Here is a 72089-nt window from a genome sequence, read left to right as displayed (position 1 = left end):
TTCACTCTACACTGCTGACTCACTGCCTGAGAAACTCATATAACCTGTTTGTGCTTTAGCCTACTCATTTGCAAAGAATTTTATTTCAGCCTGAGTAAAACATGCATTCACCTGACCACATAACCCTGATTTTCCAAAATGGCTAGGGATTGGCGTAGGAGGTGAAATAACTAACTCAAAGAAACAGATAGATGAAAACCCAGAAGGTGCAATGGATCATAAAAATTTTGGCTGTAAACCTTGAGGTGGCACATTCCAAGACAGACACTATACATGCTAAAATGTATTTATTTTTTTAATGAAATATTATATAAAATAATTTTTATGCCAGGAATGTTAAAACATATTCCTGTAAACTTACAGCAGCTGTGTTGTTTTTTTTTTGTTGCTATTTCTTAGTCAGAGAACCAGTATTTCTTTTCACCTTCATGGAGCTAAACTGGATTAATAAAGTTTGAACTTCAAAAAGTAGGATAAATAAAGAGTAGCTGGATGTTTTTTGTTTCTGCAAAATTGAACATGAAAATTTTGAATGTTATCATTTTTATAGTACAGCAGTTCAATCATGGCATCATTTTTAGCTCCATATCATCTCAGTTGCTTTTTAAAATTATTTACTTTTAAATGTCTTAACCAGCTGGGAATCAACAATGAAGTTTCAATAGTAACTTAGCCTACAGTGATCCTGATAATTTAATTTACAGTATTGAAGACTTTATTATATATTAACCACTGTATATGGAAAAATTATTTCAGTAGGCGGAACATTGGAATTAAATTTAAGAGATGGAGACATAAAAATCCATTCCATTCCACAAGCATGATGTTGATTTTCATAAAAAAGTTAAACTGTGAAACACGCTACTAATGTAGCATGATATAACCAGAAACAAGCCATTATATTTTTCCTAACAGAAACTCCATGCTTCCACTTGATAAAACTATTGGAAGAACTACAGCCTTCAAAGAAGTCAATCTGAGTACCCTGAATTAACCCATCCATTCATGCTTTTAATTTTTGAACCCTGCTTATTAGAAGCCATTGACTATCTTGGCATGAAGGAGCACCAGATGGTAACCAACCCTTTATGATAACAATTGTACATCATAGGACACATTCTTACTCTCTTAGGCAAGCTTTATTTAAAATTTCCAAGAAATGTAACATTTGAATTTTTGGGATGAAACTGGATAACATGCAAATTCTGCTAATGACCGGCTGGGGCTCAACTTCAGGTTCTAGAAGCTATGAAATACCAGCATTAATCACTGCTTAATTTTATTGGGATATAACCTACATATTTTTTTTCAGAAACTCTTAAACATTTTAACATTAAAATTATTTTGAACTGTGTAGTACACAGAGAACTGTCAAAGCAAAATGAAAGAAATACACTTTTAACATTACCCGATTTTTTTTTGTATTTGTATGTCAGACAACATGAGAATGATGGTGAACTTTAATTAATATGTAGTTAATATTACAAAATAAGAATAGTTTCCAACCTAAGCAAATATAGACTCAAAGTAAATATACTCTGTTATTAATTGTGTCATTATGCCTGCTGGCAATGGATTTTCTCTTTGTTTCAGGAATCTTTTGGTTTTATTTTTGGAAAGGACTCTAAGAAGACTTTACATTATATTCAGCTAAGTTACTTTTTCAAAATTATCCATACCATGTCATAAAAATAATAATAACCATAAATTAGCCCAAACCAAGCAATGAATATTTTACCGACAGTCTGTAATTGCACAGCACTTTTTTACAGCTATTATAAAAATGTAGGAACAGCCAGACGTTTAAAGAATGTTTCCAACACAGTAGAAAAATATGTAAACTTTCAGCATTGACAGTAACATGGCACATTATTTGACTTTGATTGAAATGTTTTGTATTTAATGTAAAAAGTGAAGGGATGAAGAATATATGTGGTCAAGTGTATTTTTTTATCCAAGAATACTCTAGTACTCTAATATAGATTTTGCATATCAAAAAATCATCCATCATCAGACTTGCATACTTTAAAGTCATGAGGGCCACAGAAAAACCAAATGCAATTGGGCACCAGGCAACAACCAACGCTGGGTGGCACACCAGGTCCACTCAAGTATACACTCGTAGGGGTCAATTGTTGGTTAGCCATGTCTTTGGGATTTAGGAGATAAAACCAGAATACCCACAAAAGACCTCACAGAGAGAATGTGCAAACTTCAGGGTAGAGTTTGAACCAAGAACTCTAGGAGTGTGAGGTGTCAACCAATGCTGATTTCCTTGAGCTGCTAGATTCTCTCAACCTACAACAACATGTTGATGTTCCCACACATTCTAGGGGTCACACTCTTGACTTGGTCATTTCAAACTGTGCCCCAATCAGGAATCTACAGGTATTTGATCTTGGTATTTCAGACCACAAAGTTGTGTCATTGGAGCTGCCCTTTTTTCTCCTCCCGTATCAAACCAAAACGACAGATCTACTTCAGAAATCTGAAGAATATCAATGTGGATGCCTTGGCCTTGGACCTTACATTTCTCTCCTCTGACTTTATCAGCTCCCTCTCTGTTGCTGACCTTGTGGATTTTTACAACCAGTCCCTGAGCAGTCTCCTGGACTTCCACGCTCCTTTAACATCTAGGTCCGTCTCATTCTCGTGCTCAGCACATTGGTATACCTGCGAGCTGCGAAAAATGAAGGCGGCTGGGCGTGTGCCGCTCAAGGCCTCTGGGCTGACTGTCCATAAACAGGCTTACAGAGAACACATGAGAGCGTATGCAGAAGCTCTGAAGGTTGCACAGTCCAAGTTTTATTCCACCATCATCAGAAATGGCTCCAGCAACCCTAAAAAACTTTTTTCAACCATAAATCATCTTGTCAAACCTCCTTTACCTGCCCATTCTGAGACCACTGATGACAGATGCAACATGTATATCAACTTTTTTAAACAAAAAGTTGATAATATCCGTTTACACCTCTCTACCAAGGATATCTTGCCCTTCCCAACTGTTGACTCATTGTCTGAGACCGTCCATCCTCTTTGCTCTTTCTCTGTTGCCACACGGGAAGAGGTGGAGGATGTCATCAGGAAAATGAAACCGTCTACTAGTTCCCTGGACCCTTTCCCCTCACCCTTGCTGAGGGCCAACATTTCTGCCCTCTCTCCACTTATCACCAGGATAATAAATCAGTCCCTCCTGGCTGGCCATATTCCTTCTGCACTAAAAACTGCTGTCATCAGACCTCTACTGAAAAAATCCACCTTGGATCCTGAAGTTCTCTCCAATTATAGGCCCATCTCCAATCTTCCATTTCTCTCCAAAGTCCTGGAAAAAATAGTTGCAGCACAACTTCACGATCATCTCAAACTGAACAATCTGTTTGAAAAGTTTCAGTCTGGTTTTCGCCCTGGCCATAGCACTGAAACAGCCCTGGTCAGGGTCACCAATGATCTTCTGATGACGGCAGATACTGGTTCACCTTCACTACTTATCCTCCTTGACCTGACAGCTGCTTTTGACACAATAGACCATAACATCCTTCTTCACCGCCTGCAATACACTATTGGACTCTCAGGAATTGTTCTAAATTGGTTTACATCATACCTGACTGGCAGAACTGAGCATGTCGCCCTTGGCAGCGCAAAGTCCCACACCCACAACGTCGCCTGTGGTGTTCCACAGGGCTCTGTGCTGGGCCCCTATCCTTTTTACTATCTACATGCTCCCCCCTTGGAACTGTCATTGGCAGACATGGTTTATCGTTCCATTGCTATGCTGATGACACTCAGCTTTACCTCAGGACTACTCCCACCTCCTCTACTGCTCCTCTGCCAACATCTACATTGTCTACCTGCCTGGAGGAAATAGAGGCTTGGATGAGGCTCAATTTTCTTCAGTTGAACAGATCCAAAACAGAAGCCATCTTAGTTGGTACATCACATCATCTTCGCTCTTCTACCATCACCAGTATTACTTTCTCTGGCCAAAATATTCCTCTTTCCACATCTGTTACTAATTTGGGTGTTAGAATGGACTCCCAACTTACTTTTGACACCCACATCAAATATCTCTGTAAGTCATCTTTTTACCATCTCAAGAACATCGCCAAACTCCGCCCATTACTCACCCTGGCAGATGCAGAGAAGCTCGTCCATGCCTTTGTCTCTTCCAGGCTGGATTACTGTAATGCACTCCTCATTGGGATTCCTGGCAAGAGTATCCAGAGACTCCAGTATATTCAGAACAGAGCTGCCAGGATCCTGATGAGGGTGCGAAAGTATGATCACATCACCCCAATCCTGAAAACCCTTCACTGGCTCCCTGTTTCATTCAGAATAGAGTACAAGGTCTCCCTTCTTACCCATCAGTGCATTTATGGACATGCCCCTCTTTATCTACAGGAACTCCTTACCCCCCATAACTCCTTATGTTCCCTCCGCTCTGTACTCACTAACACTCTTCAAGTCCCCAGAACTAAGCTCAGCAGCATGGGTGACAGGGCGTTTTCATCGGTGGCGCCGAGGCTGTGGAATGCCCTCCCTGATTACCTTAGAGCCCCACAGTCGACTGAGGCCTTTAAGCGAAACCTAAAAACTCATCTTTTTAGAAAGTCATTTTGTTAAAGTATTTTATAGACTCTTCTGTTCTTTTTTTTATTTTATTATTCTATTTTTACTCTGTAGCACTTTGGGATTGCTAAAATATAAAGTGCAATATAAATAAAATTTATTATTATTATTATAATGAAATCAATGAATTGTTTTGCTCTTCCACTAATGTAAACCTGAGTAGATGGCGCTAAAGATGTAATCAGAATATTTTCAAAGGGCACAGATGAAAGGGGCTGTTATTATTAGTCAGCAGGAAAATACTAACAAGGACTAATGGCCATAATAATCGCTGCAATTATTTAAATTAGTTATGTGATTAAAATATTGATATTACAAATTCAAGTTTACAAGAAGAAGTGGTTCTGTTTATTCTACAGCCATATGCATAAGACTATGAATTGTGTGCAATATGAATTTATTTAATTCACTTTATTCTTTTTTAGCATGCTTACATTTACAAGGCCAGTGTTCTTTACAATAACTATAAACATTTACAACATAATTACCAAACATTTACCAGAGATACAATATCACTGTATCCTTTGAATGCATACCAAAGATACAATATCACTATTAAACTTCAAGGTTTGGTTTTAACTCAAAATGTACTTTTGTCTCTTTTTCTAATTCCTCAATGAGTACGCCCAACATTTGAGCAGTGCTTTGGTTGTCGTTGGTATCAGCCTTAAAAACAAATAATTTTAAAAGCTTTAAACTGAATAATTCAATTCACCCAAAGCCTAATAAGCTCTTAGACTAATGAGAACAAATTGCCCACAAAATTTCACAACAATCTATCTATTCACTCTAAAGTTGCAGTGTCCAAAAAATTTGCTTCCACATACATATACATAGATATATGGACACACATTTTTTTCAAAAATGCTCAAAACATGTTCTAGGGATATTAAAACATTTTCTCTTGGAAAACCGAAGTCAGTTTTTGTTTCATGAAACCAGTAATATATGAAAAGAGAACTTTTATAATAAACTGAGAACATAATGATAAAACATAAACAGAGAAACATCAAGAAATGTATACCATTGATCAGAAGTTTAAGAACAACCCTATTTTTTCAGTTTTTATTGAAATATAAGTAGTTCAAATTCAGTGAATAACCTGAAATAGTATAAAGGTAAGCAATATATGTCAGAGGTTTAAAAAAATAAAAAGTTTATATTGTCATAAAACTGAAATAGATGTAATTTTCAGAGTTGTACAAAAAGACCCTTCTCAGGGAACAAGTAATGGGTTAACAATTAAAGTTTTTCTGCAGCAGTGAAATTTAATTAAGCTTTGTAAGTTGATGCAAACAATTCTGAAACACTTTCAATTTACACCACCCTCTAACTGTGGAAAAACAACGTTGGACAAACTGTGTTGCTCCACCCTCGGAAGCATTATTTGGTATATTGTTCTGTATATTGCTATTGTAATAGGGAGAAAAAGACAATTAATAAAGGAACACTTACAGTACAGAGCATTATAATCCTGAAAAGTGAAGGTCTTTCCTTTAGAGAAACTGTAAAAGAAGCCAAGGTGCTAGTGAGTAAAATCTCCTAGATCATCAAAAGGAACTTTGAAGCTGCAGGAAACTCTGACAGCAAAACTCTTGCAGACCCAAAGCCACAACAGGATCAAAAGACAAGTTTCTGAGAGTCAAGAACTTGTGTGACTGACACCTCAAAGGAAAACAGTTTCAAACACAGTTTAACAACTGTTCAGTTTTCATATCTCCAATTGTTTGTTTGCTGTATGCTTTAGGTTCAGAGTACACTGAGACTAACGTTATTTTGCCATTTTAGCCATTGCTTTCTTACTGCCACTCAACCTGTCAACCTTGTAGTTTGAAGTTTTCTCTTCACAGTTGAACGTGACACTTACTTACTTTGACCACAGTCCTGTGACTCTGTAATAAGTATTTTCATAGACTAAATGCACTTGAGACCTTTCCAACAATGTTCAGAAACTTGGACACTGAGACTCACAACGGGCATAGTGGCCATAAACCTTATAACAAAAGTACCCTTGAGTCATATTTGTCATTATGGCTTTGTTTTAGTCATTATCAGTCATGCCAGCAGCTATATACACATGCAGACTGTGTGTGATATCACGTAATTGGCTGAGGTGGCAAAATATACATTGCTAATATGAAAATGCTTTTTGAAATGCTGATTTTTAATACAATGGAGGTTTACATGTGAACGAGAATAAGCTTAGGAATAGAATAACAATTTAATAGTGCTAGAGAACTGTTTTAAAAATATGTTCTTATTATACCTGTTGATTAAAAAGCAGAGCAGCAAGGTAGAAAAATACTGCTCAAACTTCTTGTGATAAGATATACAGTATTTAAGAAGCAGAAGCCTGTCAGTTTTATTGCTGATATAGTTAACCATTCAAATCATGAAAAAAGCTGGTCTTGGAAGTGATACAAACGTGCAAAATACAGCAGCATGCAAGAAGTAGCTTGACGCAGAAACAGGTGGAGGGAAAAATATCAAATATCAGATTTTGTCTTTCCAGTTCAATAATAATTCTTAATCAAATCATACTGAACCTTTAATTTGACTTAATGTACACAACATATAGCTGAAATCTTTCACAATAATCTTATTTTTAGTTATCACAATACCATGCTGTCTTAAATGTGCAGTTCTAGCTGCTTAGAAAATTACACAATAAAGGAGGCTATCATAAGTTATGATGCAGAAAAGCTTGTTTATTCAGTTGAATCCTACAAAAACTGGCTATTATAATGCATTATTGTCAGGATGTACAAGTGGTACTTTATACTTAATGCAAAGTAATGAACCAAAGGTCTGCAAAGTTAGAACTTCAGTTCCAATACCTTTAAACTTACAAATATATACAGATCACTGGACTTGCAAAAGTAAAGAGCTATATTATATATATACAGTGGAACTTTGGTTTTGCGAGCATAATTCGTTCCAGAAACGTGCTCGCAGTCCAAAGCACTCGTATATCAAAGTGAATTTACCCATAAGAAATAATGGAAACTCAGATCATTCGTTCCACAACCCCAAAACTATTCATATAAAAATGATTAATACAAAATAAAGTAGAAATACATAAAACAAATTAACCTGCACTTTACCTTTGAAAAGAATCATGGCTGGTGTGAGTGAGTTTCTCAAACTCTTGTGGGATTCCAACCAATGGGACAACACACGGAAGAGTGTCCCAAAGCTATCGCAGTCTCCCAGCACTGAAGCAGTTCGCCGTAAAAGCGAATCCGAAAAGATTGCGGACATTCTATAAGCGCCTGCCAGCGATGGGTGATACAAGGAACATTATAATGCACAGGGCACAGTACTACTTGGCCACGACCCTGCCTGACTGCAGTGTCTGTGTTTAGGAGAGTGGCAGATCCCGCTTCAATAAATAACCACGCTGTTGCAGTTTCCAGCTGAATAAAGCTGGTGTTACTAAAGTACTGAGACTCAGCTTCGTGTTTTCGGGTGCAAGACGGGGACTCGCACGTCACAGCACACACACCAACACACACAGTCACAATGCTGTAGTAAAACCGTATACGCTCGTACGGATGTTGACTATATGAGTGAGGCACACCGACTCAGACGGAGAATGGGAGACAGATTGCCCCCAATCCCGCAGCGAAAGAGAGAGAGAGAAGAACCATCAGCTCAGTTGTGATCACATGACGCTCAGCAGACAAAGCGTATACATACTGCATGTATTGACGTCCTGAAACACTCAATATACTCTATCTATGCTTCGAGAGACAAAAAACTCAACCTTTTTTCTTGCTGGTAAGTACAAAACAATTTTGACCGGTAGTAGACTTAGTGGCATTAGAACCTTTGGAGAGTCATAAGCAGGTCTCTTAAAAATGTTTACAAGCTCCAAAAATGTGCTGAAACAGTGAAAAAGTTTACTTTAACAATGCTAAATGGATTAATTGCAGCAAGAGCTAATAAAGGAAGTAATGTCAGCTCTCCCTAATGATAAACTTATTGAATGATCACTTTCTGCTAGACTGGGCTCTGGGGTACAAAAAGACTTCTCACTGATCACCTTTCTTTATGCTTGCAATTTCACCCTTTGTTTCAAATCCAAAACAGGAAGCTGGAAAAGTACAGTTTATGCAACACAGCAAACTTGGCAATGGCTTCTCACCACAGAGCCTACCCTCTAGGCATTCAGACTAACTAGCCTATAGAAGCCTGGCCAGAAGAACTCTCCTTGCAAGTGTAACCAAAAGGGGGCAAACCAAAATATGACTAAGCGTCATTTAAAATTTTTACTTATCGTGAGAGCCTAGAGGTTTAAAGATTTTTGGCATTTTGCCCTTTGTGTCTAAGAACAACAGAAAATTTCACTAAATGATTCATACCCACATGAATACAGGAGCTGTGAGACAAAGTTAGCCAAAATGGAAGGCTTTTGCAGAAGCAATGTCAGAAGCCCTTTACTGTTTGATGAGGAACCACATGTTGTACATCTTAACCTCACTGATCAAACTAGACCAAGTGTTTACCCTTTTTGTTCTTAATATAATGTAGATAGGCACTCATTTGGGAAAATGGTCTGGATGTTATGAACTATTTTTAGTGTAAGGCCCTAAGTTGTGAATTTGACAGTTTCAACATAAACAAAACTAATAGAAGGACTGGGAAATAAAGCTACTAAGTGGGCAAAACAAAAAGCAATGTGATAATTGAACCAAGGTCAAAACCAGAATGTCAAAAATACAAACTGTCAAAACATGTTTGAAGCAAAAGCAAAAGGTCTTGACAATCTAAAATCCTTTCCCTACCTCATTAGTAGGCTCGTTGGTTTGTTTTTATCCAGTGTCACACACGTGCGAATGGGAGGCAGCTAAAGGGCTTGAATAGTGACAATTCCATGTCTGACCAGGAGGTGGTGAGGTGCACTGAATTTTTCTCTCAATCCTCTGCAGACCATTCACAGAAAATTCCACAGGGTTCCGGCACCTGTGATGACGCCACTGCCTGCCCAGATGACGTCACTTCTGTTTCTGGTGCCTGTGATGATGTCACTTCCAGTTCTGCCACCCCTCTTCACGTCACTTCCTGTCCAGACCTTTAAAGCCGCTAACTTTGCCACATGTCAACAGTTCTGTTTTGGACTTTAAATCAGACAGCTCCACAAAATCCAACCCTTTTTCAGCCATGGCATAATATACAGGTGGCTGCCCCAAACCTTTTTATGTCTCCTGTCCATTCTTGTAACACCAGAAACTTGAACAAAGAATTACACCCAACTGGTGTCACTGGTGGATGACATTATGAACTGTCGCAAGGAGCAAACACATGACAGCACAAATGTACCCTTACAACAACAAAAAACAGTTCCAACCACTAGGAAAGGATACAGCAAGTGTAACCCAAAACTAAACACAAAACAGTGGTGCAAAACTTCTAAAATTAAATTAATTAAGTTTAAATTAGAAATAGGACATGAAAAATAACTCCTAATAATCTCAAACATTGAATTCATGATGCAAGTTTATATATCTTCCTGCAGCTATTGTAAAGGACAGCCAAAATTAGGATTGATTAAGCTCAAGAGGGAGCTCAAAGTTTTTCAACGTGAAAGGACAGTTAAAAACTGGATTTGTGGGAATGACAATATGCCTTAATGCAGTCACAAGTCACAAGGGCAGGACAAGCAGCTGGATATGCTATAATTGTCCCATAGATGGGAAAGATTTTTGCTGGAGTACTTGTCATCTCCAGTTTTTTTAAGTGATGAATCCAACTTCTGGAGATCAAGAGAATCTTATGTGTAATTTTAACTTTAAAGTTATGAAGCAATCCATATTACTAACCGAGAATGGTAAACCGGATGGCATGGACGCAAGTACACGGCAATGGGACCATGAGACATACTGTGCAGGCGTGTACAGCTCAACTAACGGAAATAGCAGCAGGTGTCACCGCCATATTGTGAGTGGCACTACTGCGGAGTGAAGTTAGGAATAATGTGCTGCTTGGGATTGTACAAAAAACTGAACGCTTTACACCAAATTCAAACACAATACAGCTCAACGATACACACACGAGCCCACCTGGATAAGATCAATGAACGCAGGTGCCTACAACGCACGTCTGAAACTGCGGAAGTAAAGCAAGCACGGGTTCAAAACGAACGAGCTTGACTGACGGATATACAAACACGAGCCCGCCTGGATAAACAACGTGCCCATAGCTAACGACTAACGACATAGCCACACAGAAAAGAGGATTCTGCACTGCACCCCAGGGTCAAACGTAACACACTACGGGGTCCGCAAAGGTCCACAAAGATAGTACGGAATATATAAGAGCACACCCATTGAAAAAAAATCAATCGAGTAAAAGCACATAGTACACACAAATCATGTGCTCTCAGCGCATATAAAGAGTATAAGGACAATACGGAGAATAGAGACCCAAAGGCATTGGAGAGAAAAAAAGGCAGATAAGAGATTATGAAAGCAGTGGAATTCGAAAAGCTCAAACAAACGATGGCGTGATACACATGCAGACAAAGGTACAGAATATGAAAGCAGTGAAATTCGAAAGTATTGTAGCGTCCCGGCCAGGTTGAGGGCTTTTTGGTTTTAAGTGACTGTTAGGTCCGATTGAGGGAAGGCGGAGTACAGCACGGAGGACTGATAGCGGGGTATTGATTTGATGCGTTGGGGGGGGGGGGTACGTTGGAGAGGGTGCTAGAAAGTTGTGTTTGGGGTTAGGAAGTCAGCGATTGTTCAAGTTAAACTTTTGTGACACTTTATCATGTCAGTCACTACAGTATCAAAGAAAAGATAGAAACGATTGCATTACCGCAAACAAAAGGTGATTAATCATCAGAACCAGGTGTAATTGAAAAAATACCAGGACAAATTGAGGTCTGAAAAAAAGAGTTGACAACAAAGTCTTTTCGCATTTGCATCATTCAATGGACAAAACGTGGATTTACACAATAATGGACCATATGCTATGAGAATCTGTGGTCCCACAACAGTTAAAGAAACGACAAGTTAAATTTCAAAGAGTACACAATTCGGTCGGGTGTATATTGATGATCTCGGAGAAGCGATGCAAATTTTAACAGGCAAAAAGAAAGAGTGATGTATATATTCCGCGAATAACATTACACACCAAAGGAGATCGTGATATGCCATTCGTAGTAAAATGTTTACAGTTTACCGTGAGAATAGCTTTTGCTATGACAATCAATAAATCACAAGGACAAACAGAAAAACACGGATTATTTATTACAGAAACAGAAACAATATTCACTCACGGGCAATTATACGTTGCGTTGTCACAATGTGTCTCCAAAAAATATTGTTTTTAATGAAGCTTTAAAGTAAAAGTGAAAATAATGCAATTGAAACAATTCCAAAAAAAAAAAATGTAAAATTGTATATCTAATTAACCAAACACAGGGAAGCGAGCAGGGGGCGATCTTATCAGTAATCTAACTAGCCTTAAGCTTAGAAACAAATTGTCTTATTTGCACTTGTAAAAAATTGTGCAATATACAATTATTGGCCTGCACATCTACTTGATGCTTTTCATTCCAATATGAAATTTCCTTTCTCATAACCAAACCAAGTATGACCTCATTTCTTTCTTGAAAATAATAGCCTGGCAGACAGGGTCATACACAGGCCGAAAATCTCATCTAAAAAACTGACCCTAAAACATTTAATGTGTGTATTATTTAAAATTGATTAAAAACGAATGGTTAACCTAAAGGTAGCTGCCCAGTTGGTTTCTGATTTGTGTCCTGTTATTGTATAAGAAGTTCCAGGGCATTTTCACACTCATAGCCCATTCGCTTTGTTCTAAATTGAGATTCTTTACTTTGTTTCAATTTCCAGTTAGTTTGGTTGTGTTTCACATTGCAAACATTCAAGTGAACTAAACATATCAATAAACATTCTATGGGCATGTCTTTTATTGGGAAGACATATTTTTTTCCTGGGAAAATCAACATGAAGGCTTGACAGCAGTTGTGTTTCCACATCAATTAATTTTCCATAATTATTTGGTTTATTTACCAAGTAGCTCTATGAACAAAATGCTTATTAATAAACAACCAAAAGACTGCTTAAAAATTATGCACTAATATGCATGATACGAGAAGGACACGTTTCAAATAAGTAAGTGCATAACAAAAGGCAATCTGTTTTGAATGCATACATTGGTGTGATTCAGTTTTATGACATTAGATGCATCAGGTGCTTTTCATTTAACTTTATGATGTTGTGTATTTATTCTCCAGTAGCTACCTGTGGTCGTGTCAGGGAGGACAAATAACCCTGGTGAAAGTGGGGGCTCCAATCTGGCCATCCCTGTTTACTTCCAAGTCCAATAAACAAAAAACTAAGGTAGCCTCTCTTAAATTCATATTTGTTTCTTGGCTCTTAGGCTCTGAGGAGTTCAATCTCGCAGGCTGCTTAGTCAGCAAAAGACAGCCCATAAATTCTGAGCAGACCTGAAGGAGTGGAGTTATTTGGCCTCACTGGGCATCTTGTCATCACTGTGAAGGGAAAGGGAGAGAACATGATTAGTGGCAGTGCCCCCTCTCGTATTACATATCTCTTGGACTAGCCCTGATGGTGATCCTTTAACATGTATGAGTGACACACCATATCAATATAACTTCAATTTAGTTTTCTTCAAATCAGATGTTTACTGTCATAACTCTTATAAAGACTTAATAACTTATTTTGTAATGACTGATTAGCATTTACTACATACTGTATGTCAAAAGTTAGTGTACCTCCCTATCTGCATCTCACTCGAGAAGCGATTGCATTGACAGGACACCCTTCCTGCGTGCATCACTTTGGTGGTGTAAGATTAGGGGGTTTGAGTGTTGGGCTCACAGAGCACTACTATGGATTTCTTGCCACTCTGTGTGTTTTCTGATAAACCCAAGGCAATCAGAAATTAATTTACACGTCTACACTAGGGAATCCATTCCTGGGCAAATGGGAATGGCCAAGCTCGCATATATAGCATGTAAAAGTGTAAAAATCGATCAGGAAATAACAGAGTTATAGTTGAAACTAATTAAGGTGGCGCCATTGCTGCAGCTTGCACTTCATCAGACAACAGCTTTGAACAGCAACTTGAAATTGCAATGCGTCAGTCTGTTGGATCCGCATTATCTGTGCCAAGAAACTTGCCATCACAGAATGATGACAAAAAACTTGGATGCATCAGTAAAGGCTGAAATGGCGGTGTTTCAGAGCAACGGCAAACGCGGACATTGTTTAGAACAAGCGTATCAGTATCTGATGATTGTGCCGCCTACTTCAGTGGAGGCAGAGCGTGCTTTCTCAGCGGCTGGCATACTCTGCACGAAGGTGCGCTCTTGCCTGGACGACCGCACACTGGACACGTTGTGCTTTCTACGCTCTTATTACCGCAACTAAAGATACATGTACTTATATGACAGCATGAACTGCTTGTAGATAATGTTAGTCTTTTATTTGTGTCAACATATTGCAGTAGTTTTATTAAAAATAAGTGTCGGTCGTTCTAAAACCGTTCACATGTGAGATGCCTGTGTACTGTGTCATCCCCGGGAGCCCGGGATTCCCAGGAATGAAATGCGGGATTCCTGAATTCCCAGGAATGGATAAACCCATCCGGGAATGGATTCCCTAGTCTACACTGTTGTCTGATTCATGCGAGAGAGTCTCTGAGCCTGAAATTAAAGGCTAGGCTTACTCTGATTGACTGGTAATTGTGCAAGCTGTTTTATGTGAATTGAATTACATTTTAACCTACTGTATGTGTGTATTTACCCATGCTTAGCATGATTACTACAACATGTATAAGTTCTCCCATATTGCACAATATTTCATGTAGTTAGACTGGTTCTCTATCAGATTATACATCATGCAAACTGCTCCAGGATTTTCTTGGTACCGTACAGAGACCACACTTTCCAAATGGTCTTGATAAGGTTCTTTTGGTCCACAAAAGATTGCAATTAGCATTTTCACATCCATATAAATGAATCAGACTTTCAGGAAAATTGCTCCAGAGTTTGAATAAATCACATCAGATGAAGTAGATGTGAAAATGCTTTATGTGGGTGAGGAAAATAATTGGATGGATGGTAATAATTTGAGTAATGTGCAAAGTCTGAAGCCCAGTCTCCATTCTCTAGAAACTAAGTTGGTGGAAAGCGATCCTTTTAAAATCTATACATTCTGACCTACAGTAGTAGTTAAGATGGCTAGGAAGTGAACCATATTGTGCAATCTCCATTACTGATATACTGTATTGTGAGTCCCCAAGCAAGTAAAGTAACTTCATTGCATTCTAGTTACAGAATTACATAAATAATTACTGTGCACATAAAATACCTTAGGATGGTGGTGTCACATGAAATACTTTTTTTAAATTATTACAGTTATTGTGTTGAATTATAAAACAGTTCACTTATATAAGCTGCTACATAAAACATAAACACAATTATTATGATCAGTTCTATTAAATAATACTCGATCTTTCCATAATTTATCCTAAGAACAGAGTATTTTAGTAGGACATTGTCAGTTATAGGCTGCGCATTGGTAACATGGTTATTACCGCTGCTTCAAGGATTTGGTTTGTTTTGACTTCAGCACTCAGTCACTGCCTTTGTGGAATATGCATGTTTGACAGTGTCTGTGTGGGGATTTCTTAGCTACCCAAGTCCTCCTCTCACTTCCCAGATGTGTGTGTTTTAATTTACACTGCCAATTTGGCCATTTATGAGTTTGTGATTAAGTGGGTTCTTCATTGTATCAGTGTCCCATCCAGGGGTGGAAGCTGCCAGAAAAGGCTCTGGCCACCCACGACCCTGAACTGAATTAAGCGGGTTGAAAATATTATATAGTGATGAGTTTTTCTTGGACAACATCATCCCCAAATGTTCTTATAAACAAAGGCAATTTGAGTTTTGTCAAATTAATCATTCAATTCTGCACAGATTTTTGCACACAAACTACATAGAGTATTTGATATCATGCCTGCCAATAGTCTCCACTCTCAAATCCTTCAGCAATTAATTAATATCTCAATTAATTTTCTAACAAAACTTGAAATTGTTCCAAGCACTGTTCAACAGTCAAACATCTGTAGAAATATAATACTGTTATGTTATCTTTGCAAGGACCTATTCTGGATCACACGAATTTGCCTCAGCAGAATGATTAAAGCCGTGCCATCATCTGTATCTCAGCGCTGACAGGTTTTATCTTGTCCTATTCATTTCATGATGATTGTATTATTTATAGTTTTTTAACATGCTAAATTAGTAAGTCTTCACAGCAATACAGTCAAATATATTTGTATATAGCATAAAACTGGCAGCTTCTGAACAGTGCACACATATACACATATAATAGTTAAAATTAAAATTAAAAAATCAATAAAACACATACACAGTATGCTATATGTTTAAAAAAGTATATTATAACATAACATTCTCAAACCTGTTCAGTCCAACTCAGATTGACCTCATACCTGATTTTAGGGATCAATGGGAGTTAGGTAGAAATCAGTTTTAACAGTTCACCACTAAAATATATAAATATACTATAGAATGGCTTCTCACACACACACATACATACACACATATATATATATATATATATATATATATAGATTAAATCCCGTTATAGTGAATACCGAAGTAACAACATTTTCAGTAAAACGAATCTCTCTTTAATGAAATGTACCTGTAAATGTCAGTATAACAAATGATTTTGAAGAAAATAATGCAATTCAAAAAACACATAATGCTCCTCCTACACTTTCCACGCCAAGTCTCAGGAGCCCTGAAAAAGGTTATCTCAAAGACAGAGACAGTCTATTGTGAAATTTCCAGTCTTGGACAGGCTTGGCGAGTGTGTAGGCACAACATTATACACATAGCTGAATTCTGAGTTAGTGTTCCACTGAGCATCTGCGTGGGAAGTTGTACTATGTGTGGATACTGCACTTTGAGTTTCACAGTGCTTCTAAAAGTTTTCATTCAGATGAAACAAAAAAAGTGAAAAACAGTATCAGTTTACAATGAAAGAAAAATTAACAATCCCGGAAAAAGTTGATGCCGGAATGAAAAAAATTACATGGTGAAAGCATTTTGAAACCGTGCCTTCATCTTCATCTGATGACTCGTTTTCATTCTGTGTTCATACCTGTATTTATATTAAAAAAAATCTAACATCTTGTTTTCATTCTGTATTCATATCTGTATTTTTATTTTAAAAATTTACATCTAATGTCTCGTTTTCATTCTGTATTTTCATGCCTTTATTTTTATAAAAAAAAGTTAACATCTAATGCTCATTTTCATTGTATATTTGCTGCTTGCACATCTCTCACATTCTTTTTCCTCCCCATTGGCACAGATGGCGCTTCCGTGGACCCTCGGCAGTCTTCTGGGTGGGTCGCTCCTGTGGGGTTGTGCGCGTACCTCTACCGCGGTGCATGTGTGGGTTGTCCTGCTGTGACAGGCTGTCCACAAAATAATTTTTTGTGACAGGCTCACGCCGATTAACGGGCAGGAACTCCCATCTGGGATGCCATTGTGGAAAGACCAGCCTCGACACAGACAGGCAGACACCAAGGGTTCAAGCACCACACACGTTTATTACACTACTATTTACAAAAGTCCAAGTCCCGCACACAACCCAGTGCCACTGCACCACACACCATCAAGTCCAGGTTCTCCTAAGTCCTCTCTTCGCCGCCTCCACTCCTCTCCTCCATGCTTCGTCCTCTTCCACCCGACTCCAGCTGACGACTGGAGGGAGTCGGCCACTTTTATGCCCACACGAACGTGCTCCAGGTGCCTCCTGATGAGCTTCCTGCGGCACTTCCGCCACACCAGGAAGCATTCCGGGTGTCCCTGGTAATACTTCCATCAGCACCTCAGGGTGTGGCAGAAGTGCTGACATCCAGGGCTTCACAGTCTTCTGGGCACCCCATGGTGGTGACCACGGGCCACTACTGGGTTGAGCTTCCATGCTCAATTCCCGTGGCCCCCATATAAACCAGGGTGGCTGTCCTCTCGTGGTCCGGTGGAGACGTGGTCCCTCTCCTGATCCTTCTAGGCGTTCCGGCTTTGCACAGCTCCCAGTCGCCTGCCACAATATTATTATATATATATATATATATATATATATATATATATATATATATATATATATATACCAACTAAGTTGTGATAGTGTTACTATAATTGTTTACAATAAAATATAAATTTAGCATTACCGCTCCAAAACTTATTTTCTTGTGACAAAGTTTTCCATTTTTTTCCCTAAGGTTGGCCTTTACCAGAGCTATCTGAATGTAATTCTGTTGTTAAATATTAACAATGCTTTTGCTATGTCATGTGACTCTGACAAAACTAATAGTGAAAATAATTTTTATTTTAATTCCTATGAAATGGAATAATTTGTTTTACTCTATTAAAAATATCCTGACCCAGGTAATCTGAAGAGAAATTTTTAAATTTGTTTAAAACTATGCTTTTGCCTCATACACAAAAAGAGGTTACCATTTTTTTCTTTTTTGTTTTTTATTCCATAAATTACCCAAAAGTATTAAAACTGCAGCAGATGACTTTATGTATACTAAGCAATAGTAAAAGTGCTTACAGGAGAAGTGTTTACTTAACAAAAGCAAAGGCCTTGGAGCCAATGCCCACAGCAGTTTCACAAGAACAGTTAAGTTCTATAAATCATTGATTGCAACCATTTGTTAATGTTTTAAAATGGGAGGGGGTATTAATAACTGTTTAGTTTGGCCTTTTACATTATTTTCTCAATGATTACATTACGTTTCACAATAACATAGAAAAACAGGGTAATGAAAATGAGCAAATGGTCTCAGTTACATGTTACTCTTATTTTGATGTTTAAATTAAGGGTAAATGAGGAAATATTTATATTTTAGGACATCATAGTTAGTCATTTTTATGTGACTAGATTGTCTCATTCTGACATGCATTCCCAAGAATGGAAAACACACATTTGTTTGCTATGGCAAAAAAGTTTATGAAAAACTATTGAAAAGTCATTTCACAAGATCATTTATTGAGTGCATTACTTTAAGAATAAATGAATACTCCAAACGAATATGAAAACTGCAAGTTGCAATTCTATAGACCTGCATTTATACATACAGTACAAATTATCTCAATTTTTTTTTGTTCAGACTGCTGCTTTATTCTCCACAACAGATAAATAACCATGTTAAGAATCCAGTTGCTAACCAAACCATCCATCCATTTTGTAAAGCCACTTAATGGTGGAAACCACAGCCTTTGTAAACTCTACACAGTGACCAGGGACCTCATGTATAAACGGTGCGTACATACAAAAATGTGTAAGCCCATTTCCATGTTCAAATCGAATGTATAAAACCTAAACTTTGTGTAAAGCCACGCACATTTTCACGCTAGCTAAAACCCTGGCATATGCAAGTTCCCCGCTCAGTTTTGCAAACTGGCGGCACCCAGTGTGAAAGCAGTGCTTTTGTTCCAGTGTGGTATCCCTTTCTTTTTTAGATGCACATCCCTGACACGGCTTTATAAATTCACTGAAATTAACTGCATATTGTTTATTTGTTTAAGGCGTCTGATTGTAATTAACCTGTAACAATATAACGGTCCACGGAATGGCCAGACTGTTCCAAATACTATTGCTGCTTTAGTGTTGTTACTCTCACTGCACTTTCTTCTTCTTTCAGCTGCTCCCATTAGGGGTTACCACAGCAGATCATCTTTTTCCATATTACTCTCACTGCACCACTCAGAGTATTTATATCACTGTATCTGAGTGTGGAATCACAGCTCTACAGCAGCTGATTGGAAAAAGAATTATCGGTATACAGCATCAAGCATACACTGCCTCAGCCATGCTGTCTATTGAACTGCTCTCATAGGGCAAACGCTTCAGAGCCATTCCTGTAGGTACATCGCAGTTCAGAAACAGTTTCATCCCAAGAACTGTAAACGCACTCAATCAGTCCATCAAGTGCTCCTTGTAGAACGCTTTGTACTTATAAGTACAATTACCTCACTGTAAACATGCGATACAGTTATAATATTGCAGAACCTGAGCCACTTTATAAAGCGCGTATTTACATATGATGACGATATCATTTTTAAGATGAAATGCAGCAAAATATGTTTATTACATTGAACAGATAAAATGTTAACATTTAAATAATCTATATTGTTAATAATTAAACATGTGAGGACACGGTGTGACAGCACTAGCTAGTTCAGGGATTGTTGCTGCCTTGCACTGTATTCTTGCTGGTGTGACACTGGAAGGATAGATGGATAGAATAATTAAACATGTGCTATGAAGATATTTCAATGTTCCTTAAAAGTTTTGAAGAATCTGCGTTCTAACCTTACAGATGGCTTAATATCTATTACAGAGCTGATTGTATGGCAATTGTTTACTTGGAGAAAGAAAAGGAAGGACAGGAATTGGAGGTTAGTATGTTTGAAAGAGACAGTACCACTGCAATAAATTATTTCATTGAAGGTCGCGCACAGCGCAGCAAGCATCTTGTGGGAGGGAGGAAAAATCTCTGGACAGGGTGCCAGCTCACCACTAGTACTGTGCCACCATGTTCCCATGTTTAATAACATCATTTTCATGATGATAGGACTTAAAGTATATCAAGTATACATCTCAGTATTTTAATTATTCAGAGAGCTGTAATATCTTGAATCTCGATTCTGTGTCCAGTGACAGGAAGAGAAAGCCCATTTAAGAAGCACTTCGTGATTCACACAGGTAGAGCACATAGAAGAACGCATACAAAACAAAGCATTTAATGTGCTAGTTTAGTTACGATGGTATTTGAGAAACTAGTAAATTAAATGATTTTAAGATAAAGTTTATGATGTTCTACTTTAATGACAAAATAAACTACGTGATTAAAATGAAATTTTGAGATTAAAGTTGACATTGAGCTTTTTTCTCACTGTGTCTGTCTTTTTTTTCTTTTCTCTGTACCCTAATAAGCTTTTATATGACACTCAGATGGTTGGTTTGATATCTCACGACTTCTTTATTTCGAGCAATGTGCGACTTTGTGAGCTTGAGCTTTCGAGTTTCTCCGACACTATGTCACTCGATCAACTTCCTTTTGTTGTTTATACCACTGTTTAAACCAACAAATAGTAAGTTTTTCCTTGCCTCCACTTGGTATTCACTGAATTTTTTCTGTCCCCCAGTGCTTTTGCCGTTGACTTTTCACAGAACACTGAACTTAAGGGCTATTTATATTGATTTGCATATTCAAAGAGGTGTAATTCTGGGAGGAGTTTGGGTGGGGCAGCAGGTGCATGCACATGTGTTACTTTTTACACTGACCGTGATTTATGGAGTGGAATAACGTGGAAGTTGACGAACGCACAGATTTATGCATCTGGATTTTTTTGTGCATACGCACATTTCTGCTTTTGTCCTTACGCCATGTTTTAGTGTGAATTCTACACACGGCATTATGCATTTGACCCCAGGTCAGGATTCATCATTAATCTCCTTGAGTTGTGAGAAAGAAGATAAGGAACATAATGTTAACAAATGATCTGTCCATTGCTAGGTTAGAGCTTTCTGAAAGTTATGACACGTAAAGTCATAAACGCCATGGTAGATTATCTTTGACCAAGATTACAGCGTATTGTGCAGCTTTCATTGTTTAAAAAAACTTAGTGGCTCGATTGTGTTAGAGGTTTTCATTAGATAGATAGATACTTTATTAATCCATCCATCCATTATCCAACAAACAAACCCTGGGCAGGGCACCAGCCACCGCAGGGAGCGCACACACACACACACACACACACAATTTTGAATCGCCAATGCACCTAACCTGCATGTCTTTGGACTGTGGGAGGAAACCGGAGTACCCGGAGGAAACCCACGCAGACACAGGGAGAACATGCAAACTTCCACTCAGGGAGGTAACCGGGAAGCGAACCCAGGTCTAACTGCGAGGCAGCAGCACTACCATGCTACCCTTACTTTATTAATCCCCAAGGGGAAATTCACATACTCCAGCAGCATACTGATAATAACAATATTAATTAAAAAAAAGTTAAAATGTGCAAGGCAGGTATAACAGTCAATAAACATTGTATAATGTTAACGTTTACCCCCCCTAAGCCCACCCAAGGTGGAATTAAAGAGTCACATAATGTGGGGGAGGAACGATCTCCTCAGTCTGTCAGTGGAGCAGGACAGTGACAGCAGTCTGTTGCCGAAGCTGCTCCTCTGTCTGGAGATGATACTGTTCAGTGGATGCAGTGGATTCTCCATGATTGACAGGAACCTGCTCAGTGCCTGTCGCTCCACCACAGATGTCAAACTGTCCAGCTCCGTGCCTACAATAGAGCCTGCCTTCCTCATCAGTTTGTCCAGGCGTGAGCCGATACCTCTTCTTTATGCTGCCTCCCCAGCACACCACTGCGTAGAAGAGGGTGCTTGTCACAACCGTCTAATAGAACATCTACAGCATCTTATTGTAGATGTTGAAGGACGCCAGCCTTCTAAGGAAGTATAGTCAGCTCTGTCCTCTCTTGCACAGAGCATCAGTATTGGCAGTCCAGTCCAATTTATCATCCAGTTGCACTCCTAGGTATTTATAGGTCTGCACCCTCTGTACACAGTCACCTCTGATGATCAAGGGGTTCGTGAGGGGCCTGGGCTTCTTAAAATCCACCACCAGCTCCTTGGTTTTGCTGGTGTTCAGTTGTAGGTGGTTTGAGTCACACCATTTAACAAAGTCCTTGATTAGGTTCCTATACTCCTCCTCCTGCCCACTGCTGATGCAGCCCATGATAGCAGTGTTGTCAGTGAACTTTTGCACATGGCAGGACTCCGAGTTGTATTGGAAGTCTGATGTATATAAGCTGAACAGGACCGGAGAAAGTACAGTCCCCTGCGGCGCTCCTGTGCTGCAGACCACAATGTCAGACCTGCAGTTCCTGAGACGCACATACTGAGGTCTGGCTGTAAGATAGTCCACGATCCATGCCACCAGGTATGAATCTACTCCCATCTCTGTCAGATTGTCCCTAAGGAGCAGAGGTTGGATGGTGTTGAAGGCACTAGAGAAGTCCAGAAGCATAATTCTTACTGCACTATTGCCTCTGTCCAAGTGGGAGGGGGATCGGTGTAGCATGTACATGATGGCATCCTCCGCTCCCACCTTCTCCTGGTATGCGAACTGCAGAGGGCTGAGGGCGTGGCGGACCTGTGGCCTCAGGTGGTGAAGCAGCATGGTCTTCATCACATGTGATGTCAGGGCGACAGGCCTGAAGTCATTCAGCTCACCAGGTCGTGTAACCTTTGGGACTGGGGTGATGCAAGATGTTTTCCAAAGCCTCGGGACTCTCCCCTGTTCCAGGCTCAGGTTGAAGATGCGCTGTAGAGGACTTCCCACCTCTGATGCACAGGCCTTCAACAGTCATGGTGATACTCCATCTGGACCCACTACTTTGCTGACATGAAGTCTCCTCAGCTCTCCGCTTACCTGGGCTGTTGTAATTGTGGTTGGGAGGAACTCTCTCCTATGCTGGTATCAGCAGAAGGATGGGTGGAGGATGCAGTACTCTGAGGTGAGAGTGAGAGTGGGTTAGGGCGGTCAAACCTGCTAAAAAAGTTGTTCATCAGGATTGCTTTCTTCACGTCTCTCTCGATGGAGGCACCCAGCTTCGAGCTGCAGCCAGTGATGATCTTCATCCCACCCCACACTTCCTTCATGCTGTTATTCTGCAACTTTTGCTCCAGCTTTTTCCTGTACTGCTCCTTCACCACCCTGAGCTGGGTGAGTTCCTTCTGCACGCGCTTGAGCTCATGCTGATCACCACGTTTAAAAGCCCTTTTCTTCTGGTTCAAAAGGCCCTTGATGTCACTTGTAATCCATGGCTTGTTGTTAGTATTGCAGCGTACTGTTGTTATTGGAACTACATTGTCCATACAGAAGTTGATGTAGTCAGTAGTGCAGTCAACAACCTCCTCAAAGTTCTCACTATATGACCCCTGCAGGATATCCCAGTCCACAGTTCCAAAGCAGTCTCTCAGAGCCTGCTCTGCCTCAAGGGACCACTTCCTGAATGAGCGTCTGGTTGTAGGTAGCGCCCTCACTCTTGGTTTGTAGTGAGGCTGAAGCAGAACCAGGTTATGATCTGCTTTCCCAAGCGCAGGCAGCGGGGTGGCGCTGTATGCGTCCTTAACGTTTGCATACAGTAAGTTAATAATCCTATTTCCCCAGGTGTTACAATCCACATACTGGGAGAAGGCAGGTACTGTTTTGTCCAGCGTCACATGGTTAAAATCTCCAGAGATTAGCACAAGCACCTCGGGGTGCTGTCTTTGTAGTTTAGCAACAGCGGAGTGGATGACGTCAGCCGCTATTTCCATGTCTGTGCGAGGAGGGATGTACACAATAACAATGGCGTGTCCTAACTCTCTGGGCAAGTAATAGGGACGTAGACTTAAAGTCAACAGTTCGATGTCCCTACAGCAAGTGAAGATTTTGACGTTTACATGTCCAGGGTTGCACCACCTTGTGTTCACATAGAGAGTGAGTTCTCCTCCTTTCCGCTTCCCGCAAGTATTTGCGTCTCTATCCGCTCTAACTGTGCTAAACCCGGGTAACTCCACATTAGCGTCTGGGATGCTAGTCGTTAGCCACGTTTCACAAAAACACAACAAACTGCATTTTCCGTAGGTCCTGACATTTTTCACCAGCGCAGCCAGTTTGTCGATCTTATTTGGTAGTGAGTTTACATTTCCCATGATCACAGGAGGCACCGAAGGCTTGTATCACCACTTCCTCGCTAGCCACTTAGCCTTTAGCTGAGCGCTGGCTCTGCTGCCACGATACGGCCTTCTTACCTCATCAGGTAAATAGGGTACCACACCGGCATGGGCATTTGTTCTCAGTGCTAGAAGTTGACTACCTGAATAGACGAGTCTCAGCATGTAAAAATCCATGTCCAAGTAGTAAAAAGGTTCCAGGAAACGAGTCCACATAAAAGAAAGTGGTAGGAGTGATCAGAGAGATAGAGAAAAAGGTAGAAAGATAAAGTCGTACACGGAGCTGCTGGAAAGGCTGCCACTCACGGCGCGGCCTAACTAATTATCGATTATGAACATTATGAATTTGGTCAGTTTAATTTGTTTTGATAAAATAGTTTATTTTAACTGCAGATGCATAGAAACTGCATACATGTCTATCAACATGCTATAAAGGCCATGATGTGTGGATTACAGTGAGGAGGACAGAGGTTAATACCTTTTTAATGCAAAGTACCAAATTTCTGATTCACTTTGTCCATTCTTGCTGTTATTGATCTAGTTCTGCTTCTACCAAACTATTAGCTTCACATCTTCATAGGAATGAGCTATATACTTCTTCTCATACTGCAAATTAAAATCGGGTAATTTATCTATCAATTTTAAGTTAATTAATTAAGTTATAGATTACTCAGTGGTAGACACTAATATTCCTCTAAAAAGGTATCTGGGCCTGATGGAATATCTGTTCAGTCATGTTTTGTTTTGTTTTTTAGCTGTCATCTTTTTGGGACGACTATTATGTGACGTTCTGCAGTTTCCTCATCCATAATAAATCCAAATTTAAATGTGACAGACAATTCCCTTTTACTTTAACAAGGTTAAGAGCCACCTGTATTTTAGTTGCTGTCTGTTATCTCTAATGAACACAGATGTGAAATTACTGGCTAAATTGATTCTTTCATGTGTATTAACTCCATGAGTTTTGTTTTCTAAATTGCATAAATAATAATGTAAACACTAAATTTCATGAAAGTAGACATTTTCACCATTTTAGCCGTTTTTGAGTGATGCATGTTTTTCTTTTGTTGTTGATCCCCATCACACCACACCCACAATCTGTCCCTGCTGTCATTTCCATTAACTAAGAGTTTATTTATGTAGATATCAATAACAATAATTGCTCAAATAGAAATATACTTTTTCTGCAGACAGGAAGGATAATACATCAGATAGGCAATGTAGTTAATTAATGACTCATCTTTTTGAGAACTGGTAGAGTTTCTTATTTTATGAAGTTAGAAAATGTGTGCATATTGTAACATTTGGGAATGACTGATTTGAAAGTTGGATCATTTTCTGTTATTTATTTGTTTCATCGAAGTGACAGATATCACATTTTGTTTTTTTAAAATATTGTGCAACAGAAGTACAGTATGTGTGATGTATGATGGAGATTTGTTTAAACCACCACACCACTGTTTGTACATGTTGGCATAAGCACTGGGATGTCTGCCCAGCCGGTTCAGCCACTCGGACTGACTACTAATGGCCTATTTGTCAACAGGAGCATTTATCAGGTGTGTAAAATAAGAAAATGCAGTATACAACATATTCATAACTTACCTCAAGGTAAACAGTGGAATAACCTGTAATTGAAACTGTATTGTAGAGTATTTCTCCGTTTTAAGGACTGACAATTTACATAAGGGTTGCTTTGGGCAAGACAAATTATAGTACGTATTCGTTGATCCATCAATCCATCTTATCCAGGGCAGGGGGAAGCTGGAGCCTATCCTAACAAGTAATGTGTGCAGGCAGATACAACCCCAGAACAAACAAGGTGCCAGCCCATCGCAGGGTGAACTCACACACACACATCAAGGGACAATTTTGCATCGTCAACTCACCTAACCTGTATGTCTTTGGACTATGTGAGAAAACCAGAGCAAACCCATGGGCACCCACGTGCAAATTCCACATAGGGAACACGTTACCCCCCCAGAGTTGTTACTACAAAACAGCAGCACTAAAATTGTGTAACCGTGCATCTAATTCTTTGATTAACATATTTACATTAACTGTGGTTTTAAAAATTAGGGGAAAAAAATACTGTTTTTTGAGTAATTTTTTAGTAACAAAGTGCATCTGCAGGGGATTGGCTGGCCACTTCTTAAACTCTGCCAAATGTCAATAATACCTCAAGTTTGCATTCACTGAAGATTTGTTTCATCTGTTGTGCCTTGGTTTGAAAGTAAAGACATCACTCAGAAACATGGCCAAATTTATACAGTGAATAGCTGATGAATGTTCAAAATGGGTGCTTTCAAGTTCATTCCTGGTTACTGGCGGGAGATAACGGGGAGTAGCTAAAAGCACATGCACATGTGCAGAAATTTATAAACGAACTCATCATGGGATGTGGAATTCGATTTTTTTTGTACATGTGCTGTTTTATTGTGAAATCTAAGCAAGGTTTTATACATGAGTACCCAGACAGTTGCCTGTGTTCTTATTTTTGCTGTCAGCCCAGAAATTATTTTTCACAAATTCAACATTAGTAGGCACACATAAGCCATCTGTAAAACCAGGAACAACACTAAATTAGTCAAGGTTTTAAAAATATAAGAAGTTTGAAAGACAAAAAGGAAATAAACAAAGAAATAAAAAGAATACTGTTGCCAATCTGGGACTGTTAAAGTAGGCCTTGGTTCTCTGTCTAATATGTAAAACACCTAAAGCACTCACCCACCAAAAGTAAGACACCGTCATGTCCTGTTTACATCCTGTACCTCCTACTGACACCTGGTCCTGTTTGTCCTCATGACTCCATACTTGGCGAGTCTATCAGCAGTGCTAAGCCCCATTCTGAGGTCATCACCAGCCAGGCTCTAGAGTAACATCTGAGGTCAAGGGCAACCCTTCATTTGCCAACTGGAGCATCAAGTACAAGTGTCAGCACAACACAACTCATTCTTTCCAGGATCTGCCTCTTTCTTTTTCTTGAAACCTGGCTTGGCTCTGTCCATATTCACTATCTACTATGCACATCTGAAATATTTTTTGTTTTCCATGCCGGCAATTACACGATAATACTAATTTAAGCACACTTTAAAAACAAACCGAATATCTGGTATGATTGAGTGTCTTGCCTGTTTTCAGATGTATGAGAGTGTGTATGGGCTAATAGTTATGGATGCAAAAAAAGAAGTAAAGGAGTGTCTAAATCTGCAGTTGTGTCCAAACAAAGAAGCCAAACATGAGTAATAATTTCATGTTAATCACATCTGTTGATTATTCAATGTATTCCAAAATGTTTCCTTTCTTTTATCTAAAATTCTACAGTCATCACTCATATCTATGATGTAATTTATGGACAGCTCTAAAATATTATCTATTCAATTCAACTCATTTTTTTTCTAATTATACATTACAAAACAAATAAATTGTGCAAAAACACCAAAAATGCAGCAGCAGCAGCAGCTTTGCAGTAAATCTAAATTTTAAAGATAAGCATACAATATCTGCCAGACAGAACAAGTAACAGCCAGACAATACAATACATTACGGAATGGTGACTTTCTGACATTTTGTATTGTTTCTTATCTTAATTTGAAATATTGATACAAATTGGCTTACTTGGCAGTGACACTGCTGTTCTATGACTGTGCAATCAAATTTTAATAATTAGGTGACTGCAACTCAGATTGTCAAGTTTAAAGGATGACTCATTCTTGAAGGGGTCTAATTAGATCAGTTGCTTTGTTCAAATAAATTTGTCACACCTCTCTGAAGATTATGTGAATAGTTCTCTCACTCTTAATACCTGTCATTTCTTTGGCTTGGCTAAAGGAGAACTAAAACATATAACTTCATACTTTTTCCCATACTTAGTATTGTGCCACAAAGCTTAACAAATGTTATGTATTAGCTTCTCATATGTAAAAATGATAAAGTATCTCTAAATGTAGGCTGTCATCTAGATCATGTATAAGGCATCTGCTGTTTCACAAAACTGAATCAACAGTATCAGCTGAAAATGGCTCATACTGATGATGCAAAGGTGAATGAATGAATTATTGAGTAAAGGAGCAGTAGACAGACACAGTAAAACATAATACTATTAAAACTCCTAATTAGTTCTGTAAACATAAGAAACTGACTTTCACAGGCCTTAAGATTAGGCTAATTACAGATTCTGGCAGAGTTTGCTGTGCCTCCTGATGGGAGCAACCAATGATAAATGAGTTGAAAACTCAGAATCTCTCTCAGTCTGCTCTGCCCTTTCATCTGGAAGAAACTGTACGTGTGACACCAGGAACATGCTCTGGAGGTTGTGTTTCAGCCTGGGCTTATTCCCTGGCTTGTGTTTATTTTGCTTTTATGGTTGTGTTTCAAACTAGGATTCTAGTTGGGACTTCTTCTTCTTTCGGCTGCTCGTTAGGGGTCACCACAGCGGATCATCTTCTTCCATATCTTTCTGTCCTCTGCATCTTGCTCTGTTACACCCATCACCTGTGTGTCCTCTCTCATCACATCCATAAACCTTTGCTTAGGCCTTCCTCTTTCCCTCTTCCCTGGCAGCTCTATCCTTAGCATCCTTCTCCCAATATACTCAGCATCTCCCCTCTGTACATGTCCAAACCAACGCAATCTCGCCTCTCTGACTTTGTCTCCCAACCGTCCAACTTGAGCTGACCCTCTAATGTACTCATTTCTAATCCTATCCATCCTCATCACACCCAGTGCAAATCTTAGCATCTTTAACTCTGCTACCTCCAGCTCTGTCTCCTGCTTTCTGGTCAGTGCCACCGTCTCCAACCCATATAACATAGCTGGTCTCAATACCGCCCTATAGACCTTCCCTTTCACTCTTGCTGATATCCGTCTGTCACAAATTACTCCTGACACTCTTCTCCACCCATTCCATCCTGCCTGCACTCTCATTTTCACCTCTCTTCCACAATCCCCATTATTCTGTACTGTTGATCCCAAGTATTTAAACTCATCCACCTTCGCCGACTCTACTCCTTGCATCCTCACCATTCAACTGACCTCCCTCTCATTTACACCCATGTATTCTGTCTTGTTCCTACTGACCTTCATTCCTCTCCTCTCTAGAGCATATCTCCACCTCTCCAGGGTCACCTCAACCTGCTCCCTACTATCACTACAGATCACAATGTCATCAGCAATCATCATAGTCCACGGGGACTCCTGTCTAATCTCGTCTGTCAACCTGTCCATCACCATTGCAAATAAGAAATAATTGCACTCCCGACTTCCTCATACAATACCACAACTCCTCTTGAGGTACCCTGTCATATGCTTTCTCCAGGTCCACAAAGACGCAATGCAACTCCTTCTGGACTTCTCCATCAACAACCTCAGAGCAAACATTACATCTGTGGTGCTCTTTCGTACCAGAAGTTATTTGGTTCCCATTCCTACAGGGGAATTTTGTATAGTTTGAGATTATTTAAAGCATATTTTAAAAATTTTACAGTCAAGGCCCCTTTTAAAGTTGTTGTATTTTAAGTTTTTTATGTGTCAAATTTTTATGTGTTTTTTATTATGTCCATTATTTTTAAGGTCCTTTCAAATATGTCACCATTCTTGTGTTTTGTGGGTAAAGCCCTAGGAGGTATGGCCACCTCGACATCACCACCTCTGAGCACTCTCATTAGGGTCAGAGCAGAGTAACCTCAGATCAAGAAATCATTTTGTTTGTTAGGAGTTTTATGTGTAATGCTATTTTTCTTTGGATTTTTATGATTCTGCTGACAGTCTTGCTTTGTCTTAAGGATTTTGTTTTCCGGATTGTGATTTGGGACTTGTTTGGTTAAGCACTGTCTTTTAGGCAACTGCTTTTTCTTATTTTTGCTGTCTTGAGCAACTCTTTGTATTGTTCTGTTTTTTTCTGAATAAATCCTAATTTATAAAGATTCCTTTGTTTGCCAACTTGTGCACAAGCCAGAAACATTTTCTATTAGTTGGCCAAGCAGGCCACAAACATAGGGAGTGGGCAAACACTTACTGGTCAGAGTTAAGGTTTAAGTTGGGCTGGGTGAGCCTCTCCTGGACTGGGCTTATGCTTGGGGTTCCACACCCATTTTGTTATGTATGAGACTCCATTACACAACACTATTGAGATCTGTGAAGGGTGAAGCCTGTCTGCAGTGGTTGGGGCCTGACTGACAGGGTTATACAGGTTGGTGAGAGTCCCAGCCTTCTTTATGGAACTTTTAAAGGCCTGAATACCTTTCTGCCATGTTTATTACTCCATTACACAACACAATGACCACCCGTAGTACTGGAGAGTTGTCCTGTCATGGATGCAAAAAATGTATGAAGCCTACTGGCCAAGACAGGCTTCCTTAGACTGCTTGGAAGAGCCTTACACTGATGGACTTACTCTCTAATCCAGTGACCCTGTCTCAGGCTTCACAGGGCTAAAATAGAAGTTTTCTTGAAAATTTCCTTAAATGTCCACAAAGAATGCAAAAGCCTCACAAGATAAAGATAACCATACACCTCAGCTTGTATAAATAGGGAAAGCAAAGATTTTTTATGAAATGACAAGGTTTTATTTTAAAAAAAATCAAAAATAGAAGGAAGAGTTCTGAAGAACAGTAAAAAGGCGCAAAGAGTTGCCTGTAATAATCAAATAATCAACAATCAAAATCCTTTAAACAAGAGCAATAATAACTGAAAAAAAAAACAAAAGTCCAATAACAAAGCACAATGTTCACAGACTCCACTGAACAACAGGAATGATTTGTGAACTGCCCATCTTTATAGGGTTGAAGTCAGTTCCTAAATGAGATGGACATATGGCCCAGCCACTTGGGGTTCCACCCACAAAGGTTAGCATGAAACACATTCACATTTAAAGAAACAGTATAAATATAAACACAACAGATTATTGTGGTAATGTGCTTTACTGGCATTACCAGCAATCAAAGAAAATTTGTTTAGTGTCCTCTGCAGTGTTAAGAGGGAGGCTTTGGTTTGGGATAAAAGGAAAAAAGGTATGAAGAAAGGAAACTTGCCTTTTTCTTTTATATAGTGTAGAGCGACGTCTTCGCTGACCATATTAGCACCTTTTGGGGAATGTTGCGGTGGGTCTCATGTAGACTGGAGCGACAGCCCTGCCATTGACCAGCCGGGATGCATTGTCAGTCCTCCACTCCTGCGCATGATACCACGACATCATAACCCTATAAGTCAGTGTTTCCCAAACTCAATCTTGGTGAACCCCTGTGGCTGCGGGTTTTTATTCCAACCGGATTCATAATCAGTGACAACACCTGATAGCACTGATCTCATTTAATTAGCTGGTATTTTTTTTTCTTTTATTCGACATTCAGAAAAGCATAGCAGCATGATTTTTACATTTATAAGACATTTAGAAATATTTCTGCTTTTGCTATAGATTTAAATGCTTAACTCTCTTTTGTTGATTTCATTATACGTTGCCCTTTCTCTGTGCAGTTTTTCCCCCTTTGTTGTATCTTAATAATGACAATTTAAAACGAGCAGAGCAGACACGCAGGCAAACAACACGGAATAATCAAAGGCTGCAATTACTTTAGCAACCGACCAACTAATGAGTAAATAATGGATCAATTAAAATAATTAGAAGACCTAGAAAAGTAGAATGAAAATCAAGATGAAAATACTGTTAAAAAGAAAAAAATACATTATTCCTATATAACTGCTTGGTACATTTTAATTTTTTTTTTTAGCAAACTTAGTTTTCTAATTTCTATATTGTTCCCTAAACACAGAACTTGAAAAATATTAGTTCACTTAATTAGCCCAGTAGTTCAATTAAAAACAGAAGCTGGTTGGAACAAAAACCTGCAGCCACAGGGGTTCACCAGGACAGAGTTTGGGAAACACTGCGATAAGTGCAAAAGAACAACAACATTTATTTATATAGCACATTTTCATAAAAAAAGTAGCTCAAAGTGCTTTATATAATGAAGAGAAGAAAAATAAAAGACAAAATAAGAAATTAAAATAAGACAACATTAGTTAACATAGAAAGGAGTAAGGTCCGATGGCCAGGGTGGACAGAAAAAACAAAAAAAAACTCCAGAAGGCTGGAGAAAAAAATAAAATCTGTAGGGGTTCCAGGCCACAAGACCACCCAGTCCCCTCTGGGCATTCTACCTAACATAAATGAAATAGTCCTCTTTGTAGTTCGGGTTTTTCACGGAGTCACTTGATGCTGATGGTCATACAGACTTCTGGCTTTTAATCCATCCATCATTGTTGGGACATCATGGTGCTTTGGGTAGATGGTGGTGGCGCACGCCACCACCAACAGGACACCGGAAAAGGAAACAGAAGAGAGAGTAGGGGTTAGTACAGTTTTTGAATGAATAGTTATTATAATGAATTGGATATACAGAGTATCAGGATTAAATTACAGCGAAGTTATGAGAAGGCCATGTTAAAATAATGTGTTTTCAGTAGTTTTTTAAAGTGCTCCACTGTATTAGCCTGGCGAATTCCTACCGGCAGGCTATTCCAGATTTTAGGTGCATAACAGCAGAAGGCCGCCTCACCACTTCTTTTAAGTTTTGCTCTTGGAATTCTAAGCAGACACTCAGTTGAGGATCTGAGGTTACGATTTGGAATATAAGGTGTCAGACATTCCGATATATAAGCCGGGGCGAGATTATTTAAAGCTTTATAAACCATAAGCAGAATTTTAAAGTCAATTCTGAATGACACAGGTAACCAGTGTAGTGACATCAAAACTGGAGAAATGTGTTCGGATTTTCTTTTCCTGGTAAGGATTCTAGCAGCTGCATTCTGCACTAGTTGCAAACGATTGATGTCTTTTTTGGGTAGTCCTGAGAGGAGTGCGTTACAGTAATCTAGCCGACTGAAAACAAACGCGTGAACTAATTTCTCTGCATCTTTCGATGATATAAGAGGTCTAACTTTTGCTATGTTTCTTAGGTAAAAAAATGCTGTCCTAGTGATCTGATTAATATGCGATTTAAAATTCAGATTACAATCAACGGTTACCCCTAAGCTTTTTACCTCCGATTTGACTTTTAATCCTAATGCATCCAGTTTATTTCTAATAGCCTCATTGTATCCATTATTGCCAATCACTAAGATTTCGGTTTTTTCTTTATTTAATTTGAGAAAGTTACTATTCATCCATTCTGAGATACAAGTTAGACATTGTGTTAGCGAATTAAGAGATTTAGGGTCATCAGGTGCTATTGATACATACAGCTGTGTGTCATCAGCATAGCTGTGGTAGCTCACGTTGTGCCCTGAGATAATCTGACCTAATGGAAGCATGTAGATTGAGAAGAGCAGTGGACCCAGGATAGAGCCTTGTGGAACACCATATAGAATATCATGTGTCTTTGAGTTATAATTACCACAACTAACAAAGAATTTTCTACCTGCCAGGTAGGATTCAAACCAATTTAAGACACTGCCAGAGAGGCCCACCCATTGACTAAGGCGATTCTTAAGAATATTATGATCAATGGTGTCAAATGCGGCACTCAGATCTAAGAGGATGAGAACAGATAAATGGCCTCTGTCTGCATTTACCCGCAAGTCATTTACTACTTTAACGAGTGCAGTTTCTGTGCTGTGATTTGTTCTAAAACCTGACTGAAATTTATCAAGAATAGCATGTTTATTGAGGTGGTCATTTAACTGCATAATGACTGCCTTCTCTAGAATTTTACTTAAGAAAGGCAGGTTAGAGATGGGTCTATAATTTTCAAGAGCAGAGGGATCGAGATTATTTTTCTTAAGTAGGGGTTTAACTACAGCAGTCTTAAGACAGTCTCGGAAGACCCCCGTATCTAATGACGAATTTACTATGTCAAGAACATTATCACTAAGCACGCCCGATACTTCTTTGAAAAAATTTGTTGGTATTGGGTCAAGGGCACAGGTGGAGGGTTTCATTTGAGAAATTATTTTATGTACATCAGGTAAATCTATCCTAGTGAAAGACTTTAATTTGTTTATTATGGGGTACTGGGGTTTAGGAGGATCCTTAGTGTTGGGGAGATATACTATGTTATTTCTAGTATCATTAATTTTTTGATTGAAAAATAATAATTCTTTGCATTTATATAGCGCTTTTCTCACTACTCAAAGCGCTCAGCATTTGCAGGTTAAGGACCTTGCTGAAGGGCCCAGCAGACCAGAGTCCCTATTGGCGTTTACGGGATTCGAACCGGCAACCTTCCGATTGCCAGTGCAGCTCTCTAGCCTCAGAGCCACCACTCCGCTCTGATTGAAAAATACAGCGATAGCCTCACAGGTTTTACTGGAAGTACTTAGGAGGCATTCCTTTGAGTTACCTGGGTTTAACAGACGATCAATTGTCGAAAATAAGACTCTGGGATTACTAGCATTGTTATTTATAATCTTAGAGAAATAGCAGCGCCTCTCAAGACGGACTGTGTTATTGTGTTCTGTTATTTTAACTTTTAATATTTCATAGTCAATAGTTAGTTTAGTTTTCCTCCATTTATGCTCAGCTCTACGGCATGTTCTCTTTAAATCAGACACTCTTTGGGTCTTCCATGGTATAACAATGCTAGAAGATTTTTTAACTGTCTTTTCAGGTGTAACTAAGTCAACAGCAGCCCTCACTTTAGTATTAAATCTTTCCACCTTACTATTTACATTCTCCTCGCTATTATAGTTGGCACTATAAACGGAATGATTGGTTAGAATGTTTGAAAGTTTTAAAGCTGCTGATGAGTCAAAGAAGCGTTTTTTAACAATATGCTTCTCATGAGTGTTTTCTATCATTATTTCTATATTAAAGAGTAGAAGAAAATGGTCTGATAGACCAATATCAATGACCTGCTTTATATCAACTTTTAGTCCTTTAGTAATTACTAAGTCTAACGTATGACCTGCTTTATGTGTAGGCTGATTAACGAGCTGTCTCAAATCAAAAGAGTCCAGGAGGTTCATAAATTCTTTTACTTTTTGGTCACATTGATTATCTATATGAAAATTAAAGTCGCCGACTATTAAGAGTGTGTCATAGTTCGTAATTAAGATAGACATCAAGTCAGAGAATTCCTCAAAGAAAGACGCGTTGAATTTTGGAGGTCTATACACGGATAATACTAGAACGTGAGAATCTCCCTGAATAATAATGGCGAGATACTCAAAAGACTTGAATTTACCAAAACTGATATTTTTACATTTTAACCTGCTTGAGTAAATGTTTGCTAATCCTCCACCTCTCTTTCCTTGGCGATCAGCATGAGTAAAACTGTAATCCGGAGGCGCAGATTCGATTAAAACAGCTGCGCCATCTGACCTAAGCCACGTTTCACTTAGTGCAATAAAATCTATTTTTTTATCACTAATAAGATCGTTGATAAAAAACGTCTTGTTAGTTAAAGCTCTAATATTTAATAGTGCCATATTCAATGTTTCGGAGGAGCAGAGATGAATACTATGTGCGTTATTGATATATGGAACAGGAATTAAGTTATTTTTATTAGCGCCGCTCTGCGTGTATTTTTTGTTTAACCTATGATCTGTTTTTATAGTTTTAATACATTGTTCATCTAAAGTAGTAACTTTAATTAAATTATTGGTGTTTATGCCGTATTGCCTAGATTTTCTATGTGCATTAAGATTGGTTATTACAGTATTTATGTTGTGCACTTTTATGGAAGATTTTATTAAACAATTATCATGACCAAGCACAGGAGTGGCATTTCGGAAGGGGTTAAAAGCAGAGATAGATAGTCAAGATAAACAAATTACCTTGGATATGTTTTCGGAGAGGACCCGGGCGCCGAAGCTATTCGGATGCAGGCCATCTCGCTTGAAAAAACGCGGTCTTTCCCAAAAGAGGTCCCAGTTGTTGATGAACCCGATGTACTTGCGCTGTTACTTAGAGAGTCAGATCGGGGGGAGGGGTGATGTTATAGCAGGTGAGCTTATTCAGTGCTGCAGAAACAACGCACATGTTGATTTTTTTTTTCTTTCAGTACATGTGCCTTCCCTGTTTGTTTGTATATCTCTGCCTGTCTGTCTCTGTATTACGCAGTGCTCTGTCTGTCTGTGTGTTATGGATCTTGAAAAAAATAAGCTATAAGGACGGTTTGCTGACTTGGAGCACCACTGCCTTACTGTGCCACAGAGACGCGAGTTCGATTCCCAGCTTTGAAGAAAGTGTTTTTTTTTTTCCTTAAACGGACATTGAATTTATAAATTGGTATGCACTGTAAATCGTTAACTTTAAAATGTCAATCGCGGTTATTTCTGTTGATTAATTCATGCTTTTTTACTTAGAGTCAGAACAGGAGCTTTTTCAGCTTATTCAGCTTCTGATCTGACTCAAACAGCGCCAGTATAACTTCACACCCAACCTGACGCTGTTCGTTTTCAAATAATATTGCATTACTTCGACGATGTTTTCTGATTGGTACTATTCGCGTCATAAAATGATTTCTTCAAAACGTCACATATATTTGTCTCTTTCTTTTTTTAAAATGTGCATTGTAGCACTCAGCAACTGGCCACCTGCATGTTCTTGCGCACACTAAACAAGACAGCGCTATATGCAATCATCAGATTCAAATGTTAAGTTATATAGCACAGAATGGAAATCAGCAGTTCTTAGCATTCCACCACGCAAGCTGTCATATTAACCGCCTACTGTAACTTGCTTTTTTTTTTCTTCGGTTATAGTCTTGAATAAAAGTGCACTTGTTTTGTTATACTTTTACATCAACATATGTTCCTGTGTTTGAGCTACATGGGCATGCTCAAAAAATACACGTATAATGCCACGAAAAGTGCATGCAGACACTTCAGTTCGCAAGCATTGGTATGACAATGCAGTCACAAGTACACTGCAGAGCTTTAGCGCATCTTTATGTGAAAATAGCATCAGATGGGGAGTGTCTGATGATTGCATATAGCGCTGAAGTTACTGCTCTTTACTATGCTTTCCTCTGCATGTCCTGGAGTACAAAAGAAACAGCATACAGCAACATGTGGGGACTGGCAATATTGGGGGAAAAAAACACGCGGTCGTATGTATCGTGATACACTGCAGAACTATAGCGCATCTTTATGTAAAAACAGCAGTGTCAGGTGGGGGGCGGTAGGGATGGATCCTGAACGCGACTAAGACAATGAAAAGTGAATTTTAAAAAAATAAAGCTAACCTTTACAAATATCATAAATTACACCAGCTGTTACAGACTGAAATCAAATGTATCTTTTTATTCTAAAATAGTGAAAATAAGAACACTTCTCAAATGGGAGTTGTGCAGGATCGAACTCATGACCTTCTGATTCCCAGTCAGCGACTGATACTGTTATGCCACGGAAGCAGTGATAGTTAATTCATATCAATGTCTCATACTAAGGCGGGTTTTTTTGGCGGTGGCTTTTTTTTGTATCTTTTGTGAAAGTGTTTCTTTGATATTTGGACTTCAGGCTTCATACATTATATAGTTTATGCCTACATTTTGTCAATTGCTACTAGAATATATAACACGTTTCTGTTTTAACAATGTGTTTACACAGATTACTGTAGAAATGCAACACATATGAAATGCGTGTGTTTCAAATAACAATCTTATTATTTCTACTCTAAAACTCCACTTCACTCCCAGATAATCAATCAAGGCAAGAGCTGGGAAAAGCCTGTTTACGTTCTAAGTCGTTGGGGGGATGGAATAGCCAGCTGCTGGCAGCTTGTCTTTATCAGTACATTTAGATGACAAAGGACGCTGGCGGAGAGGTGAGAAAGGTTTTAAGAAGCGATTTAAGGTGGGCCGGATATACGAGTTTTTTCGTAGGCTCTTGTAATTCTAGTGTTAATTAATGCAGTGAAGTCTGCCTTGAGGATCTCGGACTGTCGGTGCCTTATGTCGTTTACGCCAGCATGTAAAACAATTGCTCCAACTGCCCTGTTCTTGTAGATCGCCGGCGCACGTCTCGTCACATCTCGGACACGAGCACCGGGAAAACAAGAAACAAAAGATTTTCTATTAGGGCAAGTGATATTGAGGTTCCTAACAATAGAATCACCTACCACTATTACATCACCAGGAGCTGAAGGCGAACTGGGGACGCTTAGAGGGTCAAACCGGTTCTGCGTTACGATGCTTGCCTGTGCCGATGGAGGTGTTCTGGCCTTGAACCCCCGCCTGCATTGCTGAAATACACCGAGGTCATCATCGGTGTTGCTCCTACGAGGCGCGGGGGTGAAGGTGACTTGAGCGGCACAACGCGGGGTTGATGTTACGCTGATAACAGATGGTGAGGACGGTTTATCCAACAGCCGAGCCTTCAGATCTCTGAGGTATCTTCATCTGGACAGAAGTTTCTGAATCTGTTCATCGAGTGCCTGGAGTTCCTCGACTACAATTTCAACGCGATTCACCTCACTATCGGCCATTGTCCGCTTCTGTTTCTGCTTCCGCTTCCGCTTCGTGCCCTAGGAAGAATGAGAGAGAGATAGGTTAGCAAGAAAGTGCAAAGCGCCTTAATATTAGTTTACCGCGGTCTAGAAAAGGGATCCCGTGTTTGCAGTTGTCTGGGCTATAGCTCAGGGGAAGGAGGAAAAAAATTAAAAGTGCTTACTTTCACTTAAGGCAGAAGTGCAGTCAGCATCTCAAAGGCTGGCACAGCTACGCGTGCGCGTGCCGGCTGCTCAACTTTTATAGTATTTTTGCAGACACATTCACGTCATTGCGTGCCTACGGAGGGATGACGTGGAACAGGTTAATTGGTCGGCGCGAGGGAGCCGAATACAAAAAGGAATTATGGCCTCTAGAGGCTGGTTCTTCTGACTAGATCTTGCTAGAGAAAGGTACTTGGTAGAACAGTGATTTGAATTTAACAAGCACTACTTCTTGTGCCGTGATTATTGTAAATATATTTTTCTTGTATATATTAATATCTCTTAATTAACTTTGGTGGAGGTATTTATTGGGTTGTGGTTACTGGTGGACTGTTTATTTTTGTATATACACTTTTTTTTCTGTATTTTGAATATTTTTGGGTGAATCCTGTATTATACACTGTTTGGAGGAGCAGCTTCCTGACTTGGATCAATGTGAAGGAAGACAGCTTCACATTTTGCTTTTGTGTATATATATATATATGGGTTTCACTAGTTTGTGTGAATTTTACTTTTTCATTTGGGACTTTTGGAAGCACTGTAAATACTGTATATAGTCATTTCTGGGCTCTATTTAATTACTGTTTTTGTGTGTCCTTTGCGGTATTGGACTGTGTATCGATATATAAATTCCACAGGACATTATTTTTGTTTTTCTTTAAGTGCACCTATAAATAAAACCTCACTTTATTTTTCAAAAAACCCAACCCTTTTTGTGTCCGTGTCTCCCTGTCTTACACCATTATCCTAGTCACGCTCGGTTCTACATACTAGACACCTCGAGTGTAGGCTGGTGACCCCAATTCCCACTACACGGGGTGTCATAATTATACGTAAAGATACAACACATAACAATTCAAAAACAACAAAATAAAGTATATAAACACGTGTAATACCACAACAAGAGCTAGTCCAGCATAGAGACGTCCATTAGGAGGCAAGAACGGCTGTCCCCTTTAAATGGAGACAAGGCAAGGAGAATGGTAATTTGTTCATTTTCAGCATTTAGAGGGGAATTCTGCTTAACAGGTTAATCCTGGTAGACAAGTGAGAAGCCAGAATGTCTGATAGATACTCATGGGACAAAAGGACCACCTTCTGCTAACTGCAGTCCTAAAATAAACAGAAATATCTGCTTTTAACAATGTATAAATGTGTGTTCAGTCTTTGAATGCCAAATGGCCTCAATTAAAAAGTAACAAATTAACTCTTACAAAAAGGTGATAAGGTACTTTTCATTGACAACAAACATGTTTTAAAGAGACAGAAAGTGTACATTTACACAGGAAACATCAGAACATCAGTGATGGACAGTCAGTCTCAGAAAATAGGACGATATCACAACATCATTTTGAATAACAGCAAATTTACAATATATTACTATAACTAGCAAAAAAAGCAAAAATTATGACTCTAATCTTAACCCTAATTTGGTATTAAAAACGTAATGTATTGTTATAGAATTACATTCGAACCCACAAAATTAGAAACCGTATACAAACAGAGAAATTAATATTTTCAAACATGCAACATTTGTGCTACATTCCATGATAAAACCATTAGCTTTTGCATTTTTGGATTACATTTACTCAGTAGCACTCAGCAAAAAATGTCCTCCAAAACTTCACCATTGCTAAAATAAGTAACAGATTACAAATGTAACCTGCATGAGTCAGTCAGACTGATCTCTCTTTCTGGAATGCTTCAACAAATATTTTTAACAAATAGGCCCCACTAAAATGAGATTTAATGCACCCCTGAAATGTACCTGTTGTGTACTGAGCTATTGTCATTTTTAAAAGCACTAAAACAAAAATTCCAGGAAACTATAACTAGGTGCATGATCACACTGTGTCTTAGTGAAGATATCAATGTATGGAAGAAGCCTATTTATTTTTCAATTTTTTAACAGAAAATACCTGATTTCATAGTCAGGAAAATAGATTTATTTTTCTTCACTTAAGATGTCTGCTTCATGTCCTTTGAAATAATTTAATTTTCTTATAATTGCACGTTTATAAAAGCGATTCGTCATAAAAAAAAAACACCAAGAGGTCAGACTATCCATTGTAGAAAGAAAATATAAATATAATACACAGTGACAATGACTTAATAATAAATCTTAGAATATAACAAAGAAACTTTATTATTTTAAAAATAGCATAAATATCTATCTATTTACATTTTGTCTCACAGGATGCTGTTTGCAAATATCCTAAAAGTGGTGACTTGCAGAAAGGTGTTCTAAGGTTCATCCATCTTCCAGGCATTGGAACCTGTTTTCTTCTGTATTCCCATATAAATAAACAAGAAGGTTTTAGCAGTGGCCTGCGAGTATGTGGAATCATAGCAGACAGTGGTTGCTTAGTCTATAGTGTTACCATTTCATTTACATAACATTGTGAATAAAAGGTGTCTGAACATGTCACATTTATATTTAATGTAGAATCGAAAACAGTATGAAAATCTAATACTCCAAAGATTTAAATTTTGGGTGGGTTTGCAGAATCACAAGGAAATGACATTATCCAGCTAACATATAAGCCAATGAAATGTAACACAGCTGATGCAAGCAACCCTAGATGTCCTTAATATAAAACCATCTGTTCCCTTGTGCTCTTTTAAAAAAATGAATATCTTTCCAAGCATACATATTGAACAAATGATTTTACAAAAAGAGGAAAACAAATTTGTATTTAGCTGGTTTGGTGTAATATCTATGTATTAAAAGTTGGAACACAAACATAAATTTTCTCTAATTATAAAGATTACTTGCCAGGTCAAGATAGGAGAAGTGACACTCCATCATTGATGTACGTTATCCAGTGAAATAAATAAATCGATCATTTCTCTGGATATGCTGGCTCAGGAAGCATGTACCTCCCTTTGCAGCGAACCCTCATTCATTATTTTTTATGTAACCCTCTGTCTTTAATATCTGGCAGCTTTTAAAATAGTTACTATTCGTATTTGCGAACTGGGCGGCCATTAAAACATTTAAGTAGTGTATTAAATAACAGAGTGAAAGAGCCAGTGAGCCACTCCTGCTGATGCTTGTTGTAGCTGCGTTTTTCAGCCTTTCCAAAATTCTTAGGCTACTGGAAAGGTTCTGGCATTAAGTAAAACATGTAAACAAAGATTCCAGTCTAAGTGTCTTTGTTTTAAAGCTTTTAGTGAAATTCAAAGAAAAACCGTCTACACAAAAATTAAGAGAAAAGTTGTTACTACATAAACAAAAATAAAATAACTTCTTGATTATAAAGTTTTTGTTTAGGACTCAGATCTTAGTCACATAACCTTAAGTTTCTTTATATTTATGTTCACGATCAAGAGAATTTGATCTATCTCTACCTTTCCTTTTGCAAACTTAATCTAGTTTATCTGTCTGCAATGTTATATTAGAAATACAGCATTTAATTAAGAATGCTCCATTAACATTCTCAGTTATAGAGGATAAAACAGAATCTTCCATTATATATTTAAAATTTAATTTCCATTAAAATTAATTTGAAATTAATATTAACAATAACTTACTACGATTGACTCTTACACTTGTATTTAATGTAAATTCAGAAATGTTCAAATTTATATAACTGCATTAATACAATATAATGCACTTGCAAACTTTATATGGTCAAATAACATTGAAGTTTTTGAAGAAAATCTAACTTTGTTTTACAGCCTAACCTTACTGAGCTTTCTGAAACATAGAATAGTGTATTCAAATGCAAATAACTGCTATATAATCATGTGATGATCTAACAATGTTATTGTAGGTATCAATAATCATCAGCCACTCTAACTTTGGTTAGCCCCGCCTTATTCATTAATTACCTGAAAGGTTTCATCATGTTTTTTACTTCTCATCCAGAATTTACTCATATTGTCAGTTATTAACACAACTGACTACACTTTCATTGTTACACAAGCTTGAAAATTAGGTTGAGCTCTCAGGCACCATTCTTGTGCAATTTAAGTCATATGTATTAAATCAATTTCAGGATGATAGAAATGTGAAGATGCTACTATGTCAGTAAGTTCTTATCAGGGACTGTTACCATTTTATCTGTACATTCGACCATGGGGTGAAAACATAAGAAAATATAACATTTGCTTTCACTTTCTCTGTAAATAAAAGAGATGTAGTGGTCAAATCACTGAACTTTAAACTAAACACCAGCTGCTTAAATTTCTACCTTCGGTCACTGGGTCAGTGTCAGTGAATCACTTCACTTTACTTTGCTTCAATTTTAAAAATATACTGTATAGTTTGAATTTTAGTAAATGTTACACTGTGAACCATATAGTATGAAGTTTGAGTGATATCTTTTTTACTTTTTTGAGTTTCAGTTATTATATTTCCCAGTAATTCATGAATGCAAAGTTACGTTTTTTTCCTGACTAATTTTACTTTTTTACTACTTATGTTGATTTTCCAGTAATGGAGATTGCTCTTCCAACCTCAATTAAGATTTCTGAAAGCCAGATCAGAAAATTAGACTACCTTTAACTGCATAAGTTTACACAGATGTGTATATGTTTAAAGGTAATGACATAAAAGTAAAAGTATATAAATTATGGAGTAACTCTAAATGCAAAATTAGACTCTATTACCATTTTTAACAAGAAGCAGATAATTACACTATTGCATACATGAATGCTATTTCCAACAGAATTGAATTTAACAGGTACCAAAATAATACCTTCTCCTGAAGTATGTCAAGTACCTGTCCAGGCTGTAATCATGTACAGGCCTGTCACAAGATGTAAATATTGTACATCACTGAAATTTTCCACCTGAACAGCAGCTGTACTACTTTATATTGCTACTTTTGCAATTAACAGGATTAAACTATTTTGCACAATAGTGCCATTTGTCTCCTTATCTATTACTTTGAGGATCTGGCAGTGCTCGAATAATTTTGAATATATTTATATTTTTCTTTTCCCAGTTTCCTTTATTTTCTTTATGTTTTCATGCTTAAAGAATTGAATGTTGATGGTGTCATCCAACAAACCGTAAATGATTCATTGCTAAGAGGCAAAGGTTAATCACTAGTATGTAATTCACAGGTCAGCAAGTGACATCATCTGTCTAATATATAATAAAACACTAAGGTTTGTGTGTCTAGTTCCTCTGAGCAATCTGATAGGTCAGTTTGTTTTAGGTGTGATTAGTCAGTTTGGCTTTGGTGATGCGACAAAAGAAGAATGAGGAGGTGTAAAGGCGTATGAAGCATGCTGAGAGAGTCACCTTCAAAGATGGCAAGTATGAAACTGGACAGGAGGTAAGAAAGGTGCCTCAAAACTAATGACAGTGGCAGAGAAGTAGGCTTTACAGGAACACGCTCGAGAGAAGGTGTGATGGTTAATTGAAGTTCACACATGCAAATACAGAGAAAAAGCTGTGAAGGTACACGTAGGGCAAGAGATAGCAAATGTTTTTAAATGATCCTATTACCTGTCTTCGACAGGTAAAGTGGCTAGTTTTATATAAAGCAATGTCAAACAATACTCACCATTCAGGAATTTAATTACTATAAGCAAGGAAAGAGTCATCATATACTTTGGTTATAAAAGAAAAATTTGAATAAATTGCAATAAGAGCAAAATTTACTGTGTTCAAAACAATTATCAATGCTTTAAAATTACTTTAAGTTTTTTTTTTTTTTTTTTTTGTTTGGTGCCACCTGACTCATTGGTACAAGAAAACCTCCACATACATGATACATCATTCAAATTATTTTAATGTCTGGTTATGCAAGACATTCAGTTTTTTTGGAATCCTCCATATTTCTGGCCCACCAGACCTGAAAAAATTCAATTTTAGGCCATTTTTGGACTATAATTTGTGATGGAAATTACACCCTTTTGATAAACAGTAAACAAATGTGTGTATTTAGAAAAAATTATCAGAAGGGCTTGAAGTTGTGCATGCCACATCGACTGACCCCAGGGGTCAATATTTCTCCTCTTCACAAAACTTTCAAAAAACAGAGATTGGTAATGTAGGAATATGGAGTGTCGTTTTATGCTATTTTCAAGTTGCTCATCACAAATATGATATTTTTAAATTCATTTTAAAATTTTTAATTTTTATGTCAGAAAGGGCATCTGATGTAAAATTTTGCAAGATCAATATGCGGAACAACAATACAGATTTCCATACCGAATCTTTTGAGGCCCAGGTTAACAATGGCCACTACCAGTACTGTTAGCCAAAAGGGTGCTGGCAGAAATTTGGCTACTGTTGGCCTAAGAAGGAGAAGAAGATGGGGGAGACTTGTCCGGTGGCAGGAGGAAAGGAAGAAGATAAAGAGAGCAAACACAAGAGTAGGAACTTTGAATGTTGGCAGTATGACTGGTAAGGGGAGAGAGTTAGCTTATATGATGGAGAGAAGGAAGGTTGAAATATTGTGCGTGCTAGAGACTAAATGGAAGTGGAGTAAGGCCAGGTGGATTGGAAGTGGATGCAAATTGTTCTATCATGGTGTGCATGGGAGGAGAAACGGGGTAGGGAATATTCTGATGGAACAGTATGTCAAGAGTGTTTTGGAGGTGAAAGGAGTGTCAGACAGAGTAATGATTATGAAGCTGGAAATTGGAGGTGTAGTAATAAATGTTGTTAGTGCATATGCCCCGCAAGTTCGGTGTTCGATGGATGAGAAAGAAGATTTCTGGAGTGAGTTGGATGAGGTGATGGACAGTGTACCCAAGGAACAGAAAGTGGTGATTAGAGCGGATTTCAATGGACATGTTGGTGAAGGGAACAGAGGAGACGAGGAGGTGATGGGTAGGTATGGTGTCAAGGAGAGGAATGAAGAAGGTCAGAGGATAGTAGTTTTTGCATAAAGGATGGGCATGGCTGTGGTGAATACGTGTTTTAAGAAGAGGGAGGAACATAGGGTGACGTACAAGAGGAAGATGCACACAGGTGGATTGAATCCTATGCAGAAGAGTCAATCTGAAGGAGATTAAAGACTGCAAAGTGGTAGGGGAAAGTGTAGTTAGGCAGCATAGGATGGTGGTCTGTAGGATGATGTTGTAGATCAAGAAGAAGAGGAGGAGGAGGAGAGGGAGGGCAGAGCAAAGGATCAAATGGTGAAGTTGAAAAGGAAGACTGCAAGGTTGACTTCAGAGAGGAGGTAAGACAGGCACTGGGTGGCAGTGAAGAGTTACCAGACAGCTGGGCAACTGCAGTAGAAGTAGTAAGGGTTACAGCAAGAAGGGTACTTAGCATGACATCTGGAAAGAGGAAGGAGGAAAAGGAAACCTGGTGGTGGAATGGGGAAGTACAGGACAGTATACAGAGGAAGAGACTGGTGAAGGAGAAGTGGGATAATTAGAGAAATTCAGAAAGTAGACAGGAGTAGAAGGAGATAAAGCGTAATGTGAACAGAGAGGTGGCGAAGGCTAAAGAAAAGGTATATAATGAGTTGTATGAGAGGTTGTACACTAAAAAGGGAGAAAAGGACCTGTACCAATTAGCTAGACAGAGGGACAGAGCTGGGAAAGATGTGCAGCAGGTTAGGGTGATAAAGGATAAAGATGAAAACATACTCACAAGCGAGGAGAGTGTGTTGAGAAGATGGAAAGAGTACTTTGAGAGGCTGATGAATGAAGAGAATGAGAGAGAGGGAAGGTTGGATGATGTGGTGATAGTGAATCAGGAGGTGCAACATATTAGCAAGGAGGAAGTAAGAACAGCTGTGAAGAGGATGAAGAATGGAAAGGCTGTTGGTCCAGATGACGTACCTGTGGAAGCATAGTGGTGTTTAGGAGAGATGGCAGTGGAGTTTTTAACCAGATTCTCTAATGGAATCTTGAAAAGTGAGAGGATGCCTGAGGAGTGGAGAACAAGTGTACTGGTAACAATTTTTAAGAATAAGGGGGATGTGCAGAGCTGTAGTAACTACAGGGGGATAAAACTGATGAGCCTCAGCATGAAGTTAAGGGAAAGAGTAGTGGAAGCTAGGTTGAGAAGGGAGGTGATGATTAGCGAGCAGCAGTATGGTTTCATGCCAAGATAGAGAACCACAGTTGCGATGTTTGCTCTGAGGGTGTTGATGGAGAAGTATAGAGAAGGCCAGAAGGAATTGCATTGTGTCTTTGTGGACCTGGAGGAACCATGTGACAGAGTGCCACGAGAGGAGTTGTGGTATTGTATGAGGATGTTGGGAGAGGCAGAGAAGTATGTAAGAGTGGTTCAGGATATGTACAAGGGAAGTGTAACAATGGTGAGGTCTGTGGTAAGAGTGACAGTTGCATTCAATGTGGAGGTGGGATTACATCAGGGATCGGCTCTGAGGCCTTTCTTATTTGCAGTGGTGATGGACAGGTTGACAGATGAGATTAGACAGGAGTCCCACGTGGACTATGATGTTTGTTGATGACATTGTGATCTGTAGCGAGATAGGGAGCAGGTCGAGGAGACCCTGGAGAGGTGGAGATATGCTGTAGAGAGGAGAGGAATGAAGGTCAGTAGGAACAAGACAGAATACATGTGTGTAAATGAGAGGGAGGTCAGTGGAATGGTGAGGATGCAGGGAGTAGAGATGGCAAAGGTGGATACTTGGCACCAACAATGCAGTATAATAGGGATTGTGGAAGAGTGGTGAAAAAGAGAGTGCAGGCAGGGTGGAATGGGTGGAGAAGAGTGTCAGGAGTAATTTGTGACAGATGGGTTTCAGCAATAGTGAATGGGAAGGACGGTAGTGAGACCAGCTATGTTATATGGGTTGGAGACGGTGGCACTGACCAAAAAACAGGAGACAAAGCTGGAGGTGGCAAAGTTAAAGATGCTAAGATTTGCATTGGGTGTGATGAGGATGAATAGGATTAGGAATGAGTACATTAGAGGGTCAGCTCAGATTGGACAGTTTGGAGACAAAGTCAGCGATGCAAGATTGCGCTGGTCTGGACATGTGAGAGGAGAGATGCTAAGGATAGAGCTGCCAGGCAAGAGAAAAAGAGGAAGGCCTAAGAGAAGGTTTATGGATATGATGAGAGAGGACATGCATGTGATAGGTGTAACAGAGCAAAATGCAGAGGACAAGAGGATATGGAAAAAGATGATCCGCTGTGGAAACCCCTAATGTGCGCAGCTTAAAGAAGAAAAAGTAGAAATATTTAATGGTGGTCCTAATACTCTTAGAGCCTGTCCCAGAAGGTTAAAAATGAGAAATGTCAGACATATTCATGTGCAGTATCATTTTAAACTATTTCAAGTTCAGTGATTATGAATATGATGTTATTTTAGATTTTTGATCCTTTACTGGGGATCTAGCCTTCTATGGACATCTACCAGAGCATAACAAATTTCTATTACAATCAGGAATATTTAGACTTTAAACATTTAAACTGAAGTACACATTTAATATTTCAAATAACTGACACAACTATTCTTGTTTATTATGTACTTCTATCTATTACATTTCTTATGAACATCCCAAATTAGAGTGTCTCATGTTAGTTTACACTTTTTTTTTTACTTTTTATGTTTTGCTGAATCATCTGAGGTTTTACAGTTCTCAGTCTTTCAGACCAGGTATTTGGCTGAAAAGAAAATGTTATTGTTTGAAAAATAAAATTGTCAGGATCTGGAGGTGTTTGAACACATTTCGCATGCATCACAGTTCATATGCATATGCTGACAAGTGACATGACTGACGGCGAGAAATTAAATGGAAAATCACGATTTTTTTAGTTTAGTTGTTTTTAGTTTTATCTAAAGAGCCAACTTCTAACATGGTTTTGTCCAGTTGAGGGTCATGAGGAACTGCAGCTTATCCATGCAGCACAGGGCACCATGTTAGAATTAAACCATGGACAATACTACATCAACAAATCATTCTCAAACCTGGCTAATTCAAATCATGGTTAGGGTGGTGGAGCCAATCCCTGCATCCTATCCCCATAGATGCATTGAATGGAGAGCTTGAACTGGCAACCATGAGCCTTAAAGTCCAGTGCTTTTAAACCTATAAAAATACTTTTTCTTTTTTAATTATCTTTATAGGAATAGTATTGACCTTAACCTTTCTTTAATCTTGTATAGACTTTGTCGATACATAATAAATAATAAACTTGGAATTTGGAATATGAGGTACATACAAGCACCATTACTCAATTCCTCAGCAGGAATTAGTGCAATGTGGTGTTACGATCATATGGTGAGGCCTGCATCCATTTCCAAGTGCTGTTGTTCAATGATATAAAATTATTCAAGCTATAATCCAAAATGTTAGTTTCGGGGATGGATTGCACTTCTCATCCTTCCTTTATGTGATCAAGAACTGATGTAAATCAAATCAACAATAAATCAAAGTGTGAAAAGCTCGTGGATTTCTGGGGTACCTCATGTTATGCATGTAGTACAAGAAGTTTGGCAACTCCTATTAGTTGATATAGTTGAGATTAGTTGATAATCTCTCTTATTTGACTCTCTACTTTGAAGTATTTGATTCTTATGGTAGGTGTATGGCCATCTGTTTAAAGGTTTTAGATGTAAAGGACTTCCTTAGACACACAGATTTTTTTGAGGAAACCAACCCATGCAAACAATCCCACTAACTCCTGGGTGATGATTTTAGAATTAGCAACCAGAAGTGGTATGTCTTCAGTTGAAGATTATGATGATATACTTCTCCTGCTGACCTACAGTATCCATTGTTATAAACTTGAAGGATGTCAATTATGGAGAGAGGCATTAGAAACTCCTTTTACCATCTTCTGGTCTGAAGAATCATTATTTTAATTGTCCCAAGCATTTTCTCAGCCTTCACTTATCCTCCCATAATGTGAGTGTGTGCCAGGTTGTATAATTCACAGCAGTACAGGCACAGCACCAATATCTGCTAGCAATTTTCACCTTGGTAGTCAGTCATCTCATCTAAGAAATCATCATTCAGTATGTCTCAGTGGAATGGTTTCTAGAATGGGTTGTCCATACAATAATCTCAAAATGGATTACTGCCAACAGTGGATTGGGGAGAACTACAGCCATCACCCACATTGGTTTTTGAAAGGACAATATTATGATGACAGAGGGGTAGTAGCCACTATCCTCATAGATACAAGTAAGGTTGACCTACCTATTTTCATTTTGTTGTGGCAGTACATATGGACCACCAACAGTAATCATGTTACTCCTAGAGTCAAGCAGACCTGTTACATTACACCCACTGACCAAAGCCAAGTCGCAAAAATAGTTAGACAAAGGATAATTGCTTCAGAAGCAATAGTTGACATTGAATTAAGAAACTGGATAGGAATGAAAATACTGCAGACACTGTACCCCTCCAGGACTGAACCTGAAGGTCCCTGTTTTAGAACATGACACATCTTACACACATACTACCAGTAACATAGCAATTTCAGCTTATTACTATAAAGCATAAAAAATGGTGAAGGAGCCATGCATATTGTTTTCCTTTTGTTCATTAATAAAGTTCTCACTTTTTGTCATTCATTAATCTTGTTGGTTCATTGTAATGATACACAACAGTTTCTATAGGTGAGGACGTCTCATGGTGTGCTCCATGGTTGTACTTTTAGACCCCACTTTTCATGGACACAATGATAGCAGGTACCAGCCTGGCTATTATAAAGAAATGCCTATATAAAATGGACTGACGTATCTAAGCAATTTAAAAGTCACTTTGTTCCGATATGATTTACTGTCACCTTGTAAACCACTTGACTCACACTTGTGGATCACAGGTGGTCTGTAGACCACACTTTGAGAACCACTTACACAGGTTTCCAGACTTGCTTGAATACTTAAAATTTTAATTAAGATTATCCAATCTGTTAGCTATGTAAATTACAGAAATCATAAACCATCATCTGAGACTAACCGTCATTCACCATACACAGATGTGATATTTGGTTGATTGATACCAGAAAGCCACATATTTTTTAAGTTTTCATTGCATTCTTGAAAATAACAACAATTATCCAGACTACCAAAGATGTGATTGTAATAGAAATCTATTTATTTTAGTCTTCTTGTTTTTTATGCCTACACATTCTATGAATGTGGATATAATAAGATGCATTTGCAATAGTAAAATATAACCCTTTGAATAACATACTTTTAAACTCAGAAATGTATGACCTTCACAAAAAAATAATTATGTCATTCATATTAGCTCAGCCACCTGATCTTTCACCCTTGTGGCTGTAAACCTTTTAACACCATTTCTCAGTTGCAGTCCTGTTAAATGCAACCGCATGGTGGTTTTGTTTTTGTAGTTATAACACATGATTCATTAATAAAGAATTATTGGTAAACCAAGAATGTCTGAAATGCATCATTCTGTTTGACTGATTTCCAAGTTGCAATAAGGATGATCATTAGAAGCAGTAGCACAGTCAGAACCATTAGATGACTCAGTGATGAAAAACCTTTAAAAAAGTTAATCAGTGTTACATCATTACAGTTATGGATGGGCTATGTTCAAACCTGATTAAAGCTTGTTGTAATCCTAAGTGCATGTTTCTACTTAACTGTTCTGATTCACTCTTTTAAGCCCTCAATTTCATGATTTCTAATAACCTGCAGTATGTCTTTCATTAAAACTGCAAGCTTATAGTCAGGTTTTATTGTCTAAAGTGTAATGTCCTTCCTTGTCATTACAAAGCTTCTTATGTATCTCTCATTATTCCATTGATTATTTGGCTTTTCAAGAACATATCTCATATCACATTTTATCATAATGGAAGTCTAGATGCCTTTTTTGGCACTGCAGATAGGACTACTACCATCAGCCTGTACTGGGAGCGACTACAGAAGTCGACTAACACGTCAAGAATAAATCATCAGAAAGAAATCAGCCTAGCCAAACACACAAAGATCCCACTGTTATGATCAGGTTGAAAAAAATTCTAACATGTCAAAAGAGAAAGAAATAATATTATATGCTGTGGTAATGATATTGGTTGGCATGTTGGCACAGTGGTTACCACTCCTGATTAATGAATATAGTGTCCTGAATTTTTTTGGGGTATTTCTGTTTTATTTTCATATCCTAAAGGTGTATGTTAGCTTAATTGGTGACTATAAATTTGTCATGTAGTTATGTGAGTCTGTGAGTCCTGTTATGGACTGATGTCTCATCTTTGGTTAGTTTGTGTCTTGTGCTCAATGCTACCATGGTTTGCATTAAGCTGGTTTGAAAAAGTTATATATTAGCAGGTGCTATGCTTTTATTTAACAATGTAAAGGGCAAAGCACTAAAAAACTCAGAAATATCTAAGATCTGATCTATTTAAAAATAATTAAATGCAATAAATATATTAAAATAATAAGTGTAACAACAAAAAATAAGGACAGGAATAAAAAAATATTTTTTTATACAAGACCTAACAAGCAAAACAAATACTTTAAAATTAAAAATTAAAAAAAAGAAGTCCTAAAACAATGTCTAAAACTTAAAAACAAAAGTCAAAACCAGTAAAAAATCTTTAAAATTAGCATTGCAGTAATTTGAAACTCCAATATACTAAAGAAAAAAAACACAATGCAAACAATTATAAATTATTAAACTAGGAATGGTCAACAAATCAAAGAAAGCTAGATAAACAAATAAAACTTTTATGAATTTAGTAAGTCTTACATAGGCCTCATAGGAAACTGTGGCCCTAATAACCATAGTACCGGAGAATCTTAATTCATAATGAGGACCAATTCCCCTGCAAATACACAACATAATTTTGGGTAAATGATCACGGAAAAAATAAAAGCACAAGATTAAATGTAAATAAGACAATGTTAATCAAATGTGGAAAAGGGAAAGATATGAAGGAAAATGTTAACAGGAAGGATACACTGCTGCAGTCTCAACATTGTTGTGTCATGCCACTGTTAACAGAACCGCCTCCTTTCTGTATGCACCAAAGAAGATCAATATCCTGTTTTACATTTTTGTACACTGAAACGACATTAATAACTATCTGCAATTAAAGTGTCAGGAGCACTGATCCACTGTAAAGCACAGTATGGAAACAGTAAAGAAGTCAATTAATGGACTAAAAAAATTCAAGAATGACTTCAAGAGATGAAGATCCATTAAGTCACCTGTGCACTACGGACACTTGGACACTATGTCAGAAAATGATGCTCAAGTGATGTCTATGTTCTTTCTATTTGTTGTATTATTTTTTTATATTTTAGTTTTTGACTCTGTTTTATTTTTTCTTAATGTGTGGTCATTTTTATTGCTATTGTGATGGATTTGTCATTTTGTTTATTTAGTTGGTTTGGTTGGACATTTTGTGTATTAGTTTACAAGGTTGCCATATTGAATTGCACTTTTCTTTGACAAATTTATAACATAACACTGTCACATGAACAGAGTACAGTGAAATTCTTACTTGCATGCCGTAACAATGTGCAACGTTACCCCTTTCTGTCATTTGAGTCAGTCCATGTTTACTTCACACTCCCTGATTGCTTCCAGAAACCTCTTGAACCCAGAACCATCGAAAGTTATCAACCAAGATGAGCCAGGCAAATGAGGACACACACATTAAGCAAAGAGGTGGGTGCAAATGTGCCAGGTAATTTTATTAAAATCCACAAACAAGCACTGTCTAATAGTGTGTAGTACATAAAATATTCTTCCTTAAATAATTAAATAAATATTCCATAAAAACACTGAATAGACTTTGAGTTAAAATCCAGATCAATCCTGAGCTGAAACCAGTATGAAACAACAGTTATCAGGCCCTTAATCTTTCTCTTTTCTACCTAAAATGGTGCAACTCCCTCTCTGTCTCCCTGGCTCAAACATAGCTCGCTCAGCCAGTAGAGACTTCAGCAGTCATGGTCCTCTTTTACCGAACCCCATCTTAGCTGTGTCCATTGGCTTCTGCCTGACTGCTTGGAGTCAGTTGTCCTCCAGTCTCTGTTCTCGCACACCTGGTGTCCCTCGGATCCCTGAAGAGAACTTTACCGCCATTGAATCTGCTCTGCTGATGAATCAGCAGGGGCAATCTACTCCTAGACTGCCGATCCTTTGCTCTACGATGGGATTAACGACCCCTCTGCCTCTCTCTCTTTCTCTCTCTCTCTCACTCACCCTCTGGCTCTGCTCAGGCAGCTGATACTGCTTACTGATGCCTTTCTCAACCGATCTTATTCTATTTCTTGATCCACCTGTCTGCTGCGCAAGCTCAAATATATCCTGCCTGATTGGGTTCCGAGGTGTGAATGAGGCACCTGACTGATCCACTTGTATGTGCTCGTGAATGTGCGATCAGCCATGCACCCCAGTTGAGCCAGAAGCGGTGTGCATTGTGACGGTGCGGGTCAACTCCACACTATCAGTTGCAACTCGGGAGCTTCTTGAATTTGCTACCGTTGAGAATGTACCAGAGAAATGAGCAAGCAGATGAGGACACAACACGCAAACAAAGCAAGAATTAGGTGAAATAGTGCCTTGGTGCTTTTATTGCAACCATCAGAAAACAGTGTCCAAAAAGTGCAGTGCTCTCTTCAATAAATACATAATCCTTAAAAAGCAGGCAAGAATCTCTGAGATTAAAAACCAGAATTAAAATGAAAGTAAACCAACAGTCATTGGGTCCTTTATGCTCTGTCAGACAAGCCCAGCACAACTCCTTCTTTGTCTCCCCAGCTCACCCATTGCTCGCTCAGCTGGCAGAGACACTAGCAGCCGTGTTCCTCACTTTCTGACTTTCGTCTTACCTGCCTTGAGAGGCATCAGCCAGATCTCTCAGGGTCAGTTGTCCTCCCATCTTCCTTCTTCCTCACCTGGTCTACTTCAGATCCCTGAGGTAGGACTCCCTCTCAATCGTATCCACTGCTCACCAATATTCAGTGGGGATGATATGCCCCTAGAGTGGTGATCATTCACTCTTTCACGGGGCTCATGCCTGCACTGCCCTTCACCTCACTGGCTGGCTAGCTCATCCTGCCTCTTCCCTTCAATGCTGTTCCCACGGCTTTGCTCTTTCTTTTCCCTTGTTTTACTCCCCTTTTTTGTGCTGGCTCCCCCATATATGTCTCCATGGGCAAAGTGCCTCAATCATGCACAGCAAAAGGTTGAAGAAGCAATTGAGACAAACCATAACCTCACGTGCAAATGCATCTCTCCCCATTTACCTCACTAACCTCCTGCAGCTGTGTGAGCACACACACCCACAGGGATTGAGCCGTCCATTCAATTATTCATCTGTTTCTGAGCTGTGGACCCGCTATACCACAGGCATGCAACACCCACGTCCATTTGGAGGTTGCATGCTCTTGGACCCAATTGTTTATTTAAAATCACACTTTACCATGGACCTCTTATCACGGTGAAATTATCAATTGCATGTCCTAACAACATGCAATATGTCACCCCTTTCTAATACCATGATAAACAGTAAAATATTAAAATACACAACTTCATTTTAGTTATTTATTTAATCATCCAGCGTTCCCCAGACTGAACAAGTAAACAATTTTCTTCAAAGATGATCAACTGAGAGATTGATTCATAAATCCTATTTTTGTTCAAAAAATAACTTGACTGTTGATTCATTACCCAGCCCATCTTACTGATAAAAATTAGTAGCCAATTTAATAACAACAAGAACTACATTGATTTCCATAGCCCATTTTCATACAAAGGATGTATCTTAAAGTGCTTTACAAGAAGTTAAAGAAATAATTACAAGCAACAAAAAAATAAATTAAAATTAGACAAGAAAAATAAATATCTTGGGCAAATGTAACATGCTCCATCAACCAGCTTGTATCCAAAATATAAACTGTAATCTTTAACCAGACAAAATAAAACCTCAAATAGCAGTCATTTGGTTGGATTTTATTTTTTGTTCTTTTAATGCTGCAATGTAGTGAAAAATTCTTTTTTGGAGCAATGATAAGATTGCAAACCTTCAACAGGAGGTGTGTTTTCCTTATGCATGTTATTTAGGTGTGTCCGAATGTTTGAAATGTTCATATCTTATTTGATATGGAGTCACAAGCATGGAAAAAGGGTGTGAGGCCTGTAAAATACTCCGCAAAGCAGGCTAGAACCCTCACCAGCCTGTCCAGATAAGGCCTACCTAAAGTCAATCAGTCCCCAGATGATACCAGCAGGCTTTGGCCTACAGAAGCCCAAAACAGGGAGCTGACTTGAAAATTTCAAAATATTTTTACTAATACCCCAAATTTACAAGGGAGAAAGTAACAATGAACTATTTAGCCAATTCCAAGCAAGAAAGCTTTTAAATACAGCAATTTCTTTAAAGTTTAAAAAAGCCTATAAGACAGCCTTGGCGTCACAATCACTCCTAATCCTCTAACAGCTGTGTTTGGTGTACTTCTGGATGGGCTTAAAGTGGAGAAGGACAAACAAACTGTAATTGCCTTTACTACACTACTCGCACATAGACTTATCTTGCTCAACTGGAAGAATCCTAACCAACCTCTGTTAAGTCAGTGGGTAACTAATGGTATATACAGTACTATTTGAAATTGGAAAAAATCAAATTATCTTTTAAAGGATCTTTTCAAATAATTTTTAAAACCTGGCAGGATCTAATCAATAATATTTTAGATTTTGCACTTATATTGGTGAGAAAGTTTTACTCTGGCTGTTGGCACTTCTTCTTTTTCTCATGGGCAGGGGTTGAATTGAAGTTAGTTTTGTTGAGTTTGACTTGATTGTTTGGAATGTTACATGCTTTAAATAACTTCAATAATAAAAAAAGGTTATAACAATAGCAAAAGGCACAAAAGATTGGCAAAAGAGTATGACTTTATCCCAGCCCAAGGCTAGCCAATCTATGTCTTTAATTCAATGAACAGAAACCAATAATAAAGTGAAAAATCCAAAAAGAACAAATGAAAAACAATACTTATAATATTCTAACCCAAACACAATGACCAATGATAAGATCCTCCTTTCTGACTCAATATATAGCCAGAGCCTGATCCCAGCATCAAAGCATTTGAAGAGATGGTACATAACTATTAAATTTAGCATGTTTTACCTAGAAGTAGGCCAGTTCTATATTAGAAAACAGGGTCTTTGTAACAGTGTCCTCCATGATGCACTTCCACCCATCCATCCAATGCTGCTAGGCTACAGTCAGGTCGTGTGAACTCGCGCTGGAATAAGATGGTTCACTGAACAAATGATTGAATTGGTTACAACAGAAGGTTTCTGATTACTGATTAAAAAATACTCTTTTCATATTGTCCTACTGTCTTTAAGTACTACAGCAGCTTAATATCTCACCTTTCTCCTAACAAATAATATGGCAAATCTACCAGCAAAACATACTCTGTTTAAGAAATGTAAAATACCTAGCTCCACCAGGGAAATCTTGAGATTTGCAATAACCCTGGGAAATGAACCATTAATTTTTAACAGTTATTCCCTTGTGGTTTTCAATGACCTTTTGGGCACAGCCATCAGCAGTGTGTCTGTTTGTGGAGAGAGTGTCGACCTTGTTGAGAGGTTTACTTACCTTGGCAGTGACATTCATGTCTCTGGTGACTCTTCCTATGAAGTCAGTATACAGATTGGGAGAGCATAGGGGTCATGAGGTCACTGGAAAGGGGTGTGTGGCGCGCCCAATATCTATGCAAAAGGACGAAGGTCCAAGTCTTTAGAGTCGTGGTGCATCCTATCTTGCTATATGGTTGCAAGACATGGATGCTATCCAGTAACCTGAGATGAAGACTGGACTCCTTTGGTACTGTGTCTCTCCAGAAAATCCTTGGGTACCATTAGTTTGACTTTGTGTCAAATAAGTGGTTGCTCATGGAGTCCCAAATGAGGCACATTACCTGCATTGTGAGGTAGCGTCAGTTACGGCACTACGGCCATGTGACGCGTTTCCCCGATGGTGAGCAAGCTCGTAAGATCCTCATTGTTGGGGACTTGAGTGGCTGGACCAGGCCAAGGAGTCATCCACGTAACACCTGGCTGAGGCAGATAGACGGTCATTTCCGGAGGGTGGGACTGGACCGCGTGTCTGCCTGGGGGGTTGCCAACCGGGATTCCGAGTTGTTTCGTCGTGAAGTGGGTGCGGCAACGCACTGTACCAGTGCATGCTCCCCGACTTGACTTGACTTGATTGCCTTGTGTCAGCCAATAACAAGAAGTGTCTATTGACATGTATTTCCTCATATTGAGGCAGTAAGGGAAGCTGTCATGAGTTCAGTTTAAAATAATCCACCTTAATAAAAGGATGAGTGTCTGTGGGTATGTCTATGTGTGTGTCCGCTTGCTATGCCTCTGTCATTCCAAAAGACGGTGCATCACAAACATTTTTAATAATAAAAGGCATTGCATTTGTCAACCAACAAATGGCACATTGCAAACATTAACACTGCTTTTATAAATGTACCAAATGGCAAATAACATTTGTCATTCCAACAGATGGCGCATCAGAAACACTTAATTACAAATCCTTTACCAAATGACAATAAACCAAGACATATATTTTGGTACAGTGTAAACATTAACACTTAGATTTACGTTGATTACTTAAATTTCAACCCATCTTAGATAGGTAGCAAAGCTACTGTTAATTAAATAAAGAGGTTATGTCTTGCTTATACTATATATAAAAAAAACACACTTTTTATATATTTGTATACCTGTAAACATTATTTGATTAGATATTCTAACTAAATTACTATTGCCCAACAGTTTTGATGCAGGCTGCACAACTCAATAACTGTAACTGTGCTGCAACTTTAAGTGTGAGTCTATTTTTAGCGGCATACAATTCTTTTTCTTCAAGGTGCAATGACTTTTGTATTTTGTTGTTATTGGTTCCAACTAATGTGATGCTTAATTTATTATTTAAAACTAGCTGTGTAAGCCCGTGCTCTAAAAACCCTGGGATTCTAGAAACTATTGAAATCATCAGAAAAAAAAAGCTGAAATGTAGGGATGCCCGGTAATTGAAAGGAACTACTCTGGGCATCTCTCTCCTAGGAGGATTCATTTTGCTGACGTGCTCGCACTGGTTGTGAATTAATGATGGGAGGAAAAGTTAAAGGGATACCGTTTTGCCGATGTTAGCAGCTAAGCAACCTTTGTCTTTCTCCTGAGGTTTCGTTTTGATGACATGCTGGCCCTGCTTGTGTTATTAGCGGCTAAGCAAGTTTTCTGTTTCCTGGGGGGCGGAGCCCTTACTCTGACTCCGCCTCTCACTTCCGGGCCGGACAGACACACACACTTCCACACCTAGACGTTTATATATAAGATGGTAAGGCTATGATATAAAGGCAAGATGGCTGTACAAAAAAGAACAAATTGGCTTTAATGGAATGGACTGTGTATCAAAAGAATTTAGTGTTTTAACAGTCTTCTCCAAATTCAAAACAGTATCAGTCAAAGTAGCAGTGAAAAGGAGGCAAATGCCTATAAGTTATATATTTGATACAAGACACTAATGTACATTTGTTTAATGACCAGCTCTTTAAAAATATAGTATTATGAGATATCCATTGTAACATAACTTGAATGTTAATGCACTTCATGTCCTCAATGACAAACTCAGGACTGCAAAATGATAAACACCAGCTTGTTATAAAGGGTGTTGTGTGCAAAAAGATTACCATAAATACTATGGGATTAATTAAGAAGCCAGCAGATTGGTAGCCATTAGCTATTACACATTATTCAAAAGCTCTCTGTCTGCAAGCTGTTTATGCAAAAAAGTATTTTCGGTGTATTCAGTTGTGTTGGTGCAGCTTTACTAAAAAGAAATTGAGTAATGAGAGTGAGCTGTTTTGCAAGATGATACATACGTTTGAAGAAGGAAAATATCAGCACAAGTAACACAATTAACCAGTCACGAGAAGATAATACAAAACTGAACAGTTTTAAAAGGAAAACAAGTAAACAGCAATTTTATACAGAAAACTAACAAATATAAACACTGATTAGTCACCCCTCATGACGTCATTGATCACACGGTCCAGCAGAGGGAGCATTATTAAACAATAAAGAAATGTAACTTGTTTTGAACAGATACATGGTCAGAATCCTCGGTGTGTCATAACCTGAAATTCTTAATGTAGAAATTGAACCTGGGGAGATTACTTGGAAAGTAAGGATCACCTTAAAATCATAAATACCGATGTGATGGCTGCAAAAACAAAGTGCTGCATCAGTGTGTGGCCTGAAAAACAAGAAATGAGTAATGCTTACCTGCTGTGCAAAGAAAACAGGGTAAGGAATAAAAATTCAAGCTTGGGTCTGATTCAGAAATAACTAAAGGAAAAATGCTGTTAGTTGGAAAATAAAATGAGAGCCATATTATAAAATTAGAAATATTGTAACAGCGCCACCGCTTGGAGCTGCCAAAAATCAGAATCACAATAGTGCCAAATTTCAATACAGCAAAGCACAAGGATTTTTATTTCAACATATGAGAAAAGGTTGGCCACTTTCCTCATGTCAGGGAACCATTGTTTCTGCCTCCTGCTTTCAATTTCTGCCTAATGATGGCCCTTTACAGTCTATGCTATAGTTACTTTCAACATTAGAAGTCTCCACAACTGACCAGTAACTACTTATGAGGGTTGCCTCCTTGCTGCCTGTGGCTTAATCTTTCTAGGTGAAGAGCAGCCTTTACCTGAGACATGACATCAAAGTTTAGTTTCATGTGATATTTAGTATCAGGGACTTTTTCTTTTCTGATTCTGAATACCCATTCTTAAACTTCTGTTCCCCCATGTATGTAAACTCTCTTATTAAGTGTAAGTCAGATTTATTCTGGTTATATTAAACAGTCTGAAAGTAAACAAAAAATATAAAAATTATTCCTGTGTGATTGCGAGATATCCCTACTACTCTTACTGAGTATTTTTTTCAGTTTATCTTTGTCTGCTACTTGTAAATTTTCTAATATTATTGACACCTCAACATCACTTATATAGGCTCAAATCATTTCTGCCAACCAGAAGACATAATGGTGCCAATCTCTGTCCTATACAGGGTATCTTGTGTGAGTTTCTAGAGTGCATCCTTTAATATACAACATATTAGCTGAGTTCTACTATAGCTACCCAAACTATCTCCCCAATTACTTAAAACATGCATCTTTTCCACAGACAGAGAAAGGAAAAATATTTGAACAAGAAAATATCAATAGCCTACTGAAATTAAACGCAAATTGTCGCATTCAAAAATACAACAACCCTGCATTAGATAAGCACATTTGGGAAAGGGAATGAAGAATATATTTTTCAATACGATTCATCCCCAAAATGTTGTTAACAGTGTTATTAATAAAAGAGATTGATAGATTTATTGATTGATCGATTGATTGATATTGTAGGAGATGCCAGGTTGGAAACAGAACATGTGTAAGAACACCATGTTTATTATGGTTTCTTAAAGTTGTATATTTTTTTTTTAGATATATTTGCATATAATGCATGTAAAGTAACCTTTTGCTCCAATGTGCACCTATAGGCTTTTCTGCTGTCTCATTAAGTCACTCATTCTGCCCTAGTCTTCATTCTCATATATATATACACAATGGAAAACACTCTTTTAAACAGCCTTTAAATACATATGCAACACACTCTCTGTTTGCTTAAAAGCTCTCTATTTTCTTAAAAAATGCCCATGTAAGGCACTTATTGCACATTGCTTTGACGCTTTAGCCATCTTATTTACTTGCTGCTCTCTTCTTTCTCTGTCCTGTGAAGACTGTCTCCGGTTATGTCCCAGACAGTGTGACTGTTTCTCTACAGCTGAATCTCACAGAGGAAGACGGCTTGACTTCTTTTAATCTCAAGAATAAAGTTGCAGCAAGACAGACATCTAGGAAGTTGTCCAGTTTGCTGTGTGTTCAAATAAAAGCTCCAATACTGAATAAAGCCTGAGTACTGTTCCTCCAAATGCCAGAATAAAGGTCTTTCTGTTGTGCTCTCTCCTGCCTGTCTTTTGTGCAACTCAGAAGACCAAACAAGACAAGTGGTACCAGGAGTGGGGTGTTGCAAAAATGGATCATTGTCAGCAAGCTGCACAGCAAGCAGTAATTCAAGAGAGTAATCGTGAATGATGTAGCCCTAGGAAGTAGTCTGGTTTGGAATAAAACCTCCAATACTGAAATTGTGTGGTAAGTGAATTGACATCAGTATAGGCTTGGAGTATGTAGGGTCTACAATACAATGAAAACCAATTTCATTTTTCTTTGGCCTACATATTTGGCTCTCAAGCAGAACATTAGACTTTGTGTCGACCATTTCACTGGCCCAAAAGAATTAAATGATGATTGAGTTATAGAATAGCGTTGCTCTGTTCACTCTTGATTCACTCAACATTTGATGTCCATTTTTTGAAAGCAGTGATTCAAATAAACCTGAAGGATTAGTTATGAGACCACATCTTACAAGAAAAGTACTGCAACACATAGTGTAAGAGTCATTAGATTTTTTTATTTCATGATTTAAGTGTCATAAATGTTTATATCTCATGTATGAGAAGAGCGACTAGGCTGATTCCAGGGCTACAGTGGTTGAATTATGAGGAAAGATTAAAAGAGCTGAGCCTATACAGTTTAAGCAAAAAAAGATTAAGAGGTGACATGATTGAAGTGTTTAAAAGTATGACCACAATTAGTACAGTGGATCGAGACTGTTATTTTAAAATGAGTTCATCAAGAACACGGGGACACAGTTGGAAACTTGTTAAGGGTAAATTTCACATAAACATTAGGACGTTTTTCTTTACACAAAGAACGTTAGACACTTCGAATAAGATACCAAGTAGTGTGGTAGACAGTAAGACGTTGGGGACTTTCAAAACTCGACTTGATGTTTTTTTGGAAGAAATAAGTGGATAGGACTGGTGAGCTTTATTGGGCTGAATGGCCTGTTCTCGTCTAGAGTGTTCTAATGTTTGCATTTTGCTTCTTTTTCGAAATACAATAGATACTGTTATTGTTATGCACCATATAACACTACAGTAACAACATATATACTATATGAGGTGGAATTCTTATTATGCTCAAACACTATGCTGGTAAATGTTACTGATAAAATGTTTAATAGTGAAATTGTGGTTGTTTAAAATGTTACTATCAGCATTTACTACACCATTGCTGTTTTCATCCTCTGATCATTGATAAGACAATTTATAACTAATAATTGTCTCAAAAATGAGTATTGGCAGAAGTGAAAGATACTCAAAGTCTTCATCCCAAGATTGTAATATATGCGTTTGGATGCCTCAACAGTACTACAGGTTATTGTTTGGTAATGGACCATGAAAGAGAATAAACTGGCTCCTGAAATGGACAGATAAGTGGAATCACTCATAATCATTGATCTTTTTTCCATTTTTTTAAGTAATAACATTTTAACAATGTTTGTTCTTTTAACACATCTCTTCTTCAGATGTTGATTTACCCAAATGTTTGCGATCTCTATCTTTAAAACTGTAACATATAAAACATTTTAAAAAGTCTTTCTTTGTATTTATGTTATTAAGTTTACTTTTCTAGTACCATAATGTATTAGGCTAGTCCTGTTCACACATCTGCTACTAGTCTGGCGGTTATATTGCAGTGTATGGATGCAATGATTTAAAGCTTAACAGCTCTTTCCCTTCAAAAAAATTGTTCTTTTTTTCTTCTTAATTGTTGACAAGAGGGTGTTGTGCAGCTGCGTTTTAGTGTTGATTTCCAATGTTGAATTACCATGTGTTTAGATGATGGGTTAGCTTTCTGGAAATACTGTAAGTCAAGTTATGATGATTGAGTGGAGACACTTTTTAACATTATTGCTTTGCAGGGCTTGTGTAATTAGTTTTTCCGTGATTTTTTAAGCAATGTCTTATGCATATGAGGTATATTTGAGGTATATTGTAGATATATTCAGATCCTATGGATTTTCGCTAGCATAAGAACAATTAAGAATATGTTTTTTCAACAAAATAAGAGAATGTTTGCCACTCAAAACAATCTGCATTAAAGTAGTTATTATGCTATGTTGTTGGTGAGAAAACATGTGAAAGAAAATTTAACTGCTTGCAAGCTGCTAAGGGTTAAAAACTGTTTTATTATAATGACAGGTTATTCATACAGGCATCTGTCATAAGACAGGTTGCAGTAACCTGACCTAGGATAACTTCCTTCCTTAGGAATGCATCTGTTAGACACAGGAAAGATGACCTTTCCTTCTCTGGGGCCCCTCTTGATACGTACACAAAAAATATGTAATATAAGAGGGGGGGGGAGGGGAACAGGGGAAGTTTGCTCTTCTGCTTTGCAAAGCATGAATCCACGTACTCATCTGTGACAGAATAAAGACTGATTGATTGAACTAGTTCCTGACTTCCTCGGGGGTTACTTCCACAAGCACAATCTTATTTAAGGGGCAACTTGCTTTACATCATATTTTGTCTGGAATTCCAAAGTTTCACTGTGTGCCCTTAAGTCATTTTGTATTGTAACTATGCCTCACTTGACTTGAAAGTGTAGTCCAGACCACAGTCCATATCCATATTTGTGTGTATTCTACTCTTATTCTCCTGTGCTGAGGAGGAAGTGATGGTTTGGGTGATACAGCCTTGAGTGCACGCTTTTACTCAATGTCACTGGCATATCCCAGGACAATTCCACATATCAGCCTTATTCAGGACACCCCAAACTGATTTTAAATAATATTTTTCAATATTTTAGACATAACTAAATATTATTATTATTTATTCAAATAGCTTATGCAGTCTGCATAGTGATGTGCACTAATTCTTGCTAACTATACATCAGTACACTACAACTAATCAGCAGTCACATCCATTATTTTTAAAACAGACATAAGGCCTAAGTACTCAAATGTCCTGTTATTACAAAGCTCATGCCAATGTCATGTTAGGGAGATTGCTTAATTTAGTGGTATGTACAGCATGAGGAAGATCACTTAATAGGAAAATTAAATTCTCAGGCAGAAAGTGACCATCCCAGAATCTCTAGCTAAGAAAGAACAGTTTGAAATTCGACTCTTGCAACCTAAGGCAAAATTGCCAGCAATGCTGTCATTAACATTGCTGACTGGTGTTGAGTTTGATGTTGTGGTTAGTGGTTTGGGTCTCATGAGGTTGTCTACTTCTATTTTTGGATGTCTTTGTTGGTTTGACAAATGTAATATATTGTCTACAGCGTGCTAAAAATATAGCCTATGCAATCTGAATGGCTGTGTGGGACATCTGTGGAAATGTCTTATGTGTGTGCAGTTTAGTGGGTAAAAGAAATAATGTATTCTAATGTTGGCCTTATAGTGGAAATTTCAAAAATCGGAATAAATACTAATTATATAATTGAACCATTATAATCAATCCAACTGAGCACACTCAAGACCCCAAATAAGCATCCACCTTTTCCCTTCTCATCCATTAACACCATGTTCTGAGATTCTAGGTCAACATTTACTTGTGATAACACCCATCATATGTTCTCCTTCTCTTTTACTGGTTCTTTTAGTTTTATTTCTGTTCATCCAGAGTTTTAAATGCATACGCATTGCACAAACCAATTACAGTCAACTGTCATTTGTACGGTGGCCCCGAAGGGCAAGTTACAATAAATTTAAAGGTGTGACACACACACAATTAAATGTGATGCACACAATTAAACAAGGGGACGCACACACTTAAGGTGATGCACAAAATTAGAGATGAATCATTCACAATCAAAGGGGTGAGAACAAGTAACAGTGTATGGAAACTAAAGGAAAACACTGATTGGTGGCAAGGTTCGTCTGTCAGTCCGCAGGAGAAGTTTCTGGTTAAGTGGTGTGCTGAGTGAGGGAAAGTTAATAAGGCTTTTTTTTTCAGTTAAATTGTTGGGGAACATTTACAGGCAGATATCCATTTCTTTTTTTCCCATGCAACAATTATAAAAAAAAAGGCTGTACATTTCTCACTTCTTGGCAAGTTGTCATGTGTATTTGATGAAATAACCATTGCAATCCACCTTTAACCTTTGTATTACTGTTGTGGAATTCAGAAAACTGTATTCTTCAACCAGAAAGACCAACAATTTATATGATTTATCCATGAGTATATATTAATGTATGAACAAACCTTTAAATAATATATTACATTCTTGTGCAAATATAGTCCTACTACATGAGACATACACACTTATTGTGCACAATATGTGAATCTGCCCTAGTATAATAATAAAAGGTTAACCATATTGTATCCTTGAAGTGAAATGAGTGGAGCTGGGAAAGAAAGTACTATAATATAATGCTATTCCCTGTTCTAGTCCTAGTGCACAGGTACCAGACACGATGCAATAACACTATCGAGTATATCAATCATAGGCCTACTCAATCACTCAGCTATGTCTTAAGATCGATGGAAATTGTACTGTTTACACATGACAGCAATAACTGTCCTTCACATCAGCTCCTCTAATAATTGTAATTATTAATTCATTTTCCAAAACCAGATGTTCTAGTGCAAGGTCTAGGGAAGAGGAGGTGCCTTTCATGTAAACATTGGTTATAAGTAGTGTGAAGAAGTCACAATTGCAACAAAAAAGGCATGGGGTAGCTACCCTGTATACCTGCAAAATGTATTGACAGATGAAGCCAAAACAATTTCTTTTCAGACCGATCTTAATACAGAACTGAATTATAGTATACAAAATGGCATTTATATAGGATCAGAAGAGGAAGTGAAGTCAGTAGAGCCTGGACTGGAAGTGAGGTTAGGAGAGCCGGGACAGGAAGTGAGGTCATCAGCCGGGGCTTCCTTCTGATGGCCTGCAAAAGAAGAAAGAGAGAAGGTGTTATCTGATAGCGCCATCACCTGGTCTGGCATGCATTCACACTTATTCAGGCCCGTAAACTGTCTCCTAATCGCACATGTGTGACAGTAGAAAGAAGAAATGGATGGCACATCATGTCATCTATGGGTACTATCTCTCTACACAGACATTGATTTGGTTTGGATTTGAACCATCACCTGGTCTGGCATGCATTCACACTTATTCAGGCCCATCAAACTCAACACTCTGCACCCATTTGATGAATTTGTGCCTGTCATAGACCCTATTATCTGCAGTGGGCTGGCCCCCCGACTGGGGTTTGTTTCCTGCCTTGTGCCCTGTGTTGGCTGGGATTGGCTCCAGCAGACCCCCGTGACCCTGTGTAAGGATATAGCGGGTTGGATAATGGATGGATGGATAGACTCTATTATTCTTAATCTGCAAGACAGTGGTGGCTCTGAGGCTAGGGATCTGCACTGGCAAATTGAAGGTTGCCGGTTTGAATCCCATAAATGCCAAAAGAGACTCTACTCTGTTGGGCCCTTGAGCAAGGCCCTTAACCTGCAATTGCTGAGTGCGTTGAGTAGTGAGAAAAGCGCTATATAAATGAAAATAATTTATTATTATTATTATTGTACTTTTGGATAATGGAAGGAGATATTCATTTACCACTCCATTCATTTCTTAACATACTTTGTTCATTTCAGAGCTACTGGGATGAAGCCTATTCCAAGTATCAGACATGCCACTATAGGAAAATGGCAAAATAGGTCTTTTAAATTAGTAATCAGAAAACATATGCTGTAATCAATTCAATCATTGATTTCTTCAGAGAGAGCTGAAGTTTACCCAGAAGCACCATGCCCAATGCTGGACGCAGTCCTGGGAGGTTTAGGTATCCATCGCAGAACACATTCTCACACACATCCACAATTTAATGGCAGCAATATGTGTAAGCCTAACAAGCATATTTGGTCATATTTTGGATGTGGATGTAAAAACTCACTCAGACATGGTCAGAATGTATAACACAGACAATGCCTGTGCCAGACTTCAAAGCCAGAATTCTAATGCTATGTGGGGAAAGTGTGTTTTATACTAGAAAAACAAAAAAATGCTCTTTTTCCTTACATCAGTAAGCTCTATAACAAGTATAAATTCAAGAAGGAAGCATCCTTTTATACAAAAACAGATATAAAAACAGTAATACCCTGGTATTAAATCTTGCTTAAGGCAGAGATGATGACATAGAGAAGAAGAAGACTGTTTTGAAGGTCATTAAAATGGTTCCTGTTGTGTTCCTCCTTTAATATTCAGAGATAAATCCTGTTACTAATGTCACAGCCATCAGAGCTACTGTTTAGTCAAACTCATGAAACTTTAAAGGTTATATTCAGATAATATAAATATCCTCATAGAGAATTAATATTACGTGAAAAATTAGTTAACTGTAACATTTTAAAATATTGAAACTAAACCCCTTTAAAGTGGCCCTAAGATAGACATAAAAGAGCTACCCTATTTGCATAACTTAAAACAACATAGCCACTAGAAAATATAAAGATAACATTTTAAAAAAGATGAAATTTGATAAATTCATTACACATAAAAATGAAGAGACATTTGCTCAATTATTTTGACAAACAAAGTTTGAGTTAATAATGTAAATTCAAACATTTATAAAAAAGAACATCACTGGAATTCAGTCTAATACAGCAAAATAGACTAGTGTTTAATGTAAAGACTCCACTGCATCCCCTCACCACCCTATAAGCATTTCCCAGAGAAGAAAGATCCTGCTGAATTAAGGTCAGTCTTCTTCTTCTTCTTTCGGCTGCTCCTGTTAGGGTTTTCCACAGTGAATCATCTTCTTCCATATCTTTCTGTCTTATGTATCTTGTTCTGTTACACCCATCACCTGCATGTCCTCTCTCATCACATCCATAAACCTCCTCTTAGGCCTTCCTCTTTTTCTCTTCCCTGGCAGCTCTATCCTTATCATCCTTCTCCCAATATACTCAGCATCTCTCCTCTGCACATGTCTATAGCTTTGTTATATATGAGAGTTATTTATCTCTACAAACATGACAAATCATACAAAGTTAATGGACTTGGTGAAATACAGGTTCATTATTAGGGGCAATGATAGACCTTGCTATCAATTCTGTATTATAAATTTGTAAATTTTTATTATATTTTTTCAAATTGCACATTAGTCCTGGTAGTTCAGATTTGAAGCTGCTTACAAGGACTTTTTGATGCCTATAGTTACCTGTTGTCGTCTTAATTCTCTTTTTAACTTTGGTTTAGAGAAAAGCCAAGCAAAATGACACCTTTTATTGGCTAACTAAAAAGATTACAATATGCAAGCTTTCGAGGCAACTCAGGCCCTTTCTTCAGGCAAGATGTAATACAGAAACTGGAGTTTCCTATGTTTATATACACACTCTAGGACAAGAAACGACATTGGTAAATATTTAAATGAGAAATTTTGAATGTAAAAAATTAATAGATTCATTCAGGCTAAGGTTAATTTAACAAGAGAGAAAAGAACAATGTATTGTCAAGATCTCTGGATAAGATAACTGTCCAACAAAGTCTTTTGAAGTTTGTTTAAATATGCTTATTTTATTTGTTTTTAATGTAAACTACAAATTGATTTCAAAATCAGAAAGACAAAACAGTGCTAAGAACTACAGTTAGGGACTGCATGTTACTATATACCAATATCATTTATGTTAATTAACTACACTTGGTAAATCCGTGGGTCACAATGAAATGCTACAAAAGTATACCTTATGGTCTGGTATATAATTGCAAAAAAGTATTACAAATGGTGTCCTGCTTGTGGCTGTGGTTGCTTGGTAATTAAATCAAATAACAAATTAGAAGTTAAAATGACTTATTTTACTTCGGTTAACATTTACGCACTGGCAGGATTAAACTCTAGTCCTATTGCAGACTTAGAGATAAGACGAAGTGCCTAAACTAGGAGCTGGTTAGTTACCTGCCCACTTGTAAATGCTAATGACTAACATTATTGATAATGGTGACATATGAGAGTATTGTATGATCAAAAATCAAATTTCTGTACAGCCTGTTTACTGAGAGAGGAGACTGACATGCACTTAGAAAGTGACTTGAGCTGTTATCACACACAACTCATGGGGAGGTAGTATAGAGTTTGTTCTTGCAGCATTGTGCTTGAGCATTGAATTGGCCCTGGATAAAATGTTAGTTCATTGCAGGACATTTATGCACATACCTACATTCTAGTCCAGTTTGCAGTCACCAGTCAAACAAAGCTGAACATCTTTTTTAGATGTAACCTGGAGTACCCAAAGAAAACTGTCATGAACATGGGAAAGGAGAACAAACTCCACAGTAAGATAAATGGGGTTTTCAGCCAAGAAGCCACCCTCCATTAGATCATATTAGGTATATTTATTACATTAGTTTTTGCATTTATGTTGCAAAACATTTTTATATAGTAACCTAGGGCTCAAGATCTTGGCAGAAAAACTTTGGCTGGTGTAAATATACTCACAGAGTTTTGTTTCCGCAGTCCTCCTTAGTTATAGATTGGCTTTGCTTCTGTTTTCAAAGTTTATACTTCTGACCCCAGCGCATTTCTTAAAAGAAATAGAAATTAGGCTGTTAAAAAACTTAAAAACGTATAATGTTTTAAATAATACTCGTGCGCACCGCTTGATCTATTTAACAACAATAGCAGCAAAATTTATTTTAATGGCTTTTTTAGTGTTTAAGTTGTGTTTAAGTTGTTGCTAAGTAAAACTAAACTACATTCTTAAAATTTATGAGCTAGATTTGCAGTAGAGAATTTAAAAAGATTTTAAATAATCACTTTTTTATATTTCTTGCTTCATTAGAAACTGGAATGTAAGTCATACTTGTCTTGCTGTGGGCCATTTTTAGTAGTCTTAATTTATTCTTCAGTAGAAACTTTCATTCAAATAACTTTCAGCTGGACCGTGCAGGCAAAGACAGCTGGTCTTCAGAAGGAGATCTGGCTGCAGAGCCCTAAGTGATCTTTCCAACAGACTGCACTTTCATACTACGTTTAGCTAGGATGGGTTATCACTCTCAACATTTTACCATCAAAACAGGCAGACTTTTCAAGACCCACTGCAGAAATGCTGCCTAAGAAATCTACCTTTATTGTCTATGCTGTAGACCACATTTTAGAGAACAAATCTGAGTGACAACCAGCTGCCTAATCCTTTACGTGGGGTTCAAGCTGAAACAATCAATGGTCATCTAGGTATGGCAGTCCATTCTGAGGTAAACCAGATCTTGCAAATAATGAAATGTGACTTCTATATAAAGAAAACACCCAAGAGGGCCAGATGTGTTGTTTGTTTATTTTTGGGTTTCTGTTTAATTTGTATAAAATTATTTTATTTCAAAACGAACTTAAAAATTGCAAAAAAATGCAGAACATTATTTAATAGCTGACTAATTGAAACAGTAATGAATAACAGAAGTGGTCTTAATATGATATAGTTGTAAGAATCTACTGACACATTTAAAAGGAATGAACAGAAGATTGGATTCTAGCAAGTAAGTAATAGGAGAATATAAGAGCAATGAACTTGATTGTTTAAATTTTTAAGTGTTTAAGCATGATCATATTCTATACATTAATGTAAGATAATAAAATATAGTTAAAATCAGGATATTCGGTTTTCTGGAATCTAGGTACCTGGGTGGGTTATCATTTCAGGACATACTGTACAACACTGATCCTGGGACAATATTTATCAAGTATCTCAGAATTACTCCTAGGAATTGCACTAAAAGTCACAATTTGTGTCCTATCTCAGAGAAGAACATCAGAAGTATTTACAAAGCATTTTAGTTCCAGTCTCAGTTAAGAGTAGGAATTCATACCTGAGAATAAGTGACATAATGATTATATCTTGCCACTCATGATGACATTTTGTAGTTTTCTATGCCTTTGTAATACTAAAGCTTCACCACAAAGATGATTTGAAGTAGTAGGAGAAGAAAAAGGAAAACAGAATAAAGTAGGATACTACGCTGAGCTGCACATAATTGTTGCTACTTGATCGCAATAATATTAAAAATGAGTAATGAGTACAGAGATGGAAAGACAGAGACACACAGACAGAATGGAGTAAAGCCTGATAACAGATATATTTATTTAACAATGA

Source organism: Erpetoichthys calabaricus, chromosome 3 (assembly GCF_900747795.2).
Source record: "Erpetoichthys calabaricus chromosome 3, fErpCal1.3, whole genome shotgun sequence".
Classification (NCBI taxonomy): Eukaryota; Metazoa; Chordata; class Cladistia; order Polypteriformes; family Polypteridae; genus Erpetoichthys; species Erpetoichthys calabaricus.
Note: the sequence above shows the minus strand (reverse complement) of the source record.